This window comes from Capricornis sumatraensis, chromosome 11, assembly GCF_032405125.1.
Source record: "Capricornis sumatraensis isolate serow.1 chromosome 11, serow.2, whole genome shotgun sequence".
Taxonomy (NCBI): domain Eukaryota; kingdom Metazoa; phylum Chordata; class Mammalia; order Artiodactyla; family Bovidae; genus Capricornis; species Capricornis sumatraensis.
The window spans coordinates 76,468,228-76,540,316 of NC_091079.1; the positions used below are offsets into that span (position 1 = coordinate 76,468,228).

Sequence of the window (72,089 nt, forward strand, 5' to 3'; positions counted from 1 at the left end):
GCTACCAACACCTGCCAGGACCAGAGTGAGAAGCCAGTTAATGAAGATATCAGTCAGTCCTCAGTCAGGAAAGAACTTCCCTTTCCTATTTCCTTTTCTTCCCTCCTCCTTCTTCAACCATGGCATGGTCTAAAACTACAGCTTGATGAGCCTGAGTCCAGGAAAGTTAGCATAAGCTTCTCTTTCTCCTCTCCAAATACCCCAGCCTACCATCTGCAGGTCTCAACATCTTACTCTGGATTGAAACAAAACAAAACGAATATTTTACACTGGGTTATTTTAAAAATTTTTGCCATAAGATTATGTCACATCTCTTAAAGTAACTGCATACTTTAAGACTGAGCACAAACCTTTTGCAACGTGCTGTTTTACTATGATAGAGAAAAGCTTTCTCCAAACTAAATGAATGAGCAATAGGAGACAAATAACTGTTTAGACTTCATCCAGTGGTTCACACATTTATATAGCTATAGGACCAAGATTAAAATGCCCTTCCTATGAAAGCCAGGTTGACTGAAACAGCTTTCAGTTTAAATCCATGTGTGTCCATCTGTCCATCTTATTGATTCACCAAGTAAAACACTACCAGTTACTGTACTGGCACTTCAGCCATGCTGCTCTTCTTTTTATGGCCAAATATAGAGCCAATTTGAATTTCAGAAGCTAATAGACCATTTTGGAAAAGGAAATGGCAACGCTTTCCAATATTCTTGCCTGGGAAATCCCATGGACAGAGTATCTGCACTAACTACAGTCCATGCAGTCACAAAAGAGGCGGACAGCATTAGCTACTAAGCAGCAACAACAATGTACCGTTTGGTACATTTAAAAAGATCGGTGAACATTCACTTTGACTCCTGATACTCAGCAGCAATGTGAAGAGACTGTACATAAGAATATTTCTAAATTTGAGATTTTTCAGAACTAAAGGTTTTCCTTTGAATCAGTTTTCACTTTTCAAAGACTTCACTCAGGTTTTTTCCCCCATTTTGAGAACCCAACTCTCAGGGATTCCTAGATTCCTTTCTTTAAATAAACAACGCTAGGCAGATTAACCTCCAGAAAAAACTGAGAACAAGAAATACATATAAACATATCTGGAATCAATAACAAAATCTATTGCAATCATGTATAATACAAGAAAGTCTTGACAGCCAAAACTGAAGGCTAGCCAAACATTGCACAATGCTGAAGGCAGCAGTCGAGTTTGAAAACAAAAATAGTAGATAGTGTCAGCACAGACAGAATGTACAAATTCCTGTAATATAATTATCTTCCTGGGAATGCAAGAAAAGAAGGGCCAAGTAGTGACCTGATCTATTACATGTTATATGTTACATCTATTACTTCTACAACTTACAAATGTCCAAAATGTGTACAGGGAGCTATCCTGTTTTTTTTTTTTTTTTTTACAAAAAAAAAATAATGTTACATTTGGGGGAAAAAGGACGAGAGGTACTTTGTCCTCAGAAGTAAAATTATATATACTATCTTGTGAATCCCTCTATAATTCACATTTATATATCTAAAAGTATTACTTAATTGGCTTTTTTCTAATTTTTTGTTTTATCGATTGTTAGGTCAATTTATCGATTGACATATAACATTATATTAGTTTTACATGTATGACGTAATGATTTGATATATGTGCCTATTGCATCCATCGCCACACAGAGCTATAATTTTTTCTTTTGATGAAAATTTTTGATATCTACTCTCTTGGCAGTTTTCAGATACACAGTAGTACAATATTGTGAACTATGGATGCCACGGCTATATATTACATCCCAGGACTTATTTATTTTATAACTAGAAACTTGTACCTTTTGACCACCTTCACCCATTTTGGCTACCTCCTACCCCCTAACCCTGGTAACCACCAATCTGTTCTCTGTATCTGTGAGGGTTTTTCCTCCTTTTTTCCCTTTGATTCCACATATAAGTAATAACATAGCAGCATTTGTCTTCCTTTGTCAGACTTATTTCACTTAGCATAATGCCCTCAAGTTCCTTTCATGTTGTTGCAAATGCAGGATTATTTTCTTGTAGGTTTTAGGGCAGTAACAATGAGATGATATTTATTGTGCTTTTAAACATTTCTGAATAGCTATGCACTGAGAGAAGCCAATCCCTCAGAACAAATTTTAAAAGAAAAATAATACTGTGTTAGTGGGTTACAAATTAGAAGCCCTGGCTACCAGCTCCTAACTTGCATCCTAGTTTAAGTAACTACATACAAACGTGAGAAAACCTGAAAAATCCTGGCGCACACACATACCTCCGCTCCTTTCAAAACTGTTTATAGTGCAGAAGCATTCATGCCAATGACAAATTCCACCGCAGAGCCATAGTTTAGAAGAGTGTCCGAACTAAGACATATTTGGAATTTCCCCTCTTCCAGCCCTACCCTTTCCTAATACTGAGTTTCTTCAGGGGAATAAGCAAAATTAGACGCAGTCTTGCATGCTCAGTCCCTCAGTCATGTCCAGTTCATTGCACCTCCATGGACTGGGGCCTGCCGGGCTCCTCTGACCAGGGGATCCTCCAGGCAAGAATACTGGAGTGGGTTGTCATTTCCTTCTCCAGGGGATCTTCCCAACCCAGGGATCAAACCCACATCTGTGCCTCCTGCATTGGCAAGCAGATTCTTTTACCATTGAGCCACCTGGGAAGTCCCAGGTTGAATGCAATATAACTGAAAATTCAAGTTAAATTTCCAGCTTTTTAATATAGGTTAATCACAGCAAGGTTTTTGAGCCAGTTTATTGCAAATAAGCCAAGTTCTGGCAATAGCCAGAGCATTTACTTTAGGTTTTCTTTTGAGCTTCACTTTGAAAGCTATTCCTCTAACAGCTACAACAGAACATTATATCACATTTTCCAAGTGCTGGGACTTTCCTTTGGCCTTGGTGACAATGGGCTTATGGGGCTCAGGCTTGTTTACCTACAATTCCTCTTTCTTTCTGATGGTTAAGTTTACACTATTGTTGTTCAGTTCAGTTCAGTCGCTCAGTTGTGTCTGACTCTCTGCGACCCCATGAATCACAGCACGCCAGGCCTCCCTGTCCATCACCAACTCCCAGAGTTCACTCAGACTCATGTCCATTGAGTCAGTGATGACATCCAGCCATCTCATCTTCTGTCATCCCCTTCTCCTCTTTCCCCCAATCCCTCCCAACATCAGGGTCCTTTCCATCGAGTCAGTGATGCCATCCAGCCATCTCATCTTCTGTCATCCCCTTCTCCTCTTTCCCCCAATCCCTCCCAACATCAGGGTCCTTTCCAATGAGTCAACTGCTCGCATGAGGTGATTTTGGAGCCCCCCAAAATAAAGTCTGACACTGTTTCCACTGTTTCCCCATCTATTTACCATGAAGTGATGAGACCAGATGCCATGATCTTCGTTTTCTGAATGTTGAGCTTTAAGCCAACTTTTTCACTCTCCTCTTTCACATTCATCAAGAGGCTTTTTAGTTCCTCTTCACTTTCTGTCATAAGGGTAGTGTCATCTGCATATCTGAGTTTATTGATATTTCTCCCAGCAATCTTGATTCCCGCTTGTGCTTCTTACAGCCCAGCATTTCTCATGATGTACTCTGCATATAAGTTAAATAAGCAGGGTGACAATATACAGCCTGGATGTACTCCTTTTCCTATTTGGAACCAGTCTGTTGTTCTAACTTATTCAGTTTTTTAATTCAAAACATTCATGAACAGACTTAAATTCAGAGAAATAGAAATGAAAAGAGGGAAATCAAACAGCTATGGTCTTTTATCTTCTAAACCTTTGACAAAAATATATGTATTAAAAAAGTAATATATACAGCTTTATGTACTAGTCTTCTAACTTAGAATTATTCCATGAGCATTTTCCATGTTTTTACATTATCTTTTAAATATTTTAAGTGGTGTATAACATTTTAATGAGTGATGTACCATGGTGTATTTAATTTTTTCCTTATTGAATATTGTTTGTTACTAGTTTCTCACATTTATTACTGATGATCCCATGAACTTCTTTGAGTGACAAGCTCTCTTTTGTATTTAGGATTGTTTTATTATTGTAGACTCTCAGGAGTGGAATTACTGTGCAGAGGACATCAGGTTCTTAAGGCTCTTCATACATATTGATAAATTGCTGTCTAGAAAGGTCATATCAATTAACTCTGCCACCCCCAACACTGGAGCATTCTATCATACACTTCTTAATGTTTTCATCCCAGGCTCACTTGGCCTCTTAACTAATGTGACAGGTAAAAAATTGAATAGCATTACAGTTTTTAGTTCATTTCATAGAAATTCAATATATTTGCACATAAAGACTTAAAAATCTTACAAGGCCTTTTAAGGAAAATAGTTGTCTTATGTACCCTTACCTGCCTCACAAACACCCAACAACCATTTCCTACTCTGCAGAGGCAGAACATGTTCTAGCCAGGGTTGTTGCCTTGTCTTTTGACTATGTAAACATGGTTTTATATGGGCCTGGAGCCACATGAACTGTTTCCGTTTCTATTGTGATTGCTGATCTGTCAACAGAAGCAGTCTACGTTGGCATGATAGTAAGAGGAAAGGGTGTCCTTATGTTGGTGTGCACTAAAATGCCTCCCTGATAAGGTCAAGATGTTAAAAAAGCTTTTCTCTTGATTCTTGCTCTGCAACATGTTTCAGTCATCTATCCCTGCCTGGGCCACTCTGCCAGGCTTGTTCCAACAAGCCAGTAACTCACAAGAATAATAATCAAGTCAGTTGTTCTTACTTAGCTCTCTGCTCATGGAGCTGACGTTTCCATCTGCAGTCCAGATGTACTCAGTTAGTTAGAGGATGAAGGACGGCTGTCTTCCTCTCAAGAACACCTTGTAGGTACTGGTCCTCTCCATCACTTACCTTTGCAGTTCCATGGTGACATTTTCAAATAGTTGAGCATAAATCACAATGAGGAAATGCCAGAGGCTGGTTGGGATAGGAATTCTGACTCCTGTTATTCTGTGGTGTGACCTTATTGTCATTTGCTGGTGTGATTCTAAGCAAGGTCCCTAATCTCTATGTGATTCAATTTTCTTGCCTGAAAAATAGGAATAATAGTAATAATAGTACCTACCTCACAGGGCTATTATAATGATTAAATGAGCTGGCGTGTATGTATATCACACTTTGAAAATGAGTGTCTCACACATAAAGTACCAAATACATGCAAGTTATAAATATAATTTCATACTGCTTAATTCCTGTCATCTGAAATGAAAGTCTGGCCTCCTAGTTTGTAGTTTCTTGCTGTAGATGTTTCGTATAGTGTGACTGTGTAATGCTTCCAAGCATGGCATAGAACCTGATTACCTTTGTATTCTATTCATATTCTCACACTGAGTCTCCTCCGGGATTTAGGGTGGTGGCTTTCTATGCTTTGTCTTATTCTTAAAGTATTCTCACTGAAATTTTAAGTTATAAGACATATCTGGATGAATTTTTATCAGAACTGTTATATTTATAAATTAATTTAAGGAGAACTGATACCTTCTAGTTTACTATACTTGCCTTGAGAATCCCAGGGACGGGGGAGCCTGGTGGGCTGCTGTCTATGGGGTTGCACAGAGTCGGACATGACTGAAGCGACTTAGCAGCAGCAGCAGCTTACTATATAGTGGCTCAGATGGTAAAGAAACTGTCTGCAATGCGGGAGACCTGGGTTTGATCCCTGAGTTAGGAAGATTCCCCTGGAGGAGGGCTTGGCAACCCACTCCCATATTCATGCCTGGAGAATCCCCATGAACAGAGGAGCCTGGCAAGCTACGGTGCATGGGGTTGCAAAGAGTCAAACATGACTGAGTGACTAAGCACAGTGCAGCTTACAATATAAGGCTTCCCTGATAGCTCAGTTGATAAGGAATCCACCTGCAATGCAGGAGACCCTGGTTTGATTCCTGGGTTGGGGAGATCTGCTGGAGAAAGGATAGCCTACCCACTCTAGTATTCTTGGGCTTCCCTTGTACCTCAGCCAGTAGAGAATCCGCCTACAATGCAGGAGACTTCGGTTTGATCCCTGGGTTGGGAAGCTTACAATATATGTGCCCTCTTTTTTCATAATCTCTTGTACTAGAATTTTATCAGAGGAATCCCCTGGTGGTCCAACAGTTAAGACCCTACATTTCCAAGGCAGGGGGCCGGGGTTCAATCCCTGGTTGGAGAAATATGATCCCATATACCTCATGGCAGCACTGCCAAAACAAGAAAATTTTTAAAAGATTTTAACAAATTATATTTTAAAACAAGCAGAACCACTATATATAAGGAATTTGTTGCCAGGACTGGGTCTTATGGAAATATGAGAGCTGGCTAAGTAATGTCTGTAAGGCTGCTGTCTTTTATCTCATCTACAGCTTGAAGTCCAGAGGGCGGGTAGCTGGGAAGAGATGAAAGTAACATAGGGAAGCTCAAAGAGAGGCTGAAATTCACAAGAAGGAGCTGGAACCCATGAGAGAAAAAACATAACCCATGTCAGTTCTCACCCATCTGTGATCCTGATGATGGGTATCCTGCACAGAAAGTTGGTGACCTTCCTCATGAATGTCAGGAGAGGCAGAGTTGAAGAAGGAATTCAGAAAAGGAGGGTCCTGTCCCACACCTAGGTTTGAGACACCAGAACTAGGTGCAAACTACCAAATGGCTTCTGTTTAACGTCCATCTCCCTGACAGCCTGTAAACATGTTTCCAACAGTCCAGTCTTAACTGGAAATACGCAAGAAAGGGAATCCTGGGAAATGTAGGTCAGCTTAGGCAAGGTGACACATTACCAACACCCACGTCTCTCAGTACAATTTATTTAATGGATTTTATATGTTTCACACTAGTAATTATTTATAACTGTTTTACCACTGCTAAGTCGCTTCAGTCATGTCCAACTCTGTGGGACCCCATAGACGGCAGCCCACCAGGCTCCCCCGTCCCTGGGACTCTCCAGGCAAGAATACTGGAGTGGGTTGCCATTTCCTTCTCCAATGCAGGAAAGTGAAAAGTGAAAGTGAAGTTGCTCAGTCGTGTCCGACTCTTTGTGACCCCATAGACGGCAGCCCACCAGGCTCCCCTGTCCCTGGGACTCTCCAGGCAAGAATACTGGAGTGGGTTGCCATTTCCTTCTCCAATGCAGGAAAGTGAAAAGTGAAAGTGAAGTCGCTCAGTCGTGTCCGACTCTGTGACCCCATAGACTGCAGCCCACCAGGCTCCTCCGTCCATGGGATTTTCCAGGCAAGAGTTCTGGAGTGGGGTGCCATGTGATCTCTAAGCAGGATGTTTACTCTGTGGTTCTGAGCACTCTAAAACTCTTTCCTGCATTCCCTCTATCATATATCAAAATATATCAAAGCTAGTTATCTGGCACTGCTATCTTGGCACTGAATTAGCTGAATATACATAGAATAAAACTCAAAACCATGCTTTAATAGTCCAACTTGAAATTCATGAATAAAAATCCTACCTAATCCCTCATTGCTACCTGCAAAACTCAAGTCAATTCGCTCTACTATTCTCATTATTTTTACGTTTGTTGTTCATGTACTAAGTCGTGTTTGACTCTTTGTGACCCCATGAACTGCAGCATGCCCTGTCCTCCACTGTCTCCCTAAGTTTACTCAAATTCATGTCCATTGAGTCAGTGATGCCGTCCAGCCATCTCATCCTCTGTTGCCCCCTTCTCCTTTTGCCTTCAATCTTTCCCAGCAGCAGGGTCTTTTCCAATGAATCCATTGTTTGCATCAGGTGGCCGACGTATTGGAGCCAGCAACAGTCTTTCCAATGAATATTCAGAGTTGGTTTCCTTTAGGATTGATTGGTTTGATGTTCATGCAGTTCAGGGGACTCTCAAGAGTCTTCCCCAGCACCACAATTCGAAAGCATCAATTTTTTGGTGCTCAGCTTCCTAATGGTCCAACTCTCACATCTGTACATGACTGCTGGAAATGCTATAGTTTTGACTGTATGGACCTTTGTCAGAAAAGTGATATATCTGCTTTTTAAAACTATATTTTTATATAGCTTCTAAAATCTTACACACTTCCACTCCTATATTAGTGTTCTCAGACTGCAAAAACTAAAAAGCCACAGATTGGTGGTTTGAATAACAAATTTACTTTCCACAGTTCTAGAAGCTGCGAAGTCCAAGTTTAAGGTTCTGGCATTTCCATTTCTTGGTGAAGGCTCTCTTCCTGGCTTGCAGATTGTTACTTTCTTACTTTTGACTCAGTGGGGAGAGACTGTAAAACATGAAATGTTCAAAACAAAATTTCTTACTCTCCTTACTCCAACATGTCTTTCTCCCAATATTTCCTCAGTAAACAGCAATTATTCATCCAATTACACTGGCCAAAAACTGTGGAATCATTTTGCCTCTTTATTTTCACACACTAAAAAAAAAAAAAAAAGTAAATCTATCAGATAGCAGACACGGACTAAAAGATTAAGCACACACATCAGTAAATCTCATTGGTTTTTCTTTCAAAATACTTCTGAAATCTACCAACTTTATACTACTGGTCCAAGTACTTTTCTTCCTGAACAGTAGTAGAAAGCCTCCTAAATAACCCCTCTGCTTCCAGTCTTGCAAATGTACAGTCTCGTCTTTACATAGCTATTAGAATGAGCCTTTTTAAAATGTTAGATTATACAAGAAAGTGAAAGTGTTAGTCACTCAGTCATGTCCGACTCTGTTTGACCCCATGAACTGTAACCTGCCAGGCTCCTCTGTCCATGGAATTCTCTAGGCAAGAACACCGGAATGAGTAGTGATTCCCTACTCCAAGGGCTCTTCCTGACCCAGGGATCAAACCCACAATTCCCACATTGCAAGCAGATTCTTACCATCTGTGCCACCAGGGAAGCCCAGATTATACCAGAGCTATCCTTAAATCTCCTTATTGTTTCCCATCTCTAACAGAATAACCCAAAATCCAAACATCTAAGATCCCACTTTGGCCCATAGCTTATCAAATGATTTCATTCCCATTCTCCTCCAGTCACACTGAACTCTTTGAACACATCCAGCCTGTTCCAAGTACAAGACTTTTGCATCTACTGTTCCCACTTCTCAGAATTCTTTTTATCCTAAGACATCCTTATGGCTAAATTATTATTTATATCAGGTCTCTTTTTAAATGCCATCTCATCTCAAGCCCTCTTTCAATAACTTCAGTAAAATAGCACCCCTGCCACCTTTTATCCCCTTACTTTGCTTTACTGTTTCTTAATATAGTTATAAATATAATATAATATAATAGAATCAATATAATATAGTTAATTAATATAATGAATATGTTAATCCTGACATAGGAGCATTAACTGCCCAGATCTGAAACTTGTCTCCATTACTCCCTGTTATGACCCTGGGCAACTTCTTTACCTTTCTATGACCTATTTTCTATGTTTGTAAGATGGGAATAATAATAGAACCTACCTCATAAGGATGTTAAATTTAAACAAGATTGTGTGTGTGTGACAGACAGGAAGAAAAACTGAGAAAAAGAAACGAGTGTCTGACACATGAGCACTGCATATGCACTGCTACTAGAATAAATATTATTATTTGCCTCCTTAGGAATGTAAGCTCAGGAAGAGCAAGCTTTTTGTCTCTGTTGTTTCACGCTGTATCTCTAACATTGAGAGTAGTAACTTCACAAAATATTGACTGAATTAAAGAGAAAAATGGTCACAGCATTTATGTGCATCATTCATCTGCTTGAATTAGTGTACCTGCATTTTAATAATTTTTAGTTGAGTCTTTCGACTTTTAGGTAGCCAAACATATCAACGACAAAAGAATATTTTCTTACTTTTCCCATATTTAAATTCATGTTTTGTATCCTTTTAAATTGGCCAAAACTTTTAAAACAGTCGTCACCCTGGCTGTCTCCCATTCCAGTTTTAGAGAGAACACAGAATTGTGGCTACTTCATTAAAAGAAATGTTTTTCATAGAATTGGTTTTGAAGCTTATTAAATTTCCTTCTAATTAATCAGTGGTAAAGGCATACATGTGTGTGTGCTCAGTCATGTCTGACTTTTTGCAACCCCTTGGACTATAGCCCACCAGCTCCTCTGTCCATGAGATTTTTCCAGGCCAGAATACTGGAATAGGTTGCCATTTCCTCCCCCTTCAGTTCAGTTCAGTTCAGTCACTCAGTCATGTCAGACTCTTTGAGACACCATGAATCTCAGCATGCCAGGCCTCCCTGTCCATCACCAACTCCTGGAGTTCACCCAAACTCATGTGCATCGAGTTGGTGGTGCCATCCAGCCATCTCATCCTCTGTTGTCCCCTTCCTCTCCTGCCCCTAATCTCTCCCAACATCAGAGTCTTTTCCAATGAGTCAACTCTTCACATGAGGTGTCCAAAGTATTGGAGTTTCAGCCTCAGCATAAGTCCTTTCAATGAACACCTAGAACTGATCTCCTTTAGGATGGACTGGTTGGATCTCCTTGCAGTCCAAGGGACTCAAGAGTCTTCTCCAATAGTTCAAAAGCATCAATTCTTTGGCACTCAGCTTTCTTCACAGTCTAACTCTCACATCCATACATGACTACTGGAAAAACCATAACCTTGACTAGATGGACCTTTGCTGTCAAAGTAATGTCTCTGCTTTTGAATATGCTATCTAGGTTTGTCATAACTTTCCTTCCAAGGAGTAAGTGTCTTTTAATTTCATGGCTGCAATCACCATCTGCAGTGATTTTGGAGCCCCCCAAAATAAAGTCTGACACTGTTTCCACTGTTTCCCCATCTATTTCCCATGAAGTGATGAGACCAGATGCCATGATCTTCGTTTTCTGAATGTTGAGCTTTAAGCCAACTTTTTCACTCTCCTCTTTCACTTTCATCAAGAGGCCTTTTAGTTCCTCTTCACTTTCTGCCATAAAGGTGGTGTCATCTGCATATCTGATGTTATTGATATTTCTCCCTGCAATATTGATGCCAGCTTGTGTTTCTTCCAGCCCAGAGTTTCTCATGATGTACTCTGCATAGAAGTTAAATAAGCAGGGTGACAATATACAGCCTTGACGTACTCCTTTTCCTATTTGGAACCAGTCTGTTGTTCCCTGTCCAGTTCTAACTGTTGCTTTCTGACCTGCATATAGGTTTCTCAAGAGGCAGGTCCAGGGATCGAATCCGTGTCTCTTATGTCTCCTTCATTGGAAGGCAGATTCTTTACCACTGGTGCCCCCAGGGAAGCCCCAGACTGTGAGAACTTCTATTTCAGTGCCTGGATTAATGGCCATCATTTAGGACATTTTATAAACATACTTGTCAAACAAATAAATGTAAATATTCAAGAGTGATGTTTTAAAGATGAAGGGAAATGTAAAAGAGACGCCTAACTTCTGTTTAGCATGCAATGTATGTTAGAATCACTTTCGTTATATTGGTTTTTATTCAGCTCTTACAGTAACCTCTCAGAAAGGATTAAAATAACTAGAATCAGGGAGATTTAGTGACTGGCCCAAAGTAAGTGGGCTGGTCAGTGGGAACTGAGAGGTGAGCTCACGTATATATGATCTCAAAGACCATATGCTTAAGACTGCAGTAGCTGACCACCACACGAAACCCTTACCACTTTACTAGGCCCAGTGAGAGAAAAATCGTCCATTTTTTCTAACCGATGGCTATTAATCCAGGCACTGAAATAGAAGTTCTCACAATCTGCTATCTGAGACCTTTGAAAACCTAATTATAGTATAGTATAAAATGTGCCTGAGAGTAGATGTTCAGTTAATTCTTAGTGAATAAATGAACAAATGGTTAAGTGAAGAGCTTAACCTACAGTCTGTATCTCTTTCTAGAGACTTCAACTTAAAGTTATCAGTTATCCTATATTGACAAAGACTAAAAATTCCAGTTCATGTATATATTCACACAACATGCCTCGTGCCTGTCTGTGGCTAGAATGGAGAAGAGGAAGATCTGGGAGACAGAAAGTGGAGCCTGTAGACTCTTGAAGAGTGGAATGACATCATGGTTTGTGTGCCTCAAATCAGAAAGTGTTTCAACGTAGAAAAATCTTCAGTGATTTGTTTATATAAACATCCAGTTCTACGCTGGCAATATATTCGAACAGTTCCATGAGAAAGTGCCATCAGCACAAAATAAAATATCTCCTAAGACTTCTAAATATCCTTTGACTGTTTCCTTTTCAGAGTTTCCAGGAACTTAATTGTGAGATAAGGCAAAAGCACAAAATTTTTCCAATTACAGAAAAATAAGTAGACTTCATTAAAGCTAAACCTAAAAATATATTCACCTATCATCATTCATCTTTACTTAGAAAACAATAGTTGCCTATCCAAACAGAGAATTTGATTGATCCTAGGTTCTCAAAACACACATGAATGGTTTTGGACAGATGTTTCATCAATGACAAATTGGCCTTGAGGGAAATGCGACCACCTTGGAAAAAAGCCATATATCCAAATTCTTTTAGTTTCAGCAGCACTCATTTGAAACTCTTCTCTAATCTTAAATTTCTAAGTAAACTTCTGTAAAAATAAATATTAAAGGACTCTTTTTAAATTAGATTTAAATAAATCCTCTAAAGGCTAAGATTACGGTTTTAAGTGACCCACTAATAAACTCTCCAAATTTATGGCAATAATATTATTGGCAAGAGTTTGCAAAGCGGTTGATGGCATCAACCACAAAGCCCTGTTTATAAATACATATTATCACATTAGGGGCACACTGTTTCAGTTTTTAGAGCATTCCATTTAAGTTCCAACTTTGAACTGATCTGATTAATACTTTTTCTTCTAGTGGTTGTATTTCATTTATGACAACACTCAGTGGGAACAGAAAAATTATTCCATTTAAAATTAAAGAGTTTTGATGGTAACATCAAAAGCTGTGGAATTGTCTCTTAGATATTCTCCAGAAAGTAGAATGGAGGAAAGGTCTGTAGTAGTGTTAATTTAGTGTTTTTAAGAGGAAGCAAGATGAATCTAAGAATTTAAGAGCTGGGTAAATTGCTGAGCTGTTTCTCCTGAATTAATGTTAAAGGTTCTCTTATCATAGAATTAGACACTCACAAATACATTCACACTTACACACAAACACCACCACCACATATAATGAAGGCTCCTTATGCTATGAACTTATTTTTGATCTACCCACTCCAACTTTATTGTGTTGCTTAATTTTATATTTCAAAGCTCCATTATTATTATCTTGAGATCTGTTTTAATGGCATGTTCAAGAAATCACTTGACCAAACTTTAAGTGCAAAGGGCAAATGCAGAAACAACGAAGCATGTCTCAGATTCTCTTGATCTCATAAAAGTGGATTTATGGATATTTTTCATACAGAGATAAATGGATCTATGCACATATATGCACATACACATATATTCTTGGGTCAAACAGTTCATAATTCAAATGGTAAGGAATATCCAGCAATTCCTAGAGGCTTTACATTGGTATATTTGAATTTGTTTGACTTTAAAATTTATAAATATTTGTAATATTTAATACTTCTTACAGAATATTCTCATGGGGAGAGAGGATGAATTGTGATAACCTAACCAGGTTCCAGCCTCCCTACTTATCACTGTTTCAGAAATCTCATAGCATTGCAAAAATAACTCCCTTTACTAAATTCTGGCCCAGGTCACCCAAGTTTCTCTCTCTACCTGCTAAAGGAGATCAAAATGCCTAAGACCTTATATTCAAGAACACGAAAAGAGGCAAAACTAGCAAGATCCATAGACATGATCAAGTTCAACATTTCTCACTACTGTTAGAATAGTGACCTGAGCTTCCCCTCTTCACCAGGCCAACCCCTGTCCATCCTTCATATCTCTCTCTGGCTTCCGCTCTGATTGGCAAGTGCTCTTCCTATGAGTTCATTTGGAATTCTTTCTCAGGAAAATAATATTGAATAGTCCAGATGTCAACTGCCCCCTCATCCCCATAGTTGTATAACACTTCACTAAAAACAAATTCACTGTGTAAATTGGTTTACACAGACTCTACCATTAACAGCATTGAAATTCAGTTTGGGCATCTATCTTCTTCAGAGTCACCTTCATTATCACTCTCTCCTGGTGGCACTCTGGACTCCAGGATTCTCTAGTCTCTCTTAGGCAGAACAATTCTACTGTCAAATATTCCAGAAGCGTTTAAGTGTTTGAGAAAACACAGTCATGCAAACAACAGTATCTGCTTTCTCCAGAGGAAATTTATCCAGTCTGTTGTTTACTGATCTTGCTCTTTGAAATCTTTCCCTGCATACTTGCCAATTTGCTTCAGTTGTGTCCAACTCTTTGTGACACTATTGACTGTAGCCCTCCAGGCACTTTGGTCCATGGGATTCTCCAGGCAAGAACACTGGAGTGGGTAGGGATCTTCCTGACCCAGGAATTGAACCCACATCCTATCTGATGAAATAAAAGTAATATTGGGATTTTATGGTTCTTTTCTCTGGAGCTCTACCAATGTGATTCAGCTACCCTTTATGTTTCTGCTTTGTCTTCCATCCTACATTTATCCAACAAACAGGTTCCTCACTTACACTGTCTATATGCCTTTTCTCTACCTCACATATACCCGTTTGCTTACTCATACTTTCTGCTTCCCTCATGACTTCAGCCTATACATTAGATTATTAAGACCTCTCTGACTTTTCAGTTTATGCTCCCAGTACTGCCTACTTCAAATATTTAAACTAAAAACAGATGATCTCCCCAGGTTATCTTTTATATCTGGTCCTATCATAGCTCAGTTCAGTTCAGTAGCTCAATTGTGTCCAACTCTTTGCGACCACATGAATCGCAGCACGCCAGGCCTCCCTGTCCATCACCAACTCCTGGAGTTCCCTCAAACTCACATCCATTAAGTCAGTGATGCCATCCAGCCATCTCATCTGTCGTCCTCTTTTTTTGGAAAACAAATAGATTGACTGCCCTTAGTCCAAGGCCTCGCCTGGTTATCCAGTTGCGTATGGAAATGAAACAAAATTGACCATCCAGACTCACTCCTTCTGCAGCCACTGTAGTAGCTACAGTTCAGTTCAGTTCAGCCACTCAGTTGTGTCTAACTCTGCGACCCCATGAATTGCAGCATGCCAGGCCTCCCTGTCCATCACCAACAACCAGAGTTCACTCAGACTGACGTCCATCGAGTCAGTGATGCCATCCAGCCATCTCATCCTATGTCGTCCCCTTCTCCTCCTGCCCTCAATCCCTCCTAGCATCAGAGTCTTTTCCAATGAGTCAGCTCTTCGCATGAGGTGGCCAAAGTACTGGAGTTTCAGCTTTAGCATCATTCCTTCCAAAGAAATCCCAGGGCTGATCTCCTTCAGAATGGACTGGTTGGATCTCCTTGCAGTCCAAGAAACTCTCAAGTGTCTTCTCCAACACCACAGTTCAAAAGCATCAATTTTTCATCAATCAGCCTTCTTCACAGTCCAACTCTCACATTCATTCATGACTACTGGAAAAATCATAGCCTTGACTAGACAGACCTTAGTCGGCAAAGTAATGTCTTTGCTTTTGAATGTGCTATCTAAGTTGGTCATAAGTTTTCTTCCAAGGAGTAAGCGTCTTTTAATTTCATGGCTGCAGTCACCATCTGCAGTGATTTTGGAGCTCCCCAAAATAAAGTTTGGCACTGTTTCCACTGTTTCCCCATCTATTTCCCATGAAGTGATGGGACTGGATGCCATGATTTTTGTTTTCTGAATGTTGAGCTTTAAGCCAACTTTTTCACTCTCCTCTTTCACTTTCATCAAGAGGCTCTTTAGTTCTTGATTCCAGCTTGCGTTTCTTCCAGTCCAGCGTTTCTCATTATGTACTCTGCATAGAAGTTAAATAAGCAGGGTGACAATATACAGCCTTCATGTACTCCTTTTCATAATTGGAACCAGTCTGTTGTTCCATGTCCAGTTCTAACTGTTGCTTCCTGACCTGCATACAGATTTCTCAAGACGCAGGTCAGGTGGTCTGGTATTCCCATCTCTTTCAGAATTTTCCACAGTTTATTGTGATGCACACAATCAAAAGCTTTGGCATAGTCAATAAAGCAGAAATAGATGTTTTTCTGGAACTCTCTTGCTTTTTCCATGATCCAGCGGATGTTGGCAATTTGATCTCTGGTTCCTCTGCCTTTTCTAAAACCAGCTTGAACATCTGGAAGTTCACAGTTCATGTATTGCTGAAGCCTGGCTTGGAGAATTTTGACCATTACTTTACTAGCATGTGAGATGAGTGCAATTGTGCGGTAGTTTGAGCATTCTTTGGCATTGCCTTTCTTTGGGATTAGAATGAAAACTGACCTTTTCCAGTCCTGTGGCCACTGCTGACTTTTCCAAATTTGTTGGCATATTGAATGCAGCACTTTCACAGCATCATCTTTCAGGATTTGAAACAGCTCCACTGTAATTCCATCACCTCCACTAGCTTTGTTCGTAGTGATGCTTTCTAAGGCCCACTTGACTTCACATTCTAGGATGTCTGGCTCTAGATGAGTGATCACACCATTGTGAGTATCCAGGTCATGAAGATCTTTTTGTACAGTTCTTCTGTGTATTCTTGCCACCTCTTCTTAATATATTCCGCTTGTTAGGTCCATACCATTTCTGTCGTTTATTGAGCCCACCTTTGCATGAAATGTTCCCTTGGTATCTCTAATTTTCTTGAAGAGATCTCTAGTCATTCCCATTCTGTTCTCTTCCTCTATTTCTTTGCATTGATCACTGAAGAAGGCTTTCTTATCTCTTCTTGCTATTCTTTGGAACTCTGCATCAGATGCTTATATCTTTCCTTTACTCCTTTGCTTTTCACTTCTCTTCCTTTCACAGCTATTTGTAAGGCCTCCCCAGACAGCCATTTTTCTTTTTTGCATTTCTTTTCCATGGGGATGGTCTTGATCCCTGTCTCCTGTACAATGTCACGAACCTCCATCCATAGTTCATCAGGCACTCTATCTATCAGATCTAGTCCCTTAAATCTTTTTCTCTCTTCCACTGAATAATCATAAGGGATTTGATTTAGGTCATACCTGAATGGTCTAGCAGTTTTCCCTACTTTCTTCAATTTAAGTCTGATTTTGGCAATAAGGAGTTCATGATCTGAGCCACAGTCAGCTCCTGGCCTTGTTTTTGTTGACTGTATAGAGCTTTTCCATCTTTGGCTGCAAAGAATATAATCAATCAGAATGTGGTCCACCAGAGAAGGGAATGGCAAACCACTTCAGTATTCTTGCCTTGAGAACCCCATGAACAGTATGAAAAGGCAAAATGATAGGATACTGAAAGAGGAACTCCCCAGGTCAGTAGGTGCCCAATATGCTACTGGAGATGAGTGGAGAAATAACTCCAGAAAGAATGAAGTTCAGTTCAGTTCAGTTGCTCAGTCATGTCCGACTCTTTGCAACCCCATGAATCGCAGCATGCCAGGCCTCCCTGTCCATCACCAACAACCAGAGTTCACTCAGACTCACGTCCATCGAGTCCCTGATGCCATCCAGCCATCTCATCCTTGGTCGTCCCGTTCTCCTCCTGCCCCCAATCCCTCCCAGCATCAGTCTTTTCCAATGAGTCAACTCTTCTCATGAGGTAGCCAAAGTACTGGAGTTTCAGCTTTAGCATCATTCCTTCCAAAGAAATCCCAGGGTTGATCTTCAGAATGGACTGGTTGGATCTCCTTGCAGTCCAAGGGACTCTCAAGAGTCTTCTCCAACACCACAGTTCAAAAGCATCAATTCTTCGGCGCTCAGCCTTCTTCACAGTCCAACTCTCACATTCATACATGACCACACGAAAAACCATAGCCTTAACTAGACGAACCTTAGTCGGCAAAGTAATGTCTCAGCTTTTGAATATACTATCTAGGTCGCTCATAACTTTTCTTACAAGGAGTAAGCGTCTTTTAATTTCATGGCTGCAGTCACCATCTGCAGTGATTTTGGAGACCAAAGAAATAAAGCCTGACACTGTTTCCACTGTTTCCCCATCTATTTCCCATGAAGTGATGGGACCGGATCATGATCTTTGTTTTCTGAATGTTGAGCTTTAAGCCAACTTTTTCACTCTCCTCTTTTACTTTCATCAGGAGGCTTTTTAGCTCCTCTTCACTTTCTGCCATAAGGGTGGTGTTATCTGCATATCTGAGGTGATTGATATTTCTCCCAGCAATCTTGATTCCAGCTTGTGTTTCTTCCAGCCCAGCGTTTCTCATGATGTACTCTGCATAGAAGTTAAATAAGCCAGGTGACAATATACAGCCTTGACGTACTCCTTTTCCTATTTGGAACCAGTCTGTTGTTCCATGTCCAGTTCTAACTGTTGCTTCCTGACCTGCATACAGATTTCTCAAGAGGCAGGTCAGGTGGTCTGGTATTCCCATCTCTTTCAGAATTTTCCACAGTTTATTGTGATGCACACAGTCAAAGGCTTTGCCATAGTCAATAAAGCAGAAATAGATGTTTTTTCTGGAATTCTCTTGCTTTTTCCATGATCCAGCAAATGTTGGCAATTTGATCTCTGGTTCCTCTGCCTTTTCGAAAACCAGCTTGAACATCAGGGAGTTCATGGTTCACGTACTGCTGAAGCCTCGCGTGGAGAGTTTTGAGCATTACCATACTAGCATGTGAAAGAATGAAGGGATGGAGCCAAAGCAAAAACAATACCCAGCTGTGGATATGACTGGTGATAGAAGCAAGGTCCGATGCTGTAAAGAGCAATATTGCATAGGAACCTGGAATGTCAGGTCCATGAATCAAGGCAAATTGGAAGTGGTCAAACAAGAGATGGCAAGAGTGAACTTCGACCTTCTAGGAATCAGTGAACTAAAATGGACTGGAATGGGTGAATTTAACTCAGATGACCATTATATTTACTACTGTGGGCAGGAATCCCTCAGAAGAAATGGAGTAGCCATCATAGTCAACAAGAGAGTCCAAAATGCAGTACTTGGATGCAATCTCAAAAACGACAGAATGATCTCTGTTCATCTCCAAGGCAAACCATTCAATATCAAGTCTATGCCCCAACCAGTAACGCTGAAGAAGCTGAAGCTGAACTGTTCTATGAAGATCTACAAGATCTTTTAGAACTAACACCCAAAAAAGATGTCCTTTTCATTCTAGGGGACTGGAATGGAAAAGTAGGAAGTCAAGAAACACCTGGAATAACAGGCAAATTTGGCCTTGGAATGCAGAATGAAGCAGGGCAAAGACTAATACAGTTTTGCCAAGAAAATGCACTGGTCATAGCAAACACCCTCTTCCAACAACACAAGAGAAGACTCTACACATGGACATCACCAGATGGTCAACACCAAAATCAGATTGATTATATTCTTTGCAGCCAAAGATGGAGAAGCTCTATACAGTCAACAAAAACAAGACCAGGAACTGACTGTGGCTCAGATCATGAACTCCTTATTACCAAATTCAGACTTAAATTGAAGAAAGTAGAGAAAACCTGCTAGACCATTCAGATATGACCTAAATCAATTCCCTTATGTAGTAGCTTGAAGTGAAGTTGCTCAGTCGTGTCCAACTCTTTGTGACCCCATGGACTGTAGCCTATCAGGCTCCTCCCTCCATGGGATTTTCGAGGCAAGAGTGCTGGAGTGGATTGCCACTTCCTTTTCCAGGGGATCTTCCCAACCCGGGAATCAAACCCGGGTCTCCCACATTGCAGGCAGACACGTTACCGTCTGAGCCACCGGGGCACCCTATATAGTAGGTTGTTGCTGCTGCTGCTAAGTCACTTCAGTCGTGTCTGACTCTGTGCGACCCCATAGATGGCAGCCCTCCAGTCTCCTCCGTCCATGGTTTTTCCAGGCAAGTGTACTGGAGTGGGGTGCCATTGCCTTCTCTGATGTAGTAGCTTAGTTCTCCTTAAATTGGCCCAGAGGGAAACAACTATTATGACTGTGGTGAGTTATATCAACTGTAGTTCCATATTTCCTATTGCAATAGATAGGGGGTCCCCAACCCATATCCCCTTTTATGAGCCAGTACACCCACCTCCCTGGTTTCTTGAGCATAGATGTTAAAGGCTTATAGAAGCCTTCCTTCTACAGGAAACTGTCCTCAGCTGACAGGAGCTGCCTCACTCCACAGGTTACTGCCTTTTCTCCTCTTGTTCACCTGTCTTATCCTGCTTTACTTCCTCTCCTACAGCTTTACCCCCCACCCCTCACCCACCCTGAGGAGCACTCCCTCAAAAAAATCTGCATCTGAGTTCTTGTCTCAGGCTCTCCTTCTAAGGAACATAACTTCAAGCCTGTTAAATAAAGGTCCTTTTTCATTGGTAATAAGTAATTCTGCCCACAACTTATGATAGTAGTAACTTTGCATTTATGTTTTAAAATCCAGGATTCAGATTCTATTTTTATTTCAAACATGCTGTCATTTAAATGGAGATATAAAAATGCATAGTAACTCTGCTAAAATGATGTGCATGAGATTGAGGTGAAATTAAATGACCTATGACAGGCTTCAATCATATTTTAGTATGGATAATTCTTTTTTTAAGAATCATATTTCAAGGATTCAAATTCTTCTTTATTATAAGTGACATGTAACATTATATTAGTTTCAGGTATACAACATAATGATTCCAAATTTGTATATATTGTGATACTATCACCACAATAAGTCTAGTTAACATTCATCAAATTTAAATTTTTTTTCTTGTGATGATAACTAAAGATTTAGTTTTTATTAACTTTCAAACATATAATACTGTATTATTAACTATAGTCACCATGATATACAGCACATCCATGAATTAATTTTTATTATGAGTGGAAATTTTTACCTCCTGACTACCTTCATCCATTTGACCCACCACCCAAACCCCACCTCTGGCAACCAGCAATCTGTTCTCTGTATCTGTGGTGTTTTGTTTTTTGACTCCACAAATAAATAAGAACATACAATATTTGTCTTTCTCTGTCTGACTTTTATTTCATTGAGAATAATGTACGGTCCATCCACGATACAACCACAATACACTGGTCTATCCACGACAGAGTAAATGGCAAGATTTTCTTGTTTTAATGGGTGAATAATATTCCACTCAATTCATATTCCACATTTTCTTTATTCATTCATCCATTGATGGACACTTAGACTGTTTCCATGTCTTGGTTATTATAAATAATGTTGCAATGAAAGCGTGCACATCTTTCTTACTTAGCATTTTTTATTCCTTTAGATAAACACCCAGAAGTTAATTGTTGGATGATATGGTAGTTTTGTTTTTTGTCTCTTTTTTTTTAAACATAAACGTGCATTTATTCGAGTCCGTGCCATCTAATCTACTGAGTAATCAGGACTAGAAAAGGGAAGAATTAAACCCAAACTACAACGAAAACACTGAGACATTCATTCCCTGCATTGTGAGTCAGTTCAGAAGAATCTGTGTGCTGGCAAGCCAGTCTCCTCCCTGAGAAGCACGCTTTGTTCTCTGTTCTCCTCCAGATCTTCATCTCTCTCAGTTAAGGCCTGGACAGTGTCAGGGTGGTGGCCACACCTGTTCTGGAGCTGTGGGCTGGTGGCAGTTGGGTCCCAGGCCATCAGTCACCCAAGGGCTCGGGTAGTGTGGGGTCAGGCTCCCGGCCCCCCAGCTCTGCCGTCTGCCTCCAGAGCTGCTCTACTGTCTGCAGCAGGGCTGACCACTCCAGCTCCAAGGCCAGGGTTGCCTGCTTTAGCTTGCTTTCGCTAGTTAGGAGCTTCTCAGGGGTGGCTCCCAGGCTCTGGATCCTCCCATTGGCCACCTGCAGTTGTTCAAGGAGGTCACAGTTCTGTTTGTGTAAGCTGCTGTTGGTCTTCTCTAATTTGTGCATTCTTTGGTTGTCACTGAGAGAAGAATCGATAAGCTCTTCCTGAAGCATGTGGTACTCAACTTCATAAGCCTGTAACTTTAGAGGAGTCCATCTCAAACACTTGACTGATGGTCTTCAACATCTGCACCAAGCCCAGGTTGGGCAGTGTGCTTTTTATAAAGTCAACTATGGTTTCTAGGTTTTCATGCTGCAGAATCAAGGGCTTATGGTATCCCAGCAGACTTAAAGCCACTTTAAATACGACCTCTGATCCCTGAAGAAAGATCATATCAGAGACTCTGGTGACGAAGCCTAGGGGGAACTGCAAGGCAAGCACAGTGAGGAACCAGGGCATGGCAGAGGCTGGGGCTGATCTCATGCCCCTCCAGGTGGTTGTATAGGTCCCTGTGGTAATCATGGAACAGGCTTGAGAGCTGGTACATCTGGATCTGTAAAATAATCATGTCCGTTCAATACTGTTTCCACAGTCCCATGTCAAACATCAGAAACTTGAGCATGTTAAACGCCTCTTCTTCACCCATGTGAGGCAGGAGGATGCCTGCTACAAAGCTGAGACCTTGGTAATAGCCCACTTCATCTAGAAGCGAGCAGGCCTTCAGGATGTTGTAAAGTAACAGCTGCCCTGCTCCTAGCTGAGCAGAGTAGTACTGATGTGTTGGAAAGGTTCGCCCGAGGTCGACGAGAATGGTGTGCTGCTGGGAGGTGAGCTGCTTTGAGAGCTCTTTGTAGGGCGTGTCCTTGGGTTGCTGTTTGCTGAGGAACAGATGCTTCAGGTGGCACTGCTCCACCAAGAATTTCCAGATTTCACCCTGGTGATGTCGTGGCACACCTTGGCCAACAGCCTAGTGCATTTTTTCCATGTCAAACTTAGTTTTTATTTTCCTGGAGTGCTTAGCATCTTTTCCCACACTGTAGTCACTTCTTTAAGACAAGGAGTGATTTCTTCATAATCAAGCTTTAGGCACTTGTTCAGCAAACCATTCTCAGAGGCTTGCAGCTTTTGCTTTTCCTTCTCCATCCTGAGCAGCAGTATCTGTTGTAGAATGGCCTTTTGCCACAGCTCTCGGTGTTCACGAGATGTCCTTTTCTGTTCCTCTGGGACAGAGCCAAGGGGTCCATCTTCACAAACTGGTTCTAGAGGAGATCATGGGGAAAGCTCTCCCAGCTCTGAATAATCTTTGTATCTGCTGGGAGAATTGCAGGCCTTCGGGGAGGGTGGCCACTCGAAGGAAGATCTGCTGCCTCCATGGTCTCTGTGTCTTTATGGAGGTCCTGCTGGCGTCACCCATGTGGTCAGCTTTGGACTCAAAGTTCTTTGATTCATGAGGTGTCTCTGTGCTCACTGAGTGATACCTCACAAGCTTCCTTTGTGAGACCCCTGGGGACCCCCATGCCAGCTGTGGAGGCTCCTGGCATTCCATGAGGACATGACTCAGGTGTTGGTGTGCCTTTGGAAGCCCTGCTTGGGTGAGAGCAGGGCTGGCTCTTCCACGGGTTGGCTCTCCGAGTTACTGGACAGGTCATCCAAGGAGCCGAGGATCCTGAAGCAGCTCTTGGAGATGGGCAAAGCCTCCTTTTCACAGCCAGACAGCTCTTTGCTGGTGTTACTGAATGTGCTAGACACAGCTGACCAGACCCAGACTGGCTGAGTGCTCCTGGAGGCCTCTGGCTTTATTATCCCAGGACAAAATACTTTGTAAAGATTCTGTTAAAGAACTCTTCACTTTGTTTTTCAGCATATCTAGCCTAAATTGAGGAGAAGGCAATGGCACCCCACTCTAGTACTCTTGCCTGGAAAATCCCATGGATGGAGGAGCCTGGTAGGCTGCAGTCCATGGGGTCGCTAAGAGTCGGACACGACTGAGTGACTTGACTTTCACTTTTCACTTTCATGCATTGGAGAAGGAAATGGCAACCCATTCCAGTGTTCTTGCCTGGAGAATCCCAGGGACGAGGGAGCCTGCTGGGCTGCCGTCTATTGGGTCGCACAGAGTTGGACAAGACTGAAGTGACTTAGCAGCAGCAGCAGCCTAAATCGAGTAGTGATTGATAGTAATTCACTTCCAATATTCTCCGCTGCAATCTGTGACATCTTTTTTATCTCCCCAATATGGACGTGAACTTTTAGCTTCTCTTCATGTAAACATCTCAGGAAAGAAATAACCAATTCATTCTCTCACTGCTCATTCCTTGATTTCAATTTCTGAACCTCCTCACAAATAGTTGCTTGCTCCTAATTAGTTAATGTTGTCAGGTGCTTCTGGAGCTCTAGTTTGGTTTTGGAAGAATTCATTCCCTCGATCTGGTCACAGAGCTTGTGCAGGCCCTGCAGGGGGCAGCCCTCACATAGCTGGACCAGCGCCTTCACTGTCTGCTGCACTGAGGCCATCATGAAGGCCTGCTTCAGGGTCATCATGATCTTGATAGGTAGTTAGAATAGGAAAAAAGGAGTCCAAAATGGCAGTGGCTAAAAGACAAAGAAAAGAAAAGCCCGTGGAAATGGAACAAAAGAAAATCTGAGGACCAGAGTGAGAACCTCAGGTGAAACAAACAGCCCTCCTGGCTAGCCCAATTTTCGTAGGGCAGGCTCAGGGGGAAGGAAAAAACATACAAAAAGAGGAGCCAAAATCGAGCCCTGGCCTCTTCTTGTGGGTTGGACTGCCCTCACACCTCAAGGATGTATTTTCCTTTGCTTGCCAAATAACACTGAGCTGTAACCAAGCTGTAACCCTGGTCTGCCATTTCAAATTTTTGCTGCAGTGAGACAGAACCAAGGAAATTACACACTCCCTTGACAATCTCATCCATCAGAGCTTGATTTGTGTGCTGAAACACATAACAGAGGAAATGAAAGCCTCTACCACCTTAGGATGCCTGGCAGATGAAACCAAAGTAGTCCGTATATCTAATACCCTGAGAGCAAAAGGATATCTCCTGAAATTTTTTCTCCAACGCTATTTTTTTTGGTGTCAGGACTGATGAGGTAAACTTCTGATTGACCAATTGTGAAGAGCATAGTTCAAGCTTCCTCAATATCTGTCCGCTGCACAATATTGAGTTCACTAATCAGGTGGTTCTGGATGACACTTTCCTCAAAAGAGTTGAAGAAACTACTACTCCGCAAGCTTGCATACTGAAACTCCTTTCGGAAGGCCAAGGAGCGGCAGCCAAGGCTTTGAGAAGGACGTGCGCACTGGCTGAGGACCTGCTCAGCATTCCCCAGTGGCTGCAGTGCAGGCTGGAACTGATCCGAGAGGAAAAGCCACCACTCACGTGACTGAAGCCTTCCAAGCACTGGTTGATCGGGGCTGGTGGAGCCTTCCTGAGCACCATCACCACGTGGCCGCAAAACAGCTCCTCAAACTTCCCACGAAGGTGTCATTGAACTCTGTCTGGCAGTGCAGCTCCTCCTGGTGGGCCTGCTGGATGGCACTGATCTCAGGCACCTTGGCTACCCAGCTGAACAATGGTGAAATCGCGGGCCAGGTGGTGGCTTGTTATCCTGGGCTCCCGCTTACTCCCACCGCCTGCCCTAGAGGTGGCGGGGAATCAGGGGCCAGCTTGAGGTGCAGCAGGGCGGGGCTTGAGGTGTAGCAGGGAGGGGCTTGGCTCCCCTGGCTGCAGCAGCAGACTCCTCCCCACCTGTCACATGGTAAAAGTGAAAGTGAAGTCGCTCAGTCATGTCCAACTCTTTGCAACCCCGTGGACTGTATACTATTACACTCCTCCATCCATGGGATTTTCCAGGCAAGAGTGCTGGAATGGGTTGCCATTTCCTTCTCCAGAGGATCAAACCCGGGTCTCTTGCATTGTAGGCAGACGCTTTATCTGAGCCACCAGGGAAGACCCACGTCACTTGGTAGTTCTGTTTTTGAGGAAACACTATATAGTTTTTACATAGTGGCTATACCAAATTAATATTTCAACCAACATTATACATCCGTCTTCTCAGCAGTGCATACTATTTGTTTTTTTCATAGTATTCAGACGTGCATAAAGTAATAATCATTGGAGTTTTGATTTGCATTTCCCTATTTATCAGTAATGTTGAGCACCATTTCATGTACCTGTTGACTATCTGTGCGTCTTCTTTGGAAAAAAAAATTTAGTCAAATTCTCTGCCTATTTTTTAACTAGATTGTTATTTTTCTATTGAATTCTAATGTGTTTTTATATGTTTTGAATATTATTCCAGTATCAAATACTTGGTTTGCAAATATTTTCTCCCATTCAGTTGGTTGCCTTTTCATATCATTGCTGTGTAGAGGCTTTTAGTTTGATGTAGTTTCATTTGTTTTTATTTTTATTGCTTTACATTTGGCATCAAATCCATGAACCATTGTTAAGACTTATGTCAAGGAGCTTACCACTCTGCTTTCTTCTAGAAGTTTTATGGTTTCAGGCATTATGTTCAAATCTTTAATCCATTTTGAGTTAAATTTTGGGTATGGTATCAGATAGCAGACCACTGTCATTCTTTTGCATATGTTCCAGATTTCCCAACACCACTGACTGAAAACTGTCCTTTGTCCCTTATATAGTCTTAGCTCATTTAAGCAAATTAATTGACTATATACAAATGGGCTTATTTCTGGGCTCTCTTCTATTCCATTAATCTATGTCTCTGCTTTTATACTAATACCATACTGTTTTCATGATTGTAGTTTTTGTGATATAGTTTGAAACTAGGTACTGTGTTGTCTCCAGCTTGCTCTTCTTTCTCAAGATCACTATGGCTTTCAGAGTCTTTTGTGGTTCCATATACATTTCAGGATTGTTTGCTCTATTTCTGTGAAAAATTCCACCGGAATTTTGATAGAGATTGTATTGAATCTATACACTATTTTCAGTAGTGTGAACATTTAATAATATTAATTCTTCCAATCTATGAACAAGTAATATATTTCCATTTTATCTGTATCTTCTTCAGTACCTTTCAGAAACATCATATAATTTCCAGTATACAGGTCTTTCACTTCTTTAGTTAAATTTATTTTTGATGCAATTGTAAATGAGATTGTCTTCTTAATTCTTTTCTGATACTGTATTATTGGTATAGAAACACAACATTTTTTTAATTTTGTATCTTGCAACTTTCCTAACTTTATTGTAACTTTTGCATTTAAAAAATATATAAACTGTCATGTCTTCTGCAACTAGTGACAGTTTTATTTCGTCCTTTCAAACTTGGATTTCTTTTACTCTTTTTCTCACCTAAATGCTCTGGCTGAGACTTCCAATACTATGTTGAATAAAAGTGGTGAGAGTGGGCATTCTTGTCTTGTTGTTGTTCAGTTGCTTAGTCATGTCCAACTCTTTGCAACCTGATGGACTGCAGCACACCAGGCTTCCCTGTGCTTCACCATCTCCTAGAGTTTGCCCAAACTCATGTCCTTTGACATGAGTTGGGAGTCTGAGTGTCTCTGTCACCCCTCAAACTTTCCCAGCATCAGGGTCTTTTCCAATGAATCGGCTCCTTGCATTAGGTGATCAAAGTATTGGAACTTCAACTTCAGCATCAGTCCTTCCAATGAATATTCAGGACTGATTTCATTCAGGATTGATGGGTTTGATCTCCTTGCTGTCCAAAGGACTCTCAAGAGTCTCCTCCAGCACCACAGTTTGAAAGCATCAATTCTTTGGTGCTCAGCCTTCTTTATGGTTCAACTCTCACATCCATATATGACTACTGGAAAAACCATAGCTTTGACTACACAGACCTTTGTTGGCAAAGTGATGTCTCTGGTTTATAATGTACTGTCTAGGTTTGTCATAGCTTTTCTTTCAAAGAGCAAGTGTCTTTTAATTTCATGGCCACAGTCACCATCTGCAGTGATCTGAAAGCCCAAGAAAATAGTCTGTCACTGTTTACATATTTTTCCCCATCTGTTTGCCATTAAGTGATGGAACTGGATGCCTTGATCTTAATTTTGTGAATGTTGAGGTGTAAGCGAGGTTTTCACTCTCTTCTTTCACCTTCATCAAGAGGCTCTTTAATTCCTCTTCACTTTCTGCCATTAAGTTGGTGTTATCTACATCTGAGGTTACTGATACTTCTCCCAGCAATCTTGATTTCAGCTTATGAGTCATCCAGCCCATCCTTTTGCATGATGTATTCTGCATATAACTTAAATAAGTAGGGTGACAATAGTAAAGACTTGTCATACTCCTTTCGCAAATTTGAACCAGTCTGTTGTTTCATGTCTTGTTCTAATTGTTGCTTCTTGAGCTGAGTACAGATTTCCCAGGAGGCAGGTAAGGTGTTCTAGTATTCCCATCTCCTTAAGAATTTTCCACAATTTGTTGTTATCCGCACAGTCAAAGGCTTTAGCATAGAAGCAGTGAAGCAGATGCAGTGTTTTTCTGAAATTCCCTTGCTTTTTCTATGATCCAGCAGATGTTGGCAATTTGATCTCTGGTTTCTCTGCCTTTTCTAAATCCAGTTTGTACTTCTGGAAGTTCTTAGTTCACATACTACTGAAGCCTAGCTTGAAGCATTTTGAGAATTACCTCACTAGCAGATGAAATGAGTGCAGTTGTTGTCTAAGTGATTTCTTTGAAAGTTTGAACAATCTTTGGCATTGCCCTTCTTTGTGATTGGAATGAAAATTGACCTTTTCTAGTCCCATGGCCACTACTGAATTTTCCAAATTCTGACCCTAAAGTTTTTAGCTTTACACAATTGAGTAAAATATTAGATGTGGGCATGTCCTGTATGACGTTTTATTAGGACCACAGCCTTGTCTAACTCAATGAAACCAAGCCATGCCTGCAGGGCAACCCAAGATGGGGGGGTCATGGTGGAGAGGTCTGACAGAGTGTGGTCCACTGGAGAAGGGAATGGCAAGCCACTTCAGTATTCTTGCCTTGAGAACCTCATAAACACTATGAAAAGGCAAATGATAGGATACCAAAAGAGGAACTCCCCAGGTCATTAGGTGCCCAATATGCTACTGGAGATCAGTGGAGAAATAACTCCAGAAAGAATGAAGGGATGGAGCCAAAGAAAAAACAATACCCAGTTGAGGATGTGACTGGTGATAGAAGCAAGATCTGATGCTGTAAAGAGCAATATTGCATAGGAACGTGGAATGTCAGGTCCATGAATCAAGGCAAATTGGAAGTGGTCAAACAAGAGATGGCAAGGGTGAATGTCGACATTCTGGAATCAGCGAACTAAAATGGACTGGAATGGGTGAATTTAACTCAGATGACCATTATATCTACTACTGCGGGCAGGAATCCCTCAGAAGAAATGGAGTAGCCGTCATGGTCAACAAGAGAGTCCAAAATGCAGTACTTGGATGCAGTCTCAAAAACGACAGAATGATCTCTGTTCGTCTCCAAGGCAAACCATTCAATATCACAGTTATCCAAGTCTATGCCCCAACCAGTAATGCTGAAGAAGCTGAAGTTGAATGGTTTTACAAAGACCTACAAGACCTTTTAGAACTAACACCCAAAAAAGATGTCCTTTTCATTCTAGGGGACTGGAATGCAAAAGTAGGAAGCCAAGAAACACCTGGAATAACAGGCAAATTTGGCCTTGGAATGCAGAATGAAGCAGGGCAAAGACTAATACAGTTTTGCCAAGAAAATGCATTGGTCATAGCAAACACCCTCTTCCAACAACACAAGAGAAGACTCTACACATGGACATCACCACATGGTCAACACCGAAATCATATTGATTATATTCTATGCAGCCAAAGATGGAGAAGCTCTATACAGTCAACAAAAACAAGACCAGGAACTGACTGTGGCTCAGATCATGAACTCCTTATTGCCAAATTCAGACTTAAATTGAAGAAAGTAGGGAAAACTGCTAGACCATTCAGGTATGACCTAAATCAAATCCCTTATGATTATACAGTGGAAGTGAGAAATAGATTTAAGGGCCTAGATCTGATAGATCTGATTGCCTGATGAACTATGGAATGAGGTTTGTGACATTGTACAGGAGACAGGGATCAAGACCATCCTCATGGAAAAGAAATGCAAAAAAGAAAAATGGCTGTCTGAGGAAGCTTTACAAATAGCTGTGAAAAGAAGAGAAGTGAAAAGCAAAGGAGTAAAGGAAAGATATAAGTATCTGAATGCAGAGTTCCAAAGAATAGCAAGAAGAGATAAGAAAGCCTTCTTCAGTGATCAGTGCAAAGAAATAGAGGAAAAGAACAGAATGGGAAAGACTAGAGATCTCTTCAAGAAAATTAGAGATACCAAGGGAACATTTCATGCAAAGATGGGCTCGATAAAGGACAGAAATGGTATGGACCTAACAGAAGCAGAAGATATTAAGAAGAGGTGGCAAGAATACACAGAAGAACTGTACAAAAAAGATCTTCACGACCCAGATAATCATGATGATGTGATCACTCATCTAGAGCCAGACATCTTGGAAAGTGAAGTCTAGTGGGCCTTAGAAAGCATCACTATGAACAAAGCTAGTGGAGGTGATGGAATTCCAGTTGAGCTGTTTCAAATCCTGAAAGATGATGCTGTGAAAGTGCTGCACTCAACATGCCAGTACATTTGGAAACTTCAGCAGTGGCCACAGGACTGGAAAAAGTCAGTTTTCATTCCAATCCCAAAGAAAGGCAATGCCAAAGAATGCTCAAACTACCGTACAATTGCACTCATCTCACACGCTAGTAAAGTAATGCTCAAAATTCTCCAAGCCAAGCTTCAGCAGTACGTGAACCGTGAACTCCCTGATGTTCAAACTGGTTTTAGAAAAGGCAGAGGAACCAGAGATCAAATTGCCAACATCCGCTGGATCATGGAAAAAGCAAGAGAGTTCCAGAAAAACATCTATTTCTGCTTTATTGACTATGCCAAAGCCTGTGACCTTGTGGATCACAATAAACTGTGGAAAATTCTGAAAGAGACGGGAATACCAGACCACCTAACCTGCCTCTTGAGAAATCTGTATGCAGGTCAGGAAGCAACAGTTAGAACTGGACATGGAAGAACAGACTGGTTCCAAATAGGAAAAGGAGTACGTCAAGGCTATATATTGTCACCCTGATTATTTAACTTCTGTACAGCGTACATCATGAGAAACGCTGGGTTGGAAGAAACACAAGCTGGAATTAAGATTGCTGGGAGAAATATCAATAACCTCAGATATGCAGATGACACCACCCTTATGGCAGAAAGTGAAGAGGAACTAAAAAGCCTCTTGATGAAAGTGAAAGAGGAGAGTGAAAAAGTTGGCTTAAAGCTCAACATTCAGAAAGCGAAGATCATGGCATCTGGTCCCATCACTCCATGGAAAATAGATGGGGAAACAGTGTCAGACTTTATTTTTGGGGGCTCCAAAATCACTGCAGATGGTGACTGCAACGATGAAATTAAAAGACACTTACTCCTTGGAAGAATAGTTATGACCAACCTAGATAGTATATTCAAAAACAGAGACATTACTTTGCCGACTAAGATCCGTCTAGTTAAGGCTATGGGTTTTCCTGTGGTCATGTATGGATGTGAGACTTGGACTGTGAAGAAGGCTGAGCGCAGAAGAATTGATGCTTTTGAACTGTGGTGTTGGAGGAGAAGACTCCTGAGAGTCCCTTGGATGCAAGGAGATCCAACGAGTCCATTCTGAAGGAGATCAGTCCTGGGTGTTCACTGGAAGGACTGATGCTAAAGCTGAAACTCCAGTACTTTGGCTACCTCATGCGAAGAGTTGACTCATTTGAAAAGACTCTGATGCTGGGAGAGATTAAGGGCAGGAGAAGAAGGGGACAACTGAGGATGAGGTGGCTGGATGGCATCACGGACTCTATGGACGTGAGTCTGAGTGAACTCCGGGAGATGGTGATGAACAAGGAGGCCTGGCATGCTGCGATTCATGGGTTCGCAAAAAGTCAGACACGACTGAGCGACTGAACTTAACTGAACTGATGTTCCCTGTATATTCACTTTGTTAAGAATCATTATTATAAAAAGATGTTGAATTTTGTCAGATGTTTTTCTGTATCTATGGAGATCATATGATTTTAATCCTTCTGTTTTGTTAATGTGGTGCATCATGTTGGTTGATTTGCAGATGTTGAATCATCCTTGTATCCCTGGAGAAAACCCACTTGATCATGATGTATGAGCCTTTTTATTGTAGATAAATTAACAAATTTAACTTATTTTATTAAATGTAACCGAACAAATACATAGTTTGCTAATATTTTCTTGAGGACTTTTGCATCCATGTTCATCAGTGATATTTACCTGTAATTTTCTTTTCTTGGAGTGTCCTTGTCTAATTTTGGTATCAAGGGTAATGCTAACCTCAAAAAATGAGATTTGAAGTACTCTCTCTCAAAATGTTTGGAACAGTTTGAGGTGATTGTTGTTAATTGTCTTTAAATGTTTTATAGAACTCACCTGTGAAGCCATTTGGTCTTGGACTTTTGTTGGAAGTTTTTGGTTACTGACTGAATCTCTTTACTAGTAATCAGTCTATCCATGTTTTCTGTTTCTTAATGATTTAGTCCTGGTAGATTGTATGTTTCTAAGAAATTATCCATTTCTTCTTGGTTGTCCAACTTGTTGATATGTAATAGTTCATAGGAGTCTCTTAATGATCCTTTGTTTTTCTCTGATACAGTAAAATCTCTTCTTTTATTTCTAACTTTATATATTTTAGTTCTTTTTTTGGTGAGTTGCTAAAGATTTGTCAATTTTGCTTACTTTTTAAAAATATCCACTGAATTTCATCTTTTGTTTTGCCTTTTTAGTCTTTATTTCATTTATTTCTGCTCTGATCTTTGTTATTTCATTCATTCTAATAATTTTGGAATTAGTTGTTCTTGTTCTAATTCCTTGAAGTATAAAGTTAGGTTGTGTCCTTTTTCTTAATCTTGATATAGACATTAATCACTATAAATTTTCCTCTTAGAACTGCATTTGTTCCATTGCATAAGCTTTGGTATATTTTATTTTCATATTCTTAAGGTATTTTTTAATTTCTCTTTAGATTTTTTTCATTGACCCATTGATTGTTCAGTATTGTTATTTAATCTCCATTTGTTTGTAAATTTTCTACTTTTTTTTGTAATTGATTTCTAGTTGTATACCATGTGGTCTAAAGGATGCTTGATATGATTTCAAACTTCTTACATTTATTAAGACATTTTGTGGTATAACATATGATCTCTTCTACAGAATTCTTCATATACATTTGAGAAGAATGTGTATTGTTTCCTTTGGATGAAATGTTCTGCATGTTTTTTTAAGTCTATTTAGCCTTAAACACATTAAGATCAATTTTATTGATCTTCTTTCTGCATTATCTATCTAGTGATGGTGGTATTAAAGTCCCCTACTATTATGATATTACCATCTTTTATTCCCTTTAGATCTATTAATATAGTTGCTTTATAATTTAGGTGCTTTTATATTGGATGCATGAATATTTTAAAATGTTATATCCTCTTGTTGGATTGACCTCTTTATCATTATATAATGACCTTCTTTGTTTCTTATTATACTCTTTGTCTTAAACTCTATTGCCTGATGTAAGTACAAGCATACCTCATTTTACTGTATGTCACAGATTTTTTTTTTTTTTTGACAAATTGAAGTTTTGTGGCAACAGGGCATCAAAGAAGTGCCATTATTCCACATTATTCCAACAGCATTTCTCACTTCATGTCTCTGTATCACATTTTGGTAATTCTCTCAACATTTCAAACTTTTATTATTGTAGTTTTTATGGTAATCTGTGAGCAGTGGTCTTTGGTGTGACTGTTACAAAAAGATTATGAATAGCTGAAGGTTCAGATGATGATTAGGATTTTAGCAATAAAGTATTTTAAAATTAAGGTATGTACATTGCTTAAATATAAGGCTATGTTTTATATATATTGCAAACTTAATAGACTATGTATAGTGGGAACATAACCTTTAATATGTGCTAGGAAACCAAAAATTTTGTGACTCACTTTATTGAGATAATCATTTTGCTATAGTAGTCTGGAATCAAACCCACAATATCTCCGAGGTATGATTGTATAGCTACTTCAACTTTTAAAATTCCATTTGCATGTCATATCTTTTTACTGTTCCTTCACTTATACTCTGTGTGTGCATCCTTTGATCTGAAAGAAGTCTCTTTCAGGCAGCATATAGATGGGCCTTGTTATTTTATCCATTCGGCCACTCTTTCTTATAATTGGAGGATTTAGTGCATTTATATTTGAAGTATGTACATATATACTTATAGCCCTTTTGTTAATTGATCTGCAGGTATTTTGTAATTTCTTTGTTCCTTTCTCCTTTTGCTCTCTTTGTGATTTGATAATATTCCCTAGTGGTATGCTTAGATTTCTTTTAAATCTCTTGTGTATCTGCTATAGGTTTATGCATTGTGGTTACCATGAGGTTTACAGGAAACAATTTATATCTATAATAATCTATTTTAAACTTTTTATTTTTTATTGGACTATGACAATTAACAATGTGAGTTTCAGGTGGACAGCAAAGGGACTCAGCCATACATATACATGTATCCATTCTTTCCCAAACTCCCATAACATTTAGCAGAGTTCCATGTACTATACATAAGGTCTTTGTTGGCTATCCATTTTAAATAAAACACTGCCCTATGTTTGCGTTTCTGAATCCTTTTTTCTGCATTCTCTAGTCTGTTATTGAGCCCCTTTGTTGTATTTTCAGTTCAATCACTGTATTCTTCAGCTGTATTTGTACTTTCTTTTTCTCTCTCTTTGCAAAATTTATTTATTCAATCTTCTCTGAGCTCAGTGAGCATCTTTATGACCATTATTTTGAAGCCTATCAGGTAAATCTTTTATCTCCATTTTATTAAGTTCTTTTCCTGAGGTTTCGTCATTTTTTTATTTGAAACATATTCCTTGGTTGCTTCATTTTCCTTGATTCTCTGTATGGGTTATGCATTTTTAAGCATTAGGTGAAACAGTCACCACCTCTAGTCTTGAAGGAGTGCTCTCCTATAGGAAATGAATATTATCATTCAACTCTGCCCTAGCTCTTTGGTCTCTCAAATTTTTGTGATTTTTCCAAGCAGCCTATTTTATTTTTAGTGGCTCCCAGTAGTTGAGGTATGCCCAATCCTGTCAGTGTCCAAAAGGAAGGATCTTTGTCAACGCTAGCTTCAGGCTTATTAGAAGCCAGGTCCTTGTGCAGCAACTTTTAAAGTATAAAAATAGATTTCTTTAAGGGGAGACTTTTGTTATTGTTGTTTGGTCACTAAGTAATATCTGACTCTTTTGTGACCCTATGAACTGTGGCGCAGCAAGTTCCTCTGTCCATGGAATTTTCCAGGCAAGGATACTGGAGTAGGTTGCTATATCCTTCTTCAGGGTATCTTCCCAAACTAAGGATCAAAGCAGTGGCTCCTGCTGTGTCTCCAGCAGTGCAGGTGGATTCTTTACTACTGAGCCATGGGGGAAGCTCCAAGAGAAGACTGGGATATGGGCATTTGTCTCCTCTCTCTGTGCTGAGACTGGGGGTGATAACCAGTCAAGAAATCTTTCTTACTTTGTCATTGTCCCACTAAACCCATAAACATAAGCACAGAAGGCAACTAAAGCCAGGCTTTCAAAGGACTATCTTCTGAGTGGCACATGCAAAATTTGGGACACCAGGATTATATACAAGCTCCTTTCTTAAAGACACAGATGACCTGAGTGGAGCAGAAGGGAAGTGCTAATATGATGCCTGCCATCTTCCCCACTCTCTGAGGGAGGGAGGTTATAGTCAGCCCTTGGACATGTGTCTACTTAGAAGCCTGCCCTTCAGGCCACAGTTATAAAAATAAGCTAATAGGCTTCTTTCACAGAATGACTGGACACCCTAATCTATTGCCTCTCTGCTTAACCTTGTAGGTGGTAGCGGGTTCAGAAATTTCCCCATTTATTAGAGTCCTGTAGGACCTGAAAGCCTAACCCCACTGGTCACCAGAGCCAGGTGATCTAGAGGTGTCCTCTGGATGGCAGAGGTTAAAACTGAGATGCCAGATAAGTGTACAAGCTGCTTTCCAGGAGGTATTGGCAACCCGAAGTGAGGCAGAAGGAACACACAAAGATGGCACCGCTGACCTCTATTTTTGGAGAATATTTCCATAGGTCACTAGATGTATGTTAAAATACATCCTCAGGCTGATGCTTAGATATAAGCAAATAGGCTTTCATAGAAAGTAGAAAGTCTAAGTGCTTTGACTATCTGTGTTGGAATCTGGGATGGGTGAATTTATGCACAGGAGCCCTTTAAGAACCGCTTTCAGTTCTTTGTAGCCTTGTGATTCTCTTGGACCCAAGCACCACTGACTTTCAAAGCTAGAATTTTTGGGGGCTCATCTCTTGGGTGCAGGTCTTAACAGTTAGGGTGCCTAATGTGGGGCTCAAAACATTTGCTCATCAGGAGAAGCACAGGGTTTTGAGTCTCCTCCTGATTGCAGATTGCTGTACCAGGGCTGTGATTTATGGCTAGATTTTGTCTCAGTCTCTGCTACTCACTTCGATATGGGATTTTTCTCATTTCATCAATTTATAGGAGTCATTCAGCTGGCTCTGGTTTTTTTCTTAATTTTTATTTTTTATTAGACTGTAGTTGATTTACAATGTGTTGTGTTAGCTTCAGGTGTACAGCAAAGTGACTCAGTTATAAATATACATACATCCATTTTTTTCAGATTCTTTTCACATTTAGGATATTACAGGATATTGAGCAGATAGTCCCTATGCTATACAGTAAATCCTTGTTAGTGATCTATTTTTTCTAAGACTGTGTATTTTTATTAAACCACCAATATCATTTTGAATATTTCTCAAAATGATTCTTATTACTGTTTTATATAATTATCATTTGTATATTTTCTCCCCTTTCTCATCAATTTTTTATTAATTTTTTTTTTGTTGGAATATAGTTGATTAACAATGTTGTGTTAGTTTCAGATGTAGGAAATGAATTCAGGTATACATATACATGTATCCTTTCTAAAATTCTTTTCTCATTTAGGTTATTACAGAGTATTAAGCAGAGTTCCCTGTGCTATACCATAGGTCCTTGTTGGTTATCTACTTTAATTGTAGCAGTATGTACATGTCAATATCAAACTCCTAAACTGTCCCTAACCCCTACGCTTCCCCCCTGGTAACCAAAAGTTTGTTTTGTAAGTCTGTGGGTCTGTTTCTTTCTTGTAAATAAGTTCACTTGTATCTTTTTTTTTCAAGATTCTTCATGTAAATGATATCATATAACATTTGTCTTTTTCTGTGTGACTTAACATCACTTAGTGTGATAGTCTCCAGGTCCAGCCATGTTGCTGCAAATGGCATTACTGCATTCTTTTTCATGGTTGAGTAACATTCTATTGTATATATGTACCATGTCTTTATCCATCCGTCAAAGGACATTTAGGTTGCTTCCATGTGTTGGCTATTGTAAACTGTGCTGCAATAAACATTGTAGTCCATGTATCCTTTCAAACTATGTTTTTATCTGGATATATGCCCAGTAGTGGGATTGTTGGATCAAATGTTAGGTCTATTTTTAGTTCTTTAAGGAACCCATACTGTTCTCCAACTTACATTCCCACCAACACTGTAGGACAGGCCTCTTTTCTTCACACTCTCTCCAGAATTTACTGTTTGTAGATTTTTTTATAATGGCCATTCTGACTTATTATAGTTTTAATTTGAACTTCTTTAATTGGTGATGTTGAGCATATTTTCACGTGCCTCTTGGCCATATGTATGTCTTCTTTGGAGAAATGTCTATTTAGGTCTTCTGGCCATTTTTTGATTAAAAAAATTTTTTTTGATTGAGCTTCATGAGCTGTATCTAAACTTTGGAGATTAATTCTTTGTTAGTCACATTGATTGCAAATATTTTCTCTCATTTTGTAAGTTGTCTTTTTGTTTTGTTTATGGTTTCCTTTGCTGGGCAAAAACTCTTGAGTTTAATTAGGTCCCATTTGTTTTTGTTTTTATTTCCATTACTCTAGGACACAGCTGAAAAAGATATTTTTATTTATGTCAACAAGTGTACTGACTATGTTTTCTTCTAGGCGTTTTATAGTATCCCATCTTATATTTATGTCTTTAATCCAGTTTGAGTTTGTGTATGGTGTTAAAGAATGTTCTAATTTCATTCTTTTTTATGTATCTATCTAGTTTTCTCAGCACTACTTATTGAAGAGGTTGTCTTTTCTCCATTGTATAGTCTTGCCTCCTTTGTCATAGATTAATTGACCACAGGTGCATGGGTTTATTTCTGGGTTTTCTATCCTCTTCCATTGATCTATATTGCTGCTTCTGTGTTAGTACCATACTGTTTTAATGATGGCAGCTTTGTAGTATGATCTGAAGTCAGGGAAGCTGATTCCCCCAGCTCCATCTTTCTCAAGATTCTTTTGGCTATTTGAGTTCTTTTGTGTCTCCATAAAAACTTTAAAATTTTTAGTTCTAGTTCTGTGAAAAATGCTGTTGGTGATTTGCTAGGGATTGCACTGAATCTGTAGATTGCCTTGGATTGTATATTCATTTTGACAATATTGTTTCTTTCAATCCAAGAACATGTTACATCTCTCCATCTGTTTGTGTCATAATAGATTTCTTTCATCAGCATCTGTGGTTTTTGGTGTACAGATCTTTTGCCTCCTTAGGTAGGTTTATCCCTAGGCATTTTATTCTTTTTGATGCAATGATAAATGAGGTGTTTTTTTTTTTTCCAGAGAAAGATTTTCCAAATGTACCTATAGATTTGGTTTGTTATAGATTTCAAATATAACTATAGATTTCATGGTAGGAGGTGAGTTCAGGGTCCTTCTGTGTTACCATCTTGAATCAGAACTCTCAAGACTCAAATTATTGAACTGACTAGCCTAGTAGAAAATAAAATTGAAACATTTTTAGTTATTTAAGGATAACTAAAAAAAGGAAAATGTATTTGAAAGTATTTTTGAAAAATAGAGCAGAATAGTTGACCTTAGGAACCTATCCCATCCCCCATCAGAAACAGTAAAGAAGGAAGAAAAGTTGATTTAAAGTAACCAAAATAGAATTTTACATTATCCATATTTTAAAAGTTAATATTACATTTCAACTCTACTTCTTAAAAGCTAACTTTTCATCAAAGATGATTAATGATACATTTCTTTCACTGTATTTTATACATAAACATCTTTTTGGATAAAGTTGTTTCAGATGATTAGTTTACATCCCAATTTAAAATAATTCAAAGAAAAAATATCTCTTATGGGATAAATGTCTCTTGTTATTCCTAAAATAGCTATTTTCAGCAATAAGTTGGTCAAAGAACACTTAGTTTAAAGCTTCATTAAAGACATGAAAATTTTATATGTTAAATTTTCATTCTGACATCAATATGAATTTGATCATTAACATCACTACTATATCTGAAATCTCTAGAAAGATTTTCTCTTTTATATAAAGAACCTTAGATTTTTTGTTGATTCATGGTGATCTAGTATTAACTGACTTCTCTATAATTGGTTAGCTTGCTTTGAATTGGTTAAATGTTCCCTGTAATACTGATTTTTTAAGCTTAATATGAAATATAAGAGATCAAGCTTTTGCCAAGAAGATATCCTTCCATTCTCTTCCAGACTTTATGTACCATAAAGACTGTAGCACTTACATTCTACATTTTGAGTCCCTCTACCTGGAGTCAGCGTCTTTAAGAAAGATTCCCTCCACTTATAAGATCACTCATGCCTTTGAGAAAGTTAAACCTTTTGTCAAATATTATCATTAATGAAGTATAAATACACATTCAGTAAGGCAAGACACCAATCATCCAGATAAGTGAGATACTCACACGGTGTGCTTTATTGTTGTTGTTTGCAATATTATAGCTGTTTTCTAAAAATGTTCCATCTCATTCAATGCAAAACAAAGAAAATCAATGTTTACCAAATACCCCTCTGCCAAAGAATAATTAGTTTATTGGCTCTCTATTCCACCTGCTTTCTAAAAGATTTCTCTGTGGCAGAGATTGAAAAACTAAAAGTTTCTTCTCAAACTCCCTTGCAGCAAGGGTTCTAGATACCTGACAGGGTTCACAAATGAGATTCACTCATGCAAGATTCAGAAGATGGAAGAGGGGCAGAGGCCAGTGATTGGCTTCAGTGCTGTTTTCTGTAGAAAGCCACAGCCAGAGACATTGGGTCTAAGTTGGTTCTCTAGTGCCCAATTGCTGCCATCGAGATGCCCAGCAGCAGCTGTAAAGATGCTTTGGTGGCCTTGTGATTCTTCCCCCTTGATTAGGGCAGAAGGAGCAGCTCCCCTGAAGGGCAAGTTCCTCATTATTACTCGGAGGGTCATTCCTGGATGACCTGCCAAGAGGCTACTCCTTCCTTGTTTTGAATCCTTTTCTAATTCAAATAGCTCTATTTTTGTTTCTTATAACTATATTGTGACTGGCACTGTTCCAGAAAGAAAAGTTTAGAAAAGTGTAGCTGAAGTATAGTTAAGTAAGAAAATTCCAATTATATGTTTGAAAGCATTTCCAAGAAACTCAGCCATTGAAGTTTAAATTTTGTTGTAGCTTCCAGAACTTGGTGGATGGGTAATAACTGATCAATCATGCTTGATAGGAAGTATGCTGCTGCTACTGTGGCTAAGTCGCTTCAGTCGTGTCTGACTATGTGCGACCCCATAGACTGCAGCCCACCAGGCTCCCCCATCCCTGGGATTCTCCAGGCAAGAACACTGGAGTGGGTTGCCATTTCCTTCTCCAATGCAAGAAAGTGAAAAGTGAAAGTCAACTCGCTCAGTCATATCTGACTCCTAGCGACCCCATGGACTGCAGCCTACCGGGCTCCTCCGCCCATGGGATTTTCTAGGCAAGAGTACTGGAGTGGGGTGCCATTGCCTGCTCCGATAGGAAGTCTAACAAGATGCAAAGAGCAGAGCCTTTGAAGTCAGACAGGAGTGCACAGTCTAGTGGGTTTTCAGTTAGAGCCAGAGTTTCTAGACAGACTGGCAGAAGGAATGTTGCAAAACTAAAGAATAAACTTAATCCTCAGATAAAGATAAAAGTCCCATGATCATCAGTGAAAGTTTAGTGTATCATGCCTGGGAAGGTAATCCATGCTAAGCTAGACCAGGTGAATAGACTCAGATGATTGGAAAGGAAAGAGGGAGTACAGCCTTTGGAAGGCAACAGTCCTGAGCTCTTCCATTAATTTTGTTATTTACCAGCTGTATGACCAAGACTTCCCTTAGTCTCTAAGCTTTAGTTTCCACAACTGTGAAATAAGAATATTAAATTGTTTAATTAGAAATAAGGTTTGCAAGGTACCTGTAGCACCTGGCATGCAACAGGTATTCAAAAGTCGTAATGAACTGTTATTCCCTCAGCTTTGAATTGAACAATGAGTCTAGTTTTGTTCATGTCCATGGCATTGGTGATGCCATGGACATGAACTTGGGCAAATTTTGGGAGATGATGAGGGACAGGGAAGCCTGGCTGGCTGCACTCCATAGGGTCGCAAAGAGTCAGACATGACTGGGTGACTGAACAACAACTAGTCTTGTTCACAGAGAAGCAAAAAATGGTAAAATATGAAAATGGAAACAGAAGAAAGCAAAAAAGATAAATAGCAAGATATAGAGCCAGAAGGGCTAATGATGTCTCATAGGCCCTGAGACACGAGGAAAAAGGAAACATTCTCCTACAGTGAGAAGAAAGGAAATAAAGTAGTCTGGAGCCACAAAGAATCCAGGACAGAGCCCCCCTGCTGCATTAGCGCTGGGTGACTATAAAAACATGAGGTCTGCTCTCAGCGGTAGAGGTATGCATAGTGGATTCTATTATAATGCTCTGTTTTCACTCAAAACTTGCCAAAATTTTTCTTTTGAGGTGAAACTCTCCAGTATTTTCTACAGCTCAAATTGATTATTTGAAGTAGCATCGAAAGAAAGTAAAGACACTTGTGATGGGAATACAAAAAGGTGGGAGAAGAGACTCAAAATTATAAAATATAACTTTATAATTGTGTAAAGTTAACCATGTTAGATTGTTCATACCATGAAAAATAGGTTGCACTTTTAACTGAAATTTAGCATGAGAGATTCTGTGCTCCTCTTAAAGCACAAGATGTAGACAGTACTGACTAAAACCCATCTAAGGTGAACTTGATATTCTGTTTATTTGTATCAGCGTGGCTTACTGTCTACATGCATGCTTTCTAGAGCCAACTCAGCACAAATATAACTGGCTCATTCAGTTAAATCAATCAAGCTATTTGCCAGTTCAGTGAAACAAAAGCACAACTGTTGTACTATGCAAATCAAATTTGTTTGTGTATAGACAGATCTACAAATTTCTAGTTAATTTAATTTTCATTATGTTAAAAACCATGTTGAAATAACATTATGGATGCCTAATTATTTAAACTCTTTAAGTGTGGATTCGTCTATACTCTTAGGAATGACTAATCACGTTTTGTATAGTTCCATCTCTGCCTAGCGCCATTTTTCTTAAGGTCAGGTTTCAGCTATTGCTATTTTTCTGTAGCAAAGTTTACCTTGGTCCATCAGAGGCAAGCAGAAAAAGTACAACTGTCTTGAATTTGGCTCAGAAGTATGATGTTCCCTGGGGAGTTCGTGAGCTCCAGACACTTCAGATGTCACCAAGCTATCCAGGTGATACGGATACAACTCAGAGGACCACTTTAATTCAGAATGTGGTCCCAGGCAGGTGTTCAAATAGATTAGGAATCTGGGAATAAGGCACTAATAGAACCACAATGGCATTAAGTACCTGGTTACTGGCACTCTTGTGATCAGTAATCCCACTGAGACAATAAGCAGGGTCTATACATCTCCACTTCTAGAGTTCAACACATGCAAAACCTTGGGTTACTTACTGATAGCAAGTTCAAGTCCTCAGAAGAAGTTCCCACTAGTGATTTCAACTTTTCCCAGGAGGGAACATGAAGTTTCTCCCTTCCACAAGCTAAGGCTTCTCTTCAGCTTGCTGGCAGCTCCAGTCCACTGTTTGCTGCTAGCCACTCTCTGATTCATAGAACCTTGTCCTGGTTTAGCCATTTTAAGAAAGAATCTCTACAATTTCTTCCCAGGGCTTTTACCCTAGCTTCTTCCTAGGGTACTTGTGGCCACCAAATCTTACATGTAATTCACACAATTCCCTCAATCAGTGCACAATAAGATGATGGGCCTACAGACAAAGGATATTACAGTCATATGCTGTCTGCAGTATAGACTCGATGCCTACAGATTTGCTTTCCCAATTCATTAGGGGAAGATGGCAAAAAAGCTAGCATGATGATGATCTTTTCCTGGTTCTTCCCTCCCTCCATTTATTCTCTTTCCCGGTCTCTTTATCACTTTTCTCTTTTAACTCTACAATCCACTCTAAAATCCATTTTTCATCTTAATATTATATTATTTGCTGTTGTTGTTCAGTTGCTAAGTCAGGTCTCACTCCATGGACTGCAGCACGCCAGGTTCCTTTGTCCTCCACTATCTCCCTGAGTTTGCTCAAAATCATGTCCATTGAGTCAGTGATGCTATCTAACCATCTCATCTTCTGCCGCCCCCTCCTCCTCCCCCTCAATTTTTCTCAGCATCAGGGTCCTTTCCAATGAGTCAGTTCTTCTCATCATCTGGCCAAAGTATTGGTGTTTCAGCTTCAGCAACAGTCCTTCCAATGAATATTCAGAGGTGATTTCCTTTAGGATTGACTGGTTTGATCTCCTTGCAGTCCAAGGGACTCTCAAGATTCTGTTCCCACAACATATTTTGAAAGCATCAGTTCTTCAGCATTCAGCCTTCTTTATGGTCCAACTCTCATATCCATACATGACTACAGGAAAAACCATAGCTTTGACTGTACAGACCTTTGTCAGCAAAGTGATGCCTCTACTTTTTAGTAAGCTAAGATTCTCATAGCTTTTCTTCCAAGGAGCAAGCATCTTTTAATTTCATGGCTGCAGTTAGCATCTGCAGTGATTCTGGAGCCAAGAAAATTAAAATGTTACAGTTTCCACTTATTCTTTTCTTTGCCATGAAGTATTGGGACCAAATGCCATGATCTTAGTTTGCTGAATGTTGAGTTTCAAGGCAGTTTTTTCACTCTCCTCTTTCACCCTCATCAAGAGACTCTAATTTTTCTTCACTTGCTTCCATTACAGTGGTATCATCTGCACATCTGAAGTTGTTGATATTTCCCCTGGCAATCTTGATTCCAGCTTGTGCTTCATCCAGCCCAGCTTTCTCATGATGTACTCTGCATATATAAGCAGGGTGGCAATATACAGCCTTGCCATACTCCTTTCCCAATTTTGAACCAGTCCGTTGTTCCATGTCTGGTTCTAACTGTTGCTTCTTGACCTGCATGTAGGTTTCTTAGGAGACAGGTGGTGTGGTCTCGCACTCCCGTATCTTTAGGATATAGTTTGTTCTGAAATACACAAAGGTTTTAGCATAGTCAATGAAGCAGAAGTAGATTTTTTCTGGAGCTCCCTTGCTTTCTCCATGATCCAACATGTTCGTGATTTGGTCTCTGATTCCTCTGCCTCTTTGAAACCCAGCTTGTACATCTGGAAGTTCTGGGTTCACACACTGCTGAAGCCTAGCTTGAAGAATTTTGAGCATTACCTTGCTAGCATGTGAGATGGCAATTGTATCATATTTGAACATTCTTTGGAATTGCCCTTCTTTGATATTCAAGTGAGAACTGACATTTTCCAGTCCTGTGGCCACTGCTGAGTTTTCCAAATTTGCTGACATATTGAGTGAAGCATTTTAACAGCCTCATCTTTTAGGATTTGAAATAGCTCAGCTAGAATTCCCTTACCTCCACTTCAGTTCAGTCGTGTCTGTCTCTGCGACCCCATGAATCGCAGCACACCAGGTCTCCCTGTCCATCACCAACTCCCGGAGTTTACCAAACCCATGTCCGTCAAGTCGGTGATGCCATCCAGCCATCTCATCCTCTGTCTTTCCCTTCTTGTCCTGCTCCCAATCCTTCCCAGCATTAGGGTCTTTTACAATGAGTCAACTCTTCGTATGAGGTGGCCAAAGTATTGGAGTTTCAGCTTCAACATCAGTCCTTCCAATGAACACCCAGGACTGATCTCCTTTAGAACGGACTGGTTGGCTCTTCTTGCAGCCCAAGGGAGTTTCAAGAGTCTTCTCCAACACCACAGTTCAAAAGCATCAATTCTTCAGCACTCAGCTTTCTTCACCGTCCAACTTTCACATCTAGACATGACTACTGGAAAAACCATAGCCTTGACTAGATGGACCTTTGTTGGCAAAGTAATGTCTCTGCTTTTGAATATGCTATCTCTGTTGGTCATAACTTTCCTTCCAAGGAGTAAGTGTCTTTTAATTTCATGGTTGCAGTCACCATCTGCAGTGATTTTGGAGCCCCCCAAAATAAAGTCTGACACTCTTTCCACTGTTTCCCCATCTATTTCCCATGAAGTGATGGGATAAGATGCCATGATCTTAGTTTTCTGAATGTTGCGCTTTAAGCCAGCTTTTTCACCCTCCTTCTTCACTTTCACCTCCACTAGCTTTGTTCATAGTAATGCTTCCTGAAGCCTGCTTGGCTTTCCAGTCCAGGATGTCTGGCTCTAGGTGAGTGACCATGCCATCATGGTTATCTGGGTCATTAAGGCATTTTTTGTATAGTTTCTCTGTATATTTTTGCCACCTCTTCTTAATCTCTTTTGCTTCTCTTAGGTTCTCATTTCCGTCCTTTATCATGCCCATCCTTGCATGAAATGTTCCCCTGAAATCTCCAATTTTCTTGAACAGATCTCTAGCCTTTCCCATTTTGTTGTTTTCCTCTACTTCTTTGCATTGTTTATTTAAGAAGGTCTTCTTATCTCTCCTTGCTATTCTCTGGAGCTCTGCTTTCAGTTGGGTAGATCTTTCCCTTTCTCCTTTGCTTTTCACTTCCCTTCTTTCCTCAGCTATTTGTAAATCCTCCTCAGACAACCACTTTACCTTCTTGCATTTCTTTTTCTTGGGTATGGTTTTGGTCATCGCCTCCTGTACAGAGTCATGAACCTCGTCCATAGTTCTTCAAGTGTTCTATCAGACATAATCCCTTGAATCTATTTGCCATCTCAATTGTATAATCCTACATGGTCTGAGTTAGGTAACACCTGAATGGCCTAGTGGTTTTGCCTACTTTCTTCCATTTAAGCCTGAATTATGCAATAAGGAGCTCATGGTCTGAGTTACAGTCAGCTCCAGTTCTTTTTTTTACTGACTGTATAGAGCTTCTCCATCTTTGGTTGCAAAGAACATAATCAATCTGATTTCAGTATTGACTATATGGTGATGGGCATGTATAGAGTCATCTCTTGGGTTGTTGGAACAGTGTGTTTGCTATGACCAGTATGTTCTCTTGAAAAACTCTGTTAGCCTTTGCCCACTTCATTTTGTACTCCAAGGCCAAACTTTTCTGTTATTCCATGTATCTCTTGACTTCCTACTTTTGCTTTCCAATCCCCTATGATGAAAAGGACATCTTTTTTTTTTTTTTTTTTTTTTGCTGTTAGTTCTAGAAGGTGTTGTTGGTTCTCAAAGAACTGGTCAGCCTCAGTTTCTTCAGTTTCAGTGGTTGGGGCATAGACTTGGATTACTGTGATGTTAAATAGTTTGCCTTGGAAATGAACTGAGATTATTCTCTTGTTTTTGAGACTGCACCCAAGCACTACATTTTGGACTCTTGTTGATTATGAGGGCTATTCTCTTTCTTCTAAGGGATTCTTACCCACAATAATAGATATAATGTCATCTGAATTAAATTTACCCATTCTCCTCCATTTTCATTCATTTGTTCCTAAAATGTTGATGTTCAGTCTTGCCATCCCCTGCTTGACCACATCCAGTTTGCTTTGTTTCATGGACCTGGCATTCCAGGTTCCTATGCAATATTGTTCTTCACAGAATCAGACTTTACTGTCACAAAATCCACAACTGAGTGTCATTTCTGCTTTGGCCCAGCTGCTTGATTCTTACTGGAGGTATTAGTAATTGTCCTCTGCTCTTCGCCAGTAGCATATTGGACGCCTTCCAACCTGGGAAACTCACCTTCTGGTGTCATATCTTTTTGCCTTTTCATGCTGTCCATGTGGTTCTCCAGACAAGAATACTGGAGTGGTTTACTATTCCTTCCTCCAGTGGACCATGTTTTGTCAGAACTCTTCACTGTGTCCCATCTGTCTTTGGTGGCCCTGCATAATAGCATGCTCATAGCTTCATTGAGTTATGCAAGCCCCCTTTGCTATGACAAGGTCATGATCAGTTGCTTTCATCTGATTCTACCTTGACTGATATTTTTTTAAATTGTGGGGGTTTTAATTGGAGGATAATTGCTTTACAATATTGTGTTGGCCTCTGCCATACCTCAACATGATCAGCCATGGGTATACATATGTCCTCTCTCTCCTGAACCCCTCTCTCCTCTCCCACCCCATCCCACCCCTCTAGGTTATCACAGAGCACTGGGTTGAGCTCTCTGTGCCACATAGCAAATTCCCACTTGTGATCTATGTTACATAAGGTAATGTATATCTTTCCATGCCATTCTCTCAGTTTGTCCCTCCCTCTCCTTCCGGTACTATGTACACAATCTGTTCTCTGTGTCTGCATCTTCATTGCTGCCCTGCAAATAGGTTCATCAGTACCATCTTTCTAGATTCCATATGCATGCTTCAATATATAGTATTTAATCTTTCTCTTTCTGACTTACTTTACTCTATATAATAGGCTGATCTACCTCATTAGGACTGACTCAAATGTGTTTTTTTTTTTAATATAGCTGGGTAATATTACATTGTATATATGTACCACAACTTCTGTATCATTTATCTTGTCAGTGGACATCTAGGTTGCTTCCATGTCCTAGCTATTGTAAAAAAAAATTGACATTTTTAATTAAATGTTACTTCTCTTTAACTAGTTTGCAGAGTACTTGTACAATTTAAGTCACAATCTGATCTGAGACTATAAAGAGATCTCTAATATTACATATCTGGGACTTGTTGCATTCTGGATGCTCTGGTAAGTAATTTACATGTGCAATGATAGTATAGAATAATACTTTAAAAGCACCAATATAAGTCCACACAGATTTAAATCCTCATTAACACTATACTAACATTGTAATCTAGGCAAATAAATGTTTCAAAGGCCTCAATTTTCTCATCTATAAAATGGAAATACTAGTAGTACTTATCCCAGGACTATTTTGAGAATAACTGAGATATTGAATGTAAAACTCTTAGTGAATGTTTGATACTTAGCAAAGAAGTATAGCATATTAGCTGTTTCTGATACTAGCAATTTTTTTTCATTTAATGAGCCTGATCACTATCGCCCCATCATAGAGATGAGGGAAACTAAAGTCCATGGAAGCTAGGTAATTTGCTCAAGCTCATACAGCTGGTAATTGCCTGAAAAGGTACTTATTTCCAGAGCTGACTGTGGACCTGGTCTCTGACACAGCACACTGGTGGTTCTTGCCTCATGTTCTTTAAAACTAAGATGTCCCAGGTATGCTCATGGCGATTCACACTCATGGGTCTCCTGCAGCTGCTTGTAGGTGGCTTTTCATTATTTCCAATTCTACAGAAAACTTTGACAACTAAAAGTACATTGTTTCCCACCAATAAAGGTGCCCCAAAGCCTTCTTCATGGTGCTATAATCAGGATAAAATGAGAAGTATATGAAATTCACTTATAACAGTTGCATGTCAAGAGCTATTATTCCCCTAGTTGATAAAAAGAAAGTATAAATGATTCTAAAGGATAAATGCTTCAAAGGAAATTCTTGCTTTGTGTAACTTATATTCTAACTCTGAAAGAAACTTCAGAAATTTTTTAGGCAAAATGTTCTGAAACACACACACACACACACACAAAAGCTTGGTTCCTTGAGGCAGAAGAAGCAGCTGTGTCATTGGGGTAAGTCATGCTGTGATACCAACTGATCTTTCCATCAGGAAGTGGCAGCTTCTTTGCCTCTACTCTCTCCTCATATCCAGCACCATCAATCATTAGTGCACCTCTCGTAATCCAGCCCATCTTCCTTCTGTTCTCTTCCGTTGCTGCTACTCACAATCTCATTAACTTCTTTTCCAGAATATTTAAATATGCTCCTGATCCCATCATTTCTATATGTAGACCACAACTCGGCTTAAAATATTTTTTTCTAGTCAAAGTTGAGTCTCCTTAGTTTGCCAGTCAAGTATGTCCATGATCTGTCTCTAGCACTAATTTTTCAGGTCTTGTATCCCCCGAGTCATGTCCCATCTTCTCCTCACTGTGTCTTTGATTGTATTATTACATTCAGATGCTCTTCTCTGCCACTTTTACACATGTTCAAGCTCTGTCCTGCATTCAACATAGACTTCCCAGACAGTTTCCTCTCTAATTGTCCTGGTTCCTACAAGTAAATGCGATTTTGCCAACCCATGAACCCATGTCACATGTTACTTATACATTACTACAAATTGTGGCATTGTGGGGAAGGAAAAATTTTCCTCAACACATCTTCAGTCCTCTAGTGTAGAACCTGGTAAATTCAACTGGCCAGAGACAGGATAAGAGAAAAACAGAAGTTTATTAATATTTGCATCATGAATGTACACATGGGTGCACCTAACAAGTAACTAACTCAGAGGAGTAATTAGAATTTGGGCTTATCTCAAGCTACGTGGAGGTAAAGGAGTTTGGGGCTACTGAGCAAGGGATGTCGTTAAAAGAATGTGACCAAGGAAGGCGTAGTAAACAAGAATTGTTTAAGCAAAGTTTGTTGTGCATATGTAAGAAGTGCTTTCTCCATAATGAGGCCAAAAAACTTGGCCTCTATGCACCCAGTGCTGAATCAAGTCTCAGAGACAGAGTGTGGGGTGAAGTAGAAAAGAACAGTATTATTGCTATTTTGTTTATTTATTGCTAGTTTTATTGCGATATTTATTTCAGACAAAGAGACACAACAGGCTCATGCTCCTGGAAACTGTGTCCCAGCCTGGGAGGATCTGGTGTGGTGTTCCATAGCAATGGCTCAAGGGCAGGATCACTGATAAGCTTGTGGTGTGTGTGAGGTAAAGCATCTTTGGTTTCTTTAATCTGGCCTCAGGTGGTCTTCTCTGGAATGAAGAAGTCTGACATTTCCATTTGTCAGGAGGCTTTTAGTTCTGTAAAGATGCGATGATATTGTTATGTTTATTCCTTGAGGTAGAACCAAAACCCTGCCCCCAAGGCTGTATTGTCTTGCCTCAAGGCTCCTGTCTTGCTCTGTATCCTCTCCCTTCTCTGATGGGCAACTGTTTGAATCTGCCCTTTGGAACTCAGGGAATATCAGGGAGGCTAGAGTCTTTTGCCTACACACAAGAAATGGGAGACCCGGAAAGGCTTGCGTGCCCAGGAGACAATGGGGTCCTGCTTGGTTTCACTCTCCCCTTTTCTTTGATACTCCTCAATCTTGAGAACAGAAGTTACATAAGGAAAGGAACAATCATTTTGGGCAGAGACATTAATCATGAACTCAGTTTTAGGGGGACTCAGTTTTATCTTTCCCTAAATCTTTCAGGAAATAAGCAATAACCAGTCTAGCTACTTTCTGTTGAAATGGGGCATATTGTTTAGTCACCAAGTCATGTCTGACTCGACTGCAGCACGCCAGGCTTCCCTGTGTGTGTGTGTTGGGGTGGGGGGTAGTCCTTCCTAAACTGGGGGGAATAGGCATCAGATTAGAAATATTTGAGTTCCAAATCTTGGATTTGAGTTTTGCATAATTAAGATTTCAGTCCCTTCATCTGCCATTTTGGCACAACAGACCCAGTGAGAGGTAGGAGGCCTAACAACAGAAACGTCAGTAGGCAGGCCAGATCGCCTTCCCTTGGGGATTCAGGAGCCTAAGCCTGATGCCCAGTCCAGACATGGCACTGCGGAGGGACTTGTGGCCAGTTGTTTGCACATCATTCCCTGTAAGGGGGAAAAACCCACCAAGGCAATCCTGCAGACTTGGAAAGAGGAAGCTGACTTCATATCCAGCAGTTAGAATTACTGAAAGAATCAGTATGTGAAGCTATTTGTGGGAAAACGTATAAGACAAACAAAACAGAACTTTCATTTTGCTTGCCAGACAAATACTTAAGGCTTCCCAAAGTGTAAGGTTGTCTGCTTCTCGGATCCACTCACTGGCTGTACACAGGCTTGGCTGGGCAGCCTCTGGTCATCTTTTTACTCTAATGTGATGTACCGACAGTTTTACTCCACTCAATTTTAGAGAGCGTGAGTAGTGAGAACGTCAAAGGGTCCCTTTCTTTCTTCAAGCTGCTGCTCAGCTGCTTGCTCTTTCCACATTTTTGGCAGCACCCACTATTGCACTTTGAAGGGATGCAAAGGAGCTCCCAGGTGAGGGGGAGACCTATGGGACCCAAACTCATGTACACCATTTAATGGTTCATCCGTCTGTTGTACCTGCGGTTTAATTTTTACCTCCTGCTATAGAAATGTTTCTCTTTCTTTTATTCTTAGGAGCTAAGAATTATCTCCCATATAGGATTTCATCAGGGCTCAATCCTAGCCCACTTCTAGGGGCCAACCATATATAAAGGAGAGCAATAAACAAGCCCACTTTCGATGAGTTTTCTGGCATAATTTGGTGAGAGTTTTCTTCAGGGTGTGATTCATTTCTCAGCCTTTCCCTTAGATTGGGGTCTGCATGATGAATGAAGTTTCCACTTTATACCTAAAGCTTTACTTACTATGTGTTATTTCTGGAACAGAAAAGATCCATTTTCACTCCAAAGAGTAGAGGGAAGGCTCTTCCTAGGAATAACATCCTTAAGAAGGGCTTCTGTCACTTTCAATGCTTTTTCCATCCTCGCTGGGAAGGCCTCTACTCAACCTTGTTCCAGGTGTAATACTCAAATCTTCTGCCAAAATCTTGTTAAAGAGGATAGGGGAGATTTTTAATATTTGGGGCAATACCATCTAGCAGTGCTGACTTCTTGTTTTGGAATTCGAGTCTTGCCATTCAGAGGCAAATAGCAATTGTGATTACTTTTCTACTGGAATACAGAAAAAGGCACCTTTCAAATCTAATAATCTCCAGGTGTGGTTCTTAAGTAAGGAATAAGTTACATGGGTTCAGAACTGTAGGGTGAAGGTCCTGAATGATTTCATTATGGCTCACAGATCCTGAATGAATCAATATTCATTGGTATGAGTTTTCTTGACCAGCAGAATAGGAGTATTATAAAGGAGACCTGCGGCGTACCATCCATGGGGTTGCAGGAGTTGGACACGACTGAGCAACTGAGCACACACACAAGGCAACCTGTGGAGTCTAATTAGCCCATACTTTAGAAATCAGTTTAAAACCAGCTAGATTTGGCCTTTTTCTTAAGAGGGTATTGTTTTTTTTTCCCTGGATATGAGGCTCCCGTTTTTACAGTGATAGAGATTGGGACAGCATATCGGCCTGTCTGGGTGCCCCATTGGCTGGACAGTCTTACTATGTGGTTGCGTCTTTTCCTGATATTGGAGAGGGCAACATCTCTATGAAAATAAATTTCCTTTATAAATGTAAATTTCCTTTATCAAAGGAAAACTCGTGCCTTTTTTTAGAGGTTTACCTGCTTTTGCTTGTTCTCATTTTACTTTAGTTCAAAATAATCCACGTGCCAGAGGGGCATACTTTGGAGTGGCATATATCCTGGTACCCTTCAAAATGCATCATTCATTACCTTACATCTGAAAGCATTTCATCTTTTCTAATATTACGATATTTGGATTTTCCTAACACAGAGTAAACTTGAGAATGTTTCCCTTTCTGCCTCAGCAAGAAAGATACTTTAAAAGGGGGAAAAATAGAATAAAAAATGAGATCCAGCTCTTTTTTGGAAGAGTCTGGGTGGGTGGCTGAGGTGGGGTGCTTTCTGCCATCACTGACTCATCACTCCTACCCATAGGAGAGAAAAGCACTTGGAATCACTAAAAAGTTGCTTTATTTAAGACTGGTGTGACTGGATGGCCGCATTGCCTTGGAAAGAAAGCAGAACAAAGCCTCCGATGGTTCTTAGCTTAAAATACAAGGAGATGCTCATCCCAATCCTGACCCACCCTCAGAAGCTGTTGAAGGGCAGGAGAATATGCCATCCCAGACACACCTCTTTGGCATAAGTATTACTTTTAGCTCCTTATTTTTGAAAAACAACAAACACAGGAAAATCTATAAAAACAGTATAATAGTTGCCCTTTGGTAAGGGACATTTATACAGGAAATCTCCATTTGTAAGGGCATCTTCCTTTGTCCCAGGAAGAGAAGGATTCTCCAGCTCCAGAATTTATCAGTGGAGAAGTGTACACGTGTGCTAAGTTGGTTCAGTCGTGTTCGGCTCTATGAGACCCTATGGACTAAATAGTTCACATGCTCCTGTGCCCATGGAATTCTCCAGGAGAACACTGGAATGGGTTGCCATGCCCTCCTTCAGGGGATCTTCCTGGCCCAGGGATCGAATCCCCGTCTCTTACATCTCCTGCATTGGCAGGTTCTTTACCACAACCACTTAAATCTGCAGAGCAAACCTTCCCTTGTTGCCAGGCTTTACCTAGCAACCTCCCATAGCTTGTGTGTGTGAGTGCACACAGCCGTGTCCAGCTCTTTGCAACTCCTTGGACTGTAGCCCACCACACTCCTCTGGCTGCGGTATTTTTCAGGCAAGCATAGCTGGCATCCCCTTCAAAATGTCTTTTGTTTGTCTTTTGCTGGAGATGGTATTCTAAGGTGGATGCCTTGGCCACTTCTGGTAGTTTTAGTCAGTTTTTCTAGCTATCGTCCACATATACAGGTGGTATACACGTTGATGAAATAAAATTCCTATTTTATAGCAAGATGAGAAAATTTTAAACATGATTTTTTTTTCTTCACCTGTATGGGCCTCTTTGTAGGATATGCCTTAACCAGACCTGCTTAGCAGATAACATTCCTTCCTTCTTAATCTGATCAAGGGTTACAACTCCTCAGGAGATAACCTTCCTTCTTAATCTTTTAAGGGGCCAGGATGACCCATGACCCACTGTGTGCTTCTTTGTACATGGAGAGATCTGGACAGTGTAAAGTGTCAGTACATCATTTGAAGTATATCCCTTTGTCTCAGAAACGTATACAACTGTGCTTTAACCTCTAATGGGCAGAACAGTCTTCAGAGCTTTCTGAAAGAGAGTTTTCTGGGTTATAATCCTCCAGGCTGGCTCAAATAAAAATTTCCATTTCTTTCTTAACTATTAATTTTTCCATCAACAATGTTACTAAGCTTCTGTTTGTTTTTCTCCTATTAACTTGCCTTTTATTATGGGGTTAGGGTCCCAGTCAGGAACCTGGAAGGGTAGAGGAAAAATTAATTTTTTACCCCTTCACTGTCCTATGAAGTATGAGAATGGTTTGAAAGAGGCCATTATCCCAGTGCACCTGTCAGTGCCCTTAACAGAGCACCCCGCTTAGCCCCTGGGCTCCTATGTCACTGGTGCCCCTGCCCAGGAGCACTGATGAGAGAATGGATCTTAGCATCCCTGGGAATGTCAGGCGTTGCAGTCTGAACTGCCAACCTGGGGCACTTATTCAGAAAGGCAGCTCTGGGAGTCTCGTTCTGAGTGAGTGTTTAGCTCCTGGGGACCTCTGGGAAGGCAGTTATTTTGGATTTGCTGCTACTTCTAATAGGTAAGAAGAGCAGTGTCAATCCTATTATCCCATCATGGACTGGAACCCAAAAGTAACCCCCCTCAAACAGTGAGGCAAGAGCTGCCCCAGTTAATATAACTGCTTGAGGAGATAGTTTCAGTCTTGTTCAGAGGGGCCAATAGCACCTTGCACTCTAGGTGTTAATAGTAAACTGAATAAAAGTTATAGTTAGGTTTTGGTAATTGACGTTTTACTGTCTTAGATATACAAGTCATCTTGAATTTTTTTCTGATAGGTATAGAGTAAAAATGACCTTTTTATAATAAGACACCACAAAAGTTCTTTGGATGACTAAAACATTATTTATATATTTAATAAAAAATATATGAACTCCTAATATATACAAAGAAAGAAGCAAGCTAGATATAGAATAAGAGTGATAAAAAGCCATAGCCCCTGTGTCTAAGAAACTCATAAAATATATTTAGAGAGAGATTTACCAAATTCATATATGCAACTTTTATTCATTTTCCCCCCTCTGCCAAAAAAAAAAGTATCTTCCTATCTAGTCACCTGGCTAAGTACTGGGTAACACAGCCCTGCCCTCAACTTAGCTATTGAACAAGAAAAAATTTAATATATAACTATAAATCCTGATGAGCATCATGAAGAAAACAAATAAGGTAGAAATTAACCCATTCATTCAGATTGGTGAGAGAAGATCTTCAAGAAAAGGTGCAGTTTCAGCTGAGACCTGAAGGTCAAGATGTAATCATTTATGAGAAAGTCTGTCCAGATAGACATGTGTTGAAGCCTGTAAGGTAAGACATGCCTTCTAGATGGATCAGACAAGATATAAGTAGAGCATAAAATATTACAGTGATAAAGATTTTGAATGTTTTCTTTTCAGCAAGCATCTACTGCATGGATGCAATGAGCTGAAAACGCAGTGATGAGTATAGATGCGAAAAGTTCCTGCTCTCCTGGAACTTTGTGATCAGGTGAGAAAGACAGACTCTCAGTATACAATTACAAGTGTGATAAAGATCGTGTGCTAGTGATATGTGGGCATATGTGGTGAATGGATTTTAGCAAGCCTAGAAGGACTGGGGAAGTCCTTTCTGGGGAACTGACATTTAAACCAGGTTGTGAAAGCTAAGCAGGCATTGCTGGGTGAAGAGCTGAAGAAAGCACAGGAGACTGTTCAGGAAGAGGGAACAGTCAGGATCTACTGCAGAAAGATTGCACAAGGTAAAGGCATTCCTGCACTTGAAAGCACAATGTGTGAAAAGACGGACTAAACTATTAGTATTTATTGGTGGCTCAGACGGTAAAGAATCTGCCTGCAAAGCAGGAGATCTGGGTTTGATCCCTGGGTCAGGAAGATCCCCTGGAGAAGAGAATGGCAACCCACTCCAGTATTCTTGCCTGGAGAATTCCATAGACAGAGAAACCTGGTAGGGTCCAGTCCAGGGGGTTGCAAAGAGTCAAACACCACTGAGCGACTAACATTTTTTAGTTTTCATTTTTTTTCTAAAAGCTTTACCAAATGATGGGAAGTCAACATTAATAACCATGTTTTTACCCCTGTGACGCTGAATTATCAGCATGTGTGTGTGCTTCTTTGCATCTGACTGTTTGGAACTCCATGGCCAGGCTCCTCTGTCCATGGGATTTCCCAGGCAAGAATACTGGAGTGGGTTGACATTTCCTTCTCCAGGGGATCTTCCTATTGTACAATTTCATAAATTGTTGTTTTAAATGTATTTTTATGACATGTAAGTGGCCTCATGATCTAATGGAACATACAACTCTATGGAAGCGGAATTGTAGTACTACAGCTAAATGCAGCTGATAGAAGTAATGTAATGTACAGAACTCTTGAGACCAAGGCTGCCGCCTCTTTGAAACCATCCTATCTTCCCTGGGAGATCTGGCTACTTTCTGTACTTAGCCCTTCAGTATAGCAGTTATAATTGATTATAATTACTGTTCACGTGCCTGACTCGTTTACTAAACTGAGTGACTCAAAGGGAGGGAATGTTTATTATTTATCTTTCTAACCACAGGACTTTAGATACAGTGGATGCTCAAAAATATATTTCCGCAGGAATAAATATGAGTGAATCTATTAAGACATACTTTTGAGGTTATCAAAGATTGGGCCTTTGTCTTAATAACATGCATAAAACTTTAAAGGGGATGTTCATTTAGACTCCCCCCCCCACACACACAGCTAAGCCAATACCCCAAAACCCCCTTGGCCACTTTGACACCTAGTTCCTATAAATGTTTCCCTTCCTCCCATGTATTCACTCTAATAATTTAGTGAGTCTAAGAAACACAGCCATGTTTAAACATCTGGGATTCATCAGTCTGGTTCTCTTAATCAAAGTTAGGAAATCAGCTCCAGATGTTGCCTAACTAAAGTTACATAAGCATTGTTCACATTTTTAACTACAATCAGACCTAAGTTCCCATTTCTTGAAAGTAACTTAATTTGTATAGGTAGGAGTTCAACTCTGCTCTGTTTTTTAAAAGTTAACTCTCAGCTTAAATACAGAGATAAAGCTGATAGATTTCCTTAGAAGTAAATGAGTATCAATGAAAATTCAAGATATAGTTTTTGAAATCTCACATGTAAAACTATATTAGCTCAAAAATGCCATCAGAAGGAAAGAAAAAATAATAATGTCCAAGTGTCCATTAAGTGCATGTGTGGCAGATAAATTTTCCTCTACCCTTCTAGGTTCTTGGCTGTGATACTTCTGTTAAAAGATTAATAGGAGAAAAATAAATGTTTAATAACATATATATCTGAGAGAGACCGATAGACAAGTGAGTATGCATGGGAGATATACCTAGGAAATACCCAGAAACCCTGAGTAACTCCCACAAATGGCCCAAGCCATCATCTTAAATACCATCTCCAGCTAAAGACAAAAGATGATCTTGGAGGTAAGCCAAGGAAGCAGTTGCATGGTTACCAGGCAAAGCACAGTAAACAAGGGTATGATTATTATGTGAATTGAAGTGGTTACCTTCTCTATTGATAAGAATTTCTAGAGATTTAGTCATCTTAGTCAGCAGAAGAGGAGACTTTCCTTATAAAAGGAGGTTTTCCTTATAAATGTGAATGTCTCTTACCAATGGGTAACTTGTACTTGTTTTCAGAGCTTCTCCTGTATCTGCTGTTTCTTAAAAATAACCATCTCAAGATAATCCATATACCAATGAGGCTTATTCTGGGGTGGCATATTTGTTCACCTCGCCCTGCTACTGAAATTTCTCCAAGGAGAATCATAGTACAGAAGGGGAGTTAAGAGATAGGTCCATATTTCATTGAACCAGCCCCTTAGTCTTGAAATGAGGCAACTGTTTAACTGACCTATTTCAGAAGGCAGCATTGTGGGTGGGCTCCCAAAGTGAGACCTATATGATGCAAGCAATTAGGTATCTAATAAAGATATCCTGAGGTTCCTACACCCATAGGTTTTCCCACCCAATAAGAAAACATTGCCCTTTAAGTAGATGAAAGAAAAGTTATAGTTTTATAGAAGTACAAATATTGATATTAAAGCTTATTTTAAAATCCTTATAATAATTCAATTTTAGCTAGCTTAACCACATAAGATTCTCTCTTCACAACTTTTCATATCCATTTAGACTGTTCTTTATCATCTTTTCCATTTTGAAATAGCCAGTTGCTCTTAAAGACAAAATTTTCATTTCCCTTAACAAAAACACATCTTCATGTCTCATATTTTGCTACCCAATAACATACCCTACTTACCTTGTATTCAGAGATGAAATAGTTTCTCTTACTATTGCTACTAGTTTTAATTACATATATTAGAATCCTTAACCTATAGCAATCTTAAGTTCTACTCAAACCTCAGAACAATTGTGAATGGTCTGTTATAATAGTGTTCCTTTTTAATAGTACAGTTTTTTGATGTGGCATGAGACCCATACATTTTTGGCACATCTATTTTTTATTACAGAAAAACTAATGTTCAAAATGCTATCTTATTTAGAAATGATGTAGATTTCAATGAATCTGTATCCTTTAATTTAGCAAAATTTTAAGTTCCTAAAAAGATTTTGGAAGCTTTAAAAGAGTTTAAAGAAGACATATAAAAACTTCATCATTATTGAAAAGTCTACTTACAACTATATAATTCATTATTAATCATATCTTAATTATTTATGAAACTTTCATAAATATTAGACAAAATTAACCATATTATTTTTCTCTTGCAGACAGTTTTTGTAACAGGTAAGACATGAGCTTAGCTGAGTAGTAAACTCAGGTAGAATAAAAGTTGCATGTATGCATTATATTTAGTGCTAATAACACTAAAAACATGTCATTTTAATTAAACCAACAAACTTCAGCTAGCTTTCATTTACCAAATATTATTCTAGATCCCCTAGAGGATGGCATGGCAACCCATTTCAGTATTCTTGTCTGAAGAATCCCATGGACAGAGGAGCCTTGGAGGCTGCAGAGTTGGACATGACTGAAGCGACTTAGCACGTATGCATGCATTCCAAATCACATGTACCTGAAAAAACACTGTAGGGTTAGTTTCTGTATTTCTGTGAGTTTTGGACTATCCAAGCCATACAGTGTTTTCTTTCAAGCTGACCAAATAGAGTTTTGACAAATTATGTTTGACAATATCATATAGAGATAGAAAAATACGACATCTATAACATACATATAGAGATACACATAATCATATAGAGAAATACAAAGAGAAACAGTATAGCTTTGATTCTAAAATTTTAGCCATATGTCAAATCCAATACAAAACCCATTTAAAACTAAACTCAATATAAAACTTATTTTTAAAAATCAGTTCAGTTCAGTTGCTCAGTCGTGTCCGACTCTTTACAACCCCATGAATCGCAGCATGCCAGGCCTCCCTGTCCATCACCAACTCCCAGAGTTCACTCAGACTCACGTCCATCGAGTCAGTGATGCCATCCAGCCATCTCATCCTCTGTCATCCCCTTCTCCTCCTACCCCCAATCCCTCCCAGCATCAGAGTCTTTTCCAACTATTTTTTAAAATAGTTGGATCTAAATTGTGTTTCTGGCAGATGGAATAAGTTTACCTGCTCAGAGGGAAGCTTTTTTACTAATACCTGTGGAGAAGACACTTAAATTTTTTTTTTCTCAATTTCTAAATAGCTCCTTTTTGCATTTCAAAGAAATGGCTATCAGTTCCTAGAGTAGACAAGGTAGGCACAGAGAAAGTGTACAAGTTTCCTCTAAGATGAAATTTTAGGGATACTATTAAAGTCTAGGGAAATTAAAAATGTTGTCTTTTTCTCGAGTGCAGAACAATTCTGTTTCCAATGTCCTAATTTTCTACAATATTTGCAAGCATTTTGAGATCAATAGGGAGATTGGGGGTTTGGTAAGGATAGCTGGATTTTTGCATTGCTTGTACAGCTACATTTCTGGTTTTGTAAAGATTTTAAAGACAAAGACAATTGTTTTGAATTCCTCAGAGAATTGGACTGTAGCCTGAATTATATCAAGGGGCTGACCTGCCCATCCAAATATATTATCTCCCATTTCCTTCTTTTCTATCAAGATTTTCAACCAAGATGGAAATCAAAAGAATCCTATGTTTTGGAACTTCAGGGTTGAATATGGTATGCCTTTGTAAAAAGTCTGTAAAAATGCTTACCTTTTTTTCTGAGTGTACAGTTCAACCTCAACCAGTTCACCTTAGGATGAAAAGTTCTGTTATTTCTCCTACCAGCATCTTAACATCAACCTCCCCCCGAGTCATGTCCTGATCATTTGTAAACGGACCTAGGAGGAATTCTGCTCATCTGTTCCCTCTATGAGAAGTGTTTTCCCCAGGGGACCATCTGACTTTTCTGTTAATTACAGTATTATAATGAAAGAACACACCTTAGCAGCCAGGCAAGGTCCCTGTAAATGGAAATGCGAATGTCCACTGGTGTTTTCAACTCTTATAAATGTGGTACGGTCTTTTGAAACTAAAGTAAGAAAAAGGATATTTTACATAATTTCATCCTGTGAAGGAAATCCCTAAAGCTAAATACCATACTACTACTTTTCTGTCTTCTTTTCAATGTTATCTTTCCATAGGTACCAATAACACAGTTGTTAAAAATTTTTTTTCATATACGGAAGTCTTTCCAGTTCAAAAGATCCATCATCTGTCCATTGACAAGTAGAATACTCCATGGTATATTTATCTCAATAGTGACTCAACCCAGTAAGCCTTTCATTGGCTTGCGTGTGCTAAGTTGCTTCAGTTGTGACCCTATGGACTATACATTCCACCAAGGCTGCTCTGCCCATAGGATTTTTCCAGCAAAAACACTAGAGTGAGTTGCCAGGGCCTCTTCACTAGTTGCTATACCCAAGAAACTAGTTCACACAAATATTTCTTTGTCTAATCTAAATTTGAAATGCAAGTATGAAATGAAAATATCTCCTGTCATATTAATAAACAAGAGGTGTCACAGCCATCAGCGATTTCTGGCCTTCAAAAGTGAATGCAGACAAAACCAATACAGTACTGTAAAGCAAAATAAAGTAAAAATAAAAATTTTAAAAAAGTGAATGCAGGCTCCCCAGACTGTAATCTAGGGGATGCCGCCGCCCCCACGTGATTGCTGAGGAGCTGGGGAAATGCAAGAAGCACGGTGAACAAGAAAACAGGATTAGCCCCAGATAGCTGAGGTGCATTTGAAATGAATGAATTCAGTGAGCCCAGAGACTTGCATCTTCCTATACATAGAATGCTCAGTTCCTTAACTTGATACCTGATCTTTGATGTTCAGAGTGCCTGCTCCCTTTGTTGCAAACTTGTATATAGCCTGATGGTCCCTCTTGCCTCCTTGGAGCAGTTTTCTCAGAGCTACTGAGATGCTGTCTCCCAGGTTCAGAGTCCTAAACATTCCCACCAAATAAAGTAGCTTTCTACTTTTCAGAATACTGGAGTGGGTAGCCTATCTCTTCTCCAGGGGACCTTGCCAACCCAGGAATCAAGCCGGGGTCTCTTGCATTGCAGGTGGGTTTTTTACCAACTGAGCTATGAGGGAAGCCCTACTTTCAGGTTGTAACTAAACAGGTTTTAGTTGACAGGGGGGACAAGAAATTTTTACCCTCTTGTCTAAACTGGGTATACAGATAGGGACTTGGGAGAATTGACTTTAGTAAAACTTTTTACTTTTTGCCAGCTTCTACCAGATTTCTCATCTGTAGGCTCCAGAGTGAGTAAGTTGTCTCAGAAACTCCCATCATGGGTCTTTCAAAATTACTGGGGAGGAAAAATACTTTTCCCTCTATACCTCTAGGTTCTTAGTGGAGACAACTGTGCTAAAGGGCAGATTAACAGGGGAGAAAAACAAGAAGTTTAATAACATGTATACCTTGGTGATACCCGTGGAAAACTAACTCCCAAAATGGCCCAAGCCACACACTACATGGGTCTTCCCTGGGGGTTCACTGGTAAAGAATCCACCTGCCAATGCAGAAGATGCAGATTCAGTCCCTGGATCTGGAAGATCTCCTGGAGGAGGAAATGGCAACCCACTCTAGTATTCTTGCCTGGAAAATCCCATGGACAGAGAAGCTGGGTGGGCTACAGTCCAAGGGGTTGCAAAGAGTTGGACACGACTTAGCAGCTAAACAATACCTTACATACAGAAGATGTTGCAAGAGGGAGGGATTAGCCAGTTATGGAAGGTTATTAGGCAAAGCAAAATAAACAGGGATAGAGTAGTTTTCTCCACTGGTAAGCATATCTAAAGATTTAGTGATCTTTCTCTTCCTGGTACAGAGAGGGTGACAGACTGATAAAAGGACATTTTCCCTTATAACTATGCATGTTTTTTATAAAATGGACAACTTCTACTAGATTTTGAGAGCTTCTCCTATGTCTGCTGTTGCTTAAAAAGTCTGTTGTGGCTTAAGAATAACCAGCTCAAGATAATTTTTATGCCAAAGAGAAGTATTGGGGGATAGCATATACACTCTCCTGACTGGACATTTTCACAGGTAACTCAACATGTACTATGTTGTTGAATTTAATTCTTATAGAAAATGTGTGAAACAAATTATCTCCATTATACAAATAAAATACAGGCTCATGAAGTTAATTACATCATTGAAAATCACATACATAGTGTCTAAACTAAGGATTCCAGTCATTTCTCTCACCCCAAATTTAGTACTCTTTCCATACATTGTCTATCTCTGTAATCTTAGACAATATGGGCCAGGAGGATAAAACTGGGAAATATTTTATAAAGCATATCTACAACTTTCTCAGAAGTTATTTTCCCAAGGAAGACCATAAGTGTGAAACCTATATCTGCTTTTCAGATACAAACTAGCATTTTGTTTTGTCCACAATCTATTATAATAATTTAATGATCTGACATTACTTTGCCGACTAAGGTCCATCTAGTCAAGGCTATGGTTTTTCCTGTGGTCTTGTATGGATGTGAGAGTTGGACTGTGAAGAAGGCTGAGCGCTGAAGAATTGATGCTTTTGAACTGTGGTGTTGGAGAAGACTCTTGAGAGTCCCTTGGACTGCAAGGAGATCCAACCAGTCCATTCTGAAGGAGATCAACCCTGGGATTTCTTTGGAAGGAATGATGCTAAAGCTGGAGCTCCAGTACTTTGGCCACCTCATGTGAAGAGTTGACTCATTGGAAAAGACTCTGATGCTGGGAGGGACTGGGGGCAGGAGGAGAAGCGGATGACCGAAGATGAGATGGCTGGATGGCATCACTGGCTGGATGGAGGTGAGTCTGAGTTAACTACGGGAGATGGTGATGAACAGGGAGGCCTGGCGTGCAGCGATTCATGGGGTCGCAAAGAGTTGGACACGACTGAGCAACTGAACTGAACATAATTGGATTTTATGAGGCTCAAAAAAAGCCTAGAATACAGGAAAAATAAAGTCAATCAATTTAACCCCACTGCTAGAAGTTCTACAATAAGCATACTCTAATCCAAAAATGCTGTAGGGCTCTAGAAGAAGCCTATTTGTGATCAAATGAGCCCTGAAACTGACTTTTGATGTTAAGGGAAGGGTAGGATAGATGTTCCGAATGATCCTCCTCTTGTAATGCAAGTTGATCCTGCATAACTACAACATACTTGCTTTTTAAATTAGAGTTGAACACAAAAGCAAACATAGAAAATCTCCAAAGATTAAGATATGTAGGGGAAGATAAAAAGAACAGTGAGCTAAACCCTGAATAATCCCAGGAAACAAATATACAATTTGAGGTTCCCCAATTCTAATACCAGCCCTGGGCTCAGGGGACACCTAGGCCATTGTCTTCAAGGTAGGGATGCTGCACAGTAAGATGGGATGCCCCACAGGAGCTAAAGTGGTTGAATATATGTATGTAACTTTGGCTCACTGAAGCAAACAAATCTTCAGTGGCAGAAAGCCACCCTACATTAGCCTTTTGGAATTCTCAAAAGCTGCATAATTAAAGTAAAACTCACCGTTTAAAAAAAATCACTAACAATAAATAAAATAGGCTGCATGAGTGAGCGTCATCAGAAATAACAAAAAATAAACCTGTCAAAACCTGGTGCCATTAGACTTAGCTGATGAAAAATATAAGATGATTTTTATAAAAGCCTAGGAAAAAGACCTGATGCCAAGAGCTGACTCATTGGAAAAGACCCCATTGCTGGGAAAGATTGAGGGCGGGAAGAGAAGGGGACGACAGAGGATGAGATGGCTGGATGGCATCACCGACTCAATGGAGATGAGTTTGAATAAACTCCGGGAGTTGGTGATGGACAGGCAGACCTGGCGTGCTGCGATTAATGGGGTCGCAAAGAGTCAGACACAACTGAGCGACTGAACTGAACTGAAGAAAAAGACAAACACAGTTAAAATATTAGAAACATGAGATTATTAAAAATGGCTAAGCAAATTGTAAAAGGATCAAGTAGAAGTTTTCTGAATAAAAAAATTTATTGAAATTAAAATCTCAATGGCTATGTTAAATAATATATAAGACACAGCTAAAGAGATAATGAACTAGAAACAAGAAATGAAGAATTTGCAGTTGAGAGATAAGGGCATGGAAATATAAAAGGTTAAGAATCACTGAAGAAAGAAACAGAAGGTCAAACACTCATTTAATATAATCCTTGAGAAAATAATACAGAGAAGCAATAATGGAATAACTGAGAATCAGGCTGAGAATTGCTGAGTCTCATGAACATGAGAGCTTTGTAAGAATTATGATAGACAGAAACCAAGATCTATATATAAAAGATAGTAAAACTGCAGAACACCAACAATAAAGGAAGTATCTGAAATTCTGCCAACCAGGAAAAAAAGAAAAAAACAGAACACCTATAATACAGAAAATTTGGTCAAACAATATATTTCTGAACAGCTTCAATGTAAGTCAAAGGCCTTAGAGCAAAATCTTCAAAAGACTGAGAGAATATGAACCTAGAATTGTATTACAAAAGTTCTTTTTCAAGGTCATTATTAAAATAAAGACATTTACAAAAAGAAAAAACAAGTTTACCACCAATAGACATTTATTAGCGTACATTCTAAAAGGTGTACTTAAAGGAGGAAAGATTCTAGATATAAGTTATGAAATGCAAGAAGTAATGTTGATCAGATGTTAAACATACAGATTAATCTATACACTAAAAATAAGAAAATAATAACTATTTTGTTTAATGATGAATAACTTCTTTGTTAAAAAGAGACAACAAAGGTACTAGATATGCACGGTCTAATACTATTAGACAGAAATTACTATTTAAACTTAAGAAAATTAAGTTTAAAATTCACATGCTTATTCATACTAGCTACATTTTGGGTGCTCAATAGCCATATGTGCTGGAAGTACTAAGTAGTCTGTAAGACAAGACTTGAATACAGAAGAAAACGAAAATGTCACTATTAACAAATGATATGAACGTCTACACAGAACATTCAGCAAATTTGGAAAACTCAGCAGAGGCTACAGGACTGGAAAAGGTCAGTTTTCATTCTAATCCCAAAGAAAGGCAATGCCAAAGAATGTTCAAAATCCCACACGATTGCACTCATCTCACATGCTAGTAAAGTAATGCTCAAAATTCTCCATGTCAGGCTTCAACAGTATGTGAATCATGAACTTCCAGATGTTCAAGCTGGATTTAGAAAAGGCAGAGGAACCAAAGATCAAATTGCCAACATCCGTTGGATCATCAAAAAAGCAGGAGAGTTCCAGAAAAAAACATTTACTTCTGCTTTATTGACTATGCCAAAGCCTTTGACTGTGTAGATCAAAATAACTCTGGAAAATTCGTTAAAAGATGGGAATACGGCAGGCGGTCCTAAGATGGCAGAGGAATAGGACTGGAAGACCACTTTCTCCCTCACAAATTCCTCAAAAGAACATTTCAACACTGAGCAAACTCCACAAAACAACTTCTGAATGCTGGCAGAGGACATCAGGCAACCAGAAAAGCAGACCATTGTCTTCGAAAACAGGTAGGAAAAAATATAAAAGATGAAAAGAGAGACAAAGGAGGTGGGGAGGGAGCTCTGTCCCGGGAAGGGAAGCCTATCCCGGGAAGGGAATTTTAAGAGAGGTTTCCAAACACCAGGAAACACTCTCCCTGCCCAGTCTGTGGCGAGCCTTGGAAACACAGAGGGCAACATAACAGGAAGGAAAAATAAATAAATAATTAAAACCAACAGATTACAAGCCCAACAGTAACTCCCCCAGCGGAAAAGCAGCACAGACTCCTGCATCCACCACTAGCAAGTGGGGGCAGGGCAGGGAAGCGCGGGAGGCGCGGGCTGCAGAGATTTGTAAGAATCGGGCAGGAATGCCCTACGTGTAACCAGAACGATCTAACTTGGGCTAGCAAACCAGACTGTGGGATAGCTACCACGCGAAAAGCTCGAACATAAGACATGGCCAGGACTGTGCACAGAACAAAGGACGGAACAGAAATAGTTGGCTGCAGACCATCACCCACCAGAGACAGGCAGCCAGAGCCATAAGGGCTGGAAAGGGGCAATTGCAGCCCCGGAGAGACTCTACCTACCAAACTGCAAGCAGGCTTCTTTGCTAAGACTTCTGGGGGTGCTGGACAGTCACCATCTGCCTCACAAGGAGCACCAGCAGTACACCCAGAAAACTGAGCAGCAGAGACAGAAAAGGCGACAAGTCGCAGCGACCGCACTCACCAAACTCCTGAGCTACTCGGACCTGGGAAGGGCACAAAACGCAGTCCCAACCGAATCTGAGCCTCTGAGGGCTACCTGAGCGCCGAACCTGAGCGGCTTAGACCGGGGAGGTGCACGCAGCCTAGGGCGGGCCTCAGATGGTTCCCGGCTGATCATCGTAGAACGGGAGCAGTTTATGCGCCACGAGAAGGGACAGGTCCAGCGGGGCTGAGACACTGTGTGCACACGACAGTGCTATTTGTTTGCAGCATCTCCCTCTCCCCACAGCACAACTGAACTAGTGAGCCTAAAATACCAGGAAACAGAAGTTAAACAGAGGGAACCGCCTTGGAAGTGACACCACACTGCCCACAACATCAGAGAAGGGCCAGATATATCTTTACTATTTTTACAATCATTCCTTTTTTTTCCCCCTCTTTTTTTATTCTTTTTTTTCTTGCTTTTTTCCTAACTTTTTTTTTAATTGTTAAGTCTTCTATTTCTCCTCTAATTTTTATTTCTATAACCTACTATTACCTTTCAAAAAAAAAAAGCCTATTTTTTTAAGGCGAACACCATATATAGTCTTTATGTGGTTGTTGTTGGAGTTTTTTAATAATTCTTGTGGCTTCTTTTCTTTTTTTTTTTCTTTTTCTTCTGCTTATTTTCTTTAATATTGTATTTTTGAAAATCCAACCTCTACTCTAGATTTTTAATCTTTGCTTTATGGTTTTTGTTGTCAATTTTGTACATTTAAAAACCCAAACTTCACTACCAATTTTACCTGAGAGTGAGATTACTGGCTTGACCACTCCCTCCTCCTTTGGACTCTCCTTCTTCTCCACCAGGTGGCCTCTGTCTCTTTCCTCCCCCATCTCTTCTTATCCAACTCTGTGAATCTCTGTGTGTTCCAGATGGTGGAGAACACCTAAGGAACTGGTTACTGGCAGGATTTGTCTCTCTCCTTCTCATTCCTCTCTCTTATCCTCCTGGCCACCTCTGTCTACTTCCTCCCTCTCCTCTTTCCTGTATAACTCCGTAAATACCTCTGAGCGGTCCAGACTATGGAGTGCACATAAGGAAGTGACTACTGGCTAGCTTGCTCTCTCCTCTTTTGATCTCACCGCATCTCATTCCAGTCACCTCTAACTACCCCCTCCCTCTTCTCTTCTCCATGTAACTCAGTGAACCTCTCTGGGTGTCCCTCAATGTGGAGAAACTTTTCATCTTTAACCTAGATGTTTTATCATTGGTACTGTATAGATGGAGAAATCTAGAGGCTACTGTAAAAATAAAACTGAAAACCAGAAGCAGGAGGCTTAAGTCCAAAGCCTGAGAACATCAGAGAACTCCTGAATTCAGGGAACATTAAGCAATAGGAGCTCATCAAACGCCTCCATATCTACACTGAAACCAAGCTCCACCCAAGGGCCAACAAGTTCCAGAGCAAGACATACCACGCAAATTCTCCAGCAACACAGGAACACACCCCTGAGCTTCAATATACAGGCAGCTCAAAGCTACTCCAAAACCTTTGACGTCTCATAACCCATTACTTGTCATTCCACTGCACTCCAGAGAGAAGAAACCCAGCTCCACCCACCAGAACTCCAACACACGCCTCCCTAACCAGGAAACCTTGACAAGCCACTGATACAACCCCACCCACAGTGAGGAAGCTCCATAATAAAGAGAACTCCACAAATTACCAGAATATTAAAAGGCCACCCCAAACGCAGCAACATAACCAAGATGAAGAGACAGAGGAATACTCATCAGGTTAAGGAACAGGAGAAATGCCCAAACCAAAACAAAAGAGGAAGAGAAAGGGAATCTACCTGAGAAAGAATTCCGAATATTGACAGTGAAAATGATCCAAAATCTTGAAATTAAAATGGAATCACAGATAAACAGCCTAGAGACAAGGATTGAGAAGATGCAAGAAAGGTTTAACAAGGACCCAGAAGAAATAAAAGAGAGTCAATATATAATGAATAATGCAATAAATGAGATCAGAAACACTCTGGAGGCAACAAATAGTAGAATAACGGAGGCAGAAGATAGGATTAGTGAAATAGAAGATTGAATGAATCAGAGAGGAAAAAAGAAAAATGAATTAAAAGAAATGAGGACAATCTCAGAGACCTCCAGGACAACATGAAACGCTCCAACATTCGAATTATAGGAGTCCCAGAAGAAGAAGACAAAAAGAAAGACCATGAGAAAATCCTTGAGGAGATAATAGTTGAAAACTTCCCTAAAATGGGGAAGGAATTAATCACCCAAGTCCAAGAAACACAGAGAGTTCCAAATAGGACAAACCCAAGGCAAAATACCCCAAGACACATATTAATCAAGTTAACAAAGATCAAACACAAAGAACAAATATTAAAAGCAGCAAGGGAAAAACAACAAACAACACACAAGGGGATTCCCATAAGGATAATAGCTGATCTTCAATAGAAACTCTTCAGGCCAGGAGGGAATGGCAAGACATACTTAAAGTGATGAAAGAAAATAACCTCCAGCCCAGATTACTGTACCCAGCAAGGATCTCATTCAAATATGAAGGAGAAATCGAAAGCTTTACAGAGAAGCAAAAGCTGAGAGAATTCAGCACCACCAAACCAGCTCTCCAACAAATTCTAAAAGATATTCTCTAGACAGGAAACAGAAAAAGGGTGTATAAACCCGAACCCAAAACAATAAAATAATGGTAAAGGGATCATACTTATCAATAATTACTTTAAACGTAAATGGGTTGAATGCCCCAACCAAAAGACAAAGATTGGCTGAATGGATACAAAAACAAGACCCCTCATTATGCTGCTTACAAGAGAACCACCTCAAAACAAGGGACGCATACAGACTGAAAGTGAAGGACTGGACAAAGATATTTCACGCAAATAGAGACCAAAAGAAAGCAGGAGTGGCAATACTCATATCTGATAAAATAGACTTTAAAACAAAGGCTGTGAAAAGAGATAAAGAAGGCCACTACATAATGATCAAAGGATCAATCCAAGAAGAAGATATAACAATTATAAATATATATGCACCTAATATAGGAGCACTGCATTATGTAAGAAAAATGCTAACAAGTATGAAAGGGGAAATTAACAATAACACAATAATAGTGGGAGACTTTAATACCCCACTTACACCTATGGACAGATCAACTAAACTGAAAGTTAGCAAAGAAACGCAAACTTTAAATGATACATTAGACCAGTTAGACCTAATTGATATCTATAGGATATTTCACCCCAAAACAATGAATTTCACCTTTTTCTCAAGTGCTCATGGAACCTTCTCCAGGATAGATCACATCATGGGCCATAAATCTAACCTTGATAAATTTAAAAAAATCAAAATCATTCCAACCATCTTTTCTGACCATAATGCATTAAGATTAGATCTCAGTTACAGAAGAAAAACTGTTAAAAATTCCAACATATGGAGGTCGAACAACACACTTCTGAATAACCAACAAATCACAGAAGAAATCAAAATATGCATAGAAACTAATGAAAATGAAAACACAACAACCCCAAACTTGTGGGACACTATAAAAGCAGTGCTAAGAGGAAAGTTCATAGCACTACAAGCATACCTCAAGAAACAAGAAAAAAGTCAAATAAATAACCTAACTCTACAACTAAAGCAACTAGAAAAGGAAGAATTGGAGAACCCCAGAGTTAGTAGAAGGAAAGAAATCTTAAAACTTAGGGCAGAAATAAATGCAAAAGAAACAAAAGAGACCATAGCAAAAATCAACAAAGCCAAAAGCTGGTTCTTTGAAAGGATAAATAAAATTGACAAACCTTTAGCCAGACTCATCAAGAAGCAAAGAGAGAAAAATCAAATCAATAAAATTAGAAATGAAAACGGAGAGATCACAACAGACAACACAGAAATACAAAGGATCATAAGAGACTACTACCAGCAATTATATGCCAATAAAATGGACAACGTGGAATAAATGGACAAATTCTTAGAAAAGTACAATATTCCAAAACTGAACCAGGAAGAAATAGAAAATCTTAACAGACCCATCACAAGCACGGAAATTGAAACGGTAATCAGAAATCTTCCAGCAAACAAAAGCCCAGGTCCAGACGGCTTCACAGCTGAATTCTACCAAAAATTTCGAGAAGAGCTAACACCTATCCTACTCAAACTCTTCCAGAAAAATTGAAAGCATTTCCCCTAAAGTCAGGAACAAGACAAGGGTGCCCACTTTCACCGCTACTATTCAACATAGTTCTGGAAGTTTTGGCCACAGCAATCAGAGCAGAAAAGGAAATAAAAGGAATCCAAATTGAAAAAGAAGAAGTAAAACTCTCACTGTTTGCAGATGACATGATCCTCTACATAGAAAACCCTAAAGACTCCACCAGAAAATTACTAAAGCTAATCAATGAGTATAGTAAAGTTGCAGGATATAAAGTCAACACACAGAAATCCCTTGCATTCCTATACACTAATAATGAGAAAGTAGAAAAAGAAATTAAGGAAACAATTCCATTCACCATTGCAATGAAAAGAATAAAATACTTAGGAATATATCTACCTAAAGAAAGGGAAGACCTTTATATAGAAAACTATAAAACACTGATAAAAGAAATCAAAGAGGACACTAATAGATGGAGAAATATACCATGTTCATGGACTGGAAGAGTCAATATAGTGAAAATGAGTATACTACCCAAAGCAATTTACAAATTCAATGCAATCCCTATCAAGCTACCAGCGATATTTTTCACAGAACTAGCCAAAGCAATCTTGAGAAAGAAGAATGGAACTGGAGGAATCAACTTGCCTGACTTCAGGCTCTACTACAAAGCCACAGGCATCAAAACAGTATGGTACTGGCACAAAGACAGACATATAGATCAATGGAACAAAATAGAAAGCCCAGAGATAAATCCACACACATATGGACACCTTATCTTTGACAAAGGAGGCAAGAATATACAATGGAGTAAAGACAATCTCTTTAACAAGTGGTGCTGGGAAAACTGGTCAACCACTTGTAAAAGAATGAAACTAGATCACTTTCTAACACCACACACAAAAATAAACTCACATTGGATTAAAGATCTAAATGTAAGACCAGAAACTATAAAACTCCTAGAGGAGAACATAGGCAAAACACTCTCCGACATAAATCACAGCAGGATCCTCCATGATCCACCTCCCAGAATTCTGGAAATAAAAGCAAAAATAAACAAATGGGATCTAATTAAAATTAAAAGCTTCTGCACAACAAAGGAAAATATAATCAAAGTGAAAAGACAGCTGAATGGGAGAAAATAATAGCAAATGAAGCAACTGACAAGCAACTAATCTCAAA

The 72,089-nt window shown here is 39.7% G+C and overlaps 1 pseudogene; it reads right to left on the bottom strand.

Moving 5' to 3' along the window:
* Positions 1–21,560: 21,560 nt before the first annotated feature.
* LOC138088341 (TBC1 domain family member 1-like) lies at positions 21,561–48,907 on the bottom strand (annotated as a pseudogene).
* Between the last annotated feature and the right edge of the window lie 23,182 nt (positions 48,908–72,089).